Source organism: Hyperolius riggenbachi, chromosome 5, assembly GCF_040937935.1.
Source record: "Hyperolius riggenbachi isolate aHypRig1 chromosome 5, aHypRig1.pri, whole genome shotgun sequence".
Taxonomy (NCBI): Eukaryota; Metazoa; Chordata; class Amphibia; order Anura; family Hyperoliidae; genus Hyperolius; species Hyperolius riggenbachi.
Window position 1 is genome coordinate 30,049,089 of NC_090650.1, and position 65,014 is coordinate 30,114,102.

The following is a 65,014-nucleotide window of genomic DNA, read 5'->3' on the forward strand; positions in this document are numbered from 1 at the left end:
TGAAGTTGGACGTCAGATTGAGCTGCGTTATGCAGCTCTCAAAGCAGCCGCTCCAGGTTAGTGATAGGAAGTCCGGATCACCGAATCATTTTAGTAGGGAAGCAGACTGGGTGAAATGACTAGCAGTACAGGACTTTCCCTGCACTGTACATTCTGTATGTTCCTGTTTCTTCCAGACAGACATCCACTGTGAACCGAATCGTTCATTGTGATGATCCGGATTTTTTTTTGAGTCGAATCATCCGGATCAAATGAACGATTCGTTCATGATCCAAACACTACAGTCCTACCAGGAGTTTCTGCAGTGCAGTGAATATTAATTAGCCATGTGGCTGGCTGCGGAGGAGGAGGGGAACCTCCAACATTACTGAGCATGTGCAAGCAGTCTAACGCTGCTTAGCCCAGTATAACTTACAGCATGCAGCACCTTGTTTTTTTTTTAATGTAATTTTTATTTTTCAAAATTTTTTTAAAGGTAACAATGGAAACCGCAGAATATTAAGATGCAAAAGATCTAAGATATGCAAATGACAAGGATTTATCAAAGCTAATTACATCTCTTTCTTACATAGTGATCCATTGCTAGATGTCACTTTAATTTTAGATACTCTATATTTTAAGATTGTCACATTTATGAAAAATAATAATAGAAACAGTAACGTCGACATTGTTCCTTAACCACCTGAGCGGTCTGGACGAGCTGAGCTCGTCCAACACCGCCGGAGGTCGCCGCTCAGGCCCTGCTGGGCCGATTTTAATCAAATAAAAAGCAGCACACGCAGCCGGCACTTTGCCAGCCGCGTGTGCTGCCTGATCGCCGCCGCTCTGCGGCGATTCGCCGCGAGCAGCGGCGAAAGAGGGCCCCCCTAGCCGCCTGAGCCCTGCGCAGCCGGAACAAAAAGTTCCGGCCAGCGCTAAGGGCTGGATCGGAGGCGGCTGACGTCAGGACGTCGGCTGACGTCGATGACGTCACTCCGCTCGTCGCTATGGCGACGATATAAGCAAAACAAGGAAGGCCGCTCATTGCGGCCTTCCTTGTTTATTCTGGGCGCCGGAGGCGATCGGAAGATCGCCTCCGGAGCGCCCTCTAGTGGGCTTTCATGCAGCCAACTTTCAGTTGGCTGCATGAAATAGTTTTTTTTTTATTTGAAAAAAACCCTCCCGCAGCCACCCTGGCGATTTAATCAGAACGCCAGGGTGGTTAAATGGGTCGGATCTCCTCAGATAGTTACTAAAGATAGGCATATCTATGTTCTATTCAGGTATCTCCTTGTTAATAGCCCTGTAGCTGTATCATCTACTCTCTTTTATGGCTTCTTTGTATTGTTCCGAGTCCTGATATAATATCCAGGGTAACCAAATCGTCTTATATTTATTAAATTTGTCTCTTCCTGACATAATGGTTTCTTCTGCCTCCTGTAATCTGTTTACCCTTGTGAACCAGTTCTCAATCGTTGGTAGGGATGAAGTCTTCCATAAAGGAGGGATCAGGCCCTTCGCTGCATCTAGAAGGAAGGGGATCACCGTTTTTTTATATTGTTTAATAGTCAGTGGGCTTAGATGAAAGAAACCGTGCCAGGGGGTTGGTTCCAACTCCACTCCCATCACTTCCTTTACTATAGAAATTACTTTTATCCAGAAGGGTTGAATATTAGGGCATTCCCAAAACAGATGCAGCAGAGAGCCCTCTCCCCCGCATCCTCTCCAACACATAGGGTCTTGAGAATCATAGATTCGGGCTAGAAACTGGGGGACTCTATACCATCTCACTAATAGTTTATATGATCCTTCCTGGATATGAGAACTTATGGAGGTCGTATGCGCCAAGATGAGAACTCTTTGTGTTTCTATTTCAGTAAGTACACAACCTGTATCTCTTTCCCATTCTCTCAAACATACCGGTTTACCATTACACATTTCTCCTCTAATAAGCTTATAGACAAGGGAGATCAGATTGGGGGGGGGGGTTTGTTCTCCTGGGTAAAAAGCTTTTCCCAGCTAGTCATGTCTGTTATTTGTCTTAGGGTTCCCAATGATGATGCCTAGTGTTTTATTTGATTGTATCTCCAGCTATCCATAGGGAATGTCCCATGTTCCTGTCTCAGAGTAGTAAGGCTCTTGAGTATATTACCCTCTAGAAAATGTCCTAACATTATAGTCCTCGTCTTCCTCCATTCCCAGAAAAAAACCCTTTCTAAACCTGGTGGGAAATGTGGGAATCCCTCTAGAGGGGGGGGGGGGGGGGGGAAGGGGCTGGAGCCCACTGATATTTTGCGTTTAATAGGTCCCACTGGCGTAGGGTATTTTTGATCCAGGGCGGGGTTCCTAATGATAGTCCCCTTTCCCTAGCTTTCAGCCAGGTAGCCCCTGCCAGATTCCTTCCTGCTAGTATTTTTTCTGTTTTTACCCAGCCCTTTTGTTCTTCATTAAAATGCCAGTCTATTTAGTGCTATTGCTTTGTAATAAGTTTTTACATCTGGAACCCCTAAGCCTCCTTTGTCTTTTGACCTAATCATCAAGTTGTATGGGATCCGTGGTTTCCCATTTTTCCATATGAACTTTATCATTAGAGAGCGTATTCTGGTAATGAAGTGTTTGGGGAGGACTATGGGTAGCATCATCATTGGGAACAGGAGTCTCGGCATTATGTTCATTTTCAATATATTTACTCTGCCCAGCCAGGTATGGCTAGTGTTTGACCATTTGTCCAAAGCTTTCTCGATTATATTTAGAATAGAGAGGAAGTTTTTGTTATAATTATCTTCTGGGTTAACCACCAATTGGATTCCCAGGTATTTTAGTGTGGATTCTCGTACTGTGAAGGGAAAAGCTCTTTGGAGTTGTTCCATCCCCATGGAGTTCATGCCTATTCCCAGATATTCCGATTTGCTGAGGTTAATTTTAAAATTTGAGCTTTTCCCATAGTTTTCAAACTCTTCTAGAAGATTTGGCAGAGATGTCTGTGGTTCTGTGAGGTAGAACAGGATGTCATCTGCAAATGCAGAGAGTTTGCACAGCTGGTTCCCTACTTTGACCCCTTTTATCCCCTGGTTTAATCTTATACCCCTTAAAAAAGGTTCTAGTGTAAGTACAAACAGGAGTGGGGAAAGGGGGCAGCCCTGTCTAGTGCCATTTGATAGTTTAAAGCTATTGGAGAGCACTCCGTTTGCTCTAATTCTTGCAGATGGGTTATGATATAGGCTACCGATCCATGATCTCATGACTGGGCCTAATCCAATATGTTCCAGTGTTATCTGCATTAGTCCCCAGTTCACCCTGTCAAAAGCCTTTTCTGCGTCCGTTGATAGGACAATAAGCGGTTTGGAGTGAGTACGCGCCCAGTGCATTACACTTAGGTAGAGAGGCAAGAGATAACTCATATAAGGCCCTAAAATAAAGCCAGCTTGATCAGGGTGAACTAGGGACGGAAGGCCTGTTTTAATCCTGTTAGCCAAGATTTTTGCAAATAATTTCGCATCTATATTTATTAAAGAGATGGGTCTGTAGCTCTGGCATATAGAAGGGTCCTTGCCTTCCTTAGGTATAAGAACTATATGTGCTTCCATACTTTGCAGGGGGAAATGGCCTCTTTTAAACTATTTAGTGCAGCACAGAGCGGGGGTAGGAGATGGCGCGCATACTGTGTGTAGTATTTTTTAGTTAGCCCATCAAGGCCTGGTGATTTCCCTGACTGGGTAGATTTGAGAGCTTCCTTAAGTTCTCCCACTGTAATATCCTCTAAGGCTGTACACCACTGCAGCACCTTGTTTAAACGTGCTGAGTTACTATGTAACGCAATGTGAGCACTGAACAGCACAATTGATTTTAAAGTGCTGCGAGTTAGGCTGCTGTAACGTGGGACTTTAATGTCCCACTGTGAAACCAGCCTTAAGACACCAAAAATGTATTCTACAACTCAGTTAAAAATGACACCATATATGCCTCATTTAGTAACAACATGTTGGTGCAGTCTTCACAACTACACTGGATAAATATTTGTCTAGTTAGGCTTAAGTGGTTAAAACACATTCATGCTACTCTATTACAACTTCTATGCCCTGCACTGACAGCATTTCATTTTTACACTTTCGATGAACAAGTTACACAAGCATTCAGGGGTTATGGATTTTATTTTCCTGTAGGAGATAGAAAAATGGGAGGTGATACAGTTGACATTTCTCTACAGGACATCACAAAACAAGTCACATGACTGGTTACAGCATGATACATTCAAAGTTCTGCATTTGCACACATCTGGATTTTTGTTGCAGTGAAAACTGTGTTCCGAACACATACAATCCAAGAACATGTCACTTGAACACAGGAAGAAAGAAAGATGGAAGCCTAAATATCAGAGTGGCTTAACCCCAAGTACATTCAAACCTTTGTGTTTAGATTGATAGAAGCAATCGCTATCTTGTTGGGTGGCTGAAATCTAATTGAAATTACTGCCCAAACAAGGTGACCTGATGCTTCCATTGGAGGCTTCACAGGCACTGAGCTTAAATGTTAAGCTGTGCCTTTCACTTTGCCAATGCCATGGCATCGTGGGGCAAGGGTGGAGAATTCCTACTACCCCACAGTTTGACCCTTTGACTGCTGCAGTAGAGTTTGGCCCTTTTCCACTAGCCTGTGTTTAGTGATCGGATTCCAATCGGTAACTGATCACAAAACACAGGGTACGATAAGACTAATGGAAGCAGCTATTTCCATTAGTGCAAGCAGATTGTGTTGCAATTGTCCTGAGCATAATAGTCGTCCTGACATGTTTTGAATGAGATTGGAGCTCCTATACTGAGTATAGTGGCTCAGTCAAAATCACTAGTGCAAATGGATTTGAAACGAACACTTTGCAGCACCATTGTGATCGCAATAGAGTTTCATAGTGGAAAAGAGGTCTTCCAATGACCAGATCAAATGCAGAGCAGTTGCAGAGCTGACAAAATTTAGCTGTGTTAAAGAGTCTGAAGCGAGAATAAATCTCACTTCAGACCTTAGATAGCAGGGGCATGTGTGCCCCTGCTAAAACACAGCTATCCTGCGGCTTAACGGGGGTCCCTGATCCCCAAATCCCCTCGGTGCAGTGGGGGAGTGCTTCATGGTTGGGGCAGGGATAACCGCCACAGCCCTGCCCCACGCGCATCTGTCAGCACGTATCTCCGCCTCTCCCCCGCCCCTCAGTCTTCCTTCACTGAGAGGGGCGGGGGAGAGGCGGTGATGCGCGTCTGATAGACGGCGCTGAGAGGCAGGGCTGCAGCCGTTAGCCCTGCCTCCAGGAAGATAATTTTATGACGAAATTTGCGACCAACTTTTGCGGGGTGGGTTTGGGGGTGAAGGGACCCCCGTTAAGCCGCGGGATAGCGGCGTTTTAGCAGGGGCACACATGCCCCTGCTAACTAGGAGCTCTGAAGCGAGATTTATTCTCGCTTCAGAGAATCTTTAAGTACATCTAGTTGCTCTGGACGGCTGTCCCAGCTTTAGTTGAACTTGCCATGAGTCAATAGTGAAACCATTTGTTCCAGTACTAAATGACACGGCAGATCTACAGAACTTCCTCCCACTAGTGAATCCTATAACCTGACTCCAAAACATACACCCCCCCCCCATCTGTAATGCTGGGCATACACGGCTCGACTCAGGCTTACCAATTGAGCCGCTGATGGCTCGATTCATAATATCCGACGTGTCTGATCACTGCGGGGATCGATTCCGCACTCTATACAATGGCGGTGAATCGAGCGGAAGATAAGCGCCGGCAGGGACGAGCTGGAATCGACCCGTGTATGCCCAGCATAAGGCTCTGAACACAGAACACATTCCACCTCCTGCACAGTAGTAATGGTCATGTCTAGGAGAACTCATGGAGGGGAACATGATCAGTTGTCAGGTGACAGATCTGCAAGTCTCTGATTTGCTAGTGATAGATTTGCTGTGATCTCAACCTGCTTTAGGACCTGTTTATTGGCTCAAACAAAATCACATGCATGTCCATGAGTTCTCCTAGACATGGCAATCACTGCTGCAGAGATCTCCAAGAAAGCCAATCAATGTAAATTCCCTTCAGCATGATCCATAAAAGTGCTTTAAAACTGAGCAGAACTGTCTTCCATGTTCAAGGTTGGCAAGTGCTCTGCAGCAGGCTTTTAATCTGTGGAGAAGAGTTCAAATCTGCAGAGTGATCCGGAATAACCCTGCAGAAATAGAGGCCAATCTGAAGAGCAATTTACACCCATTTTAAGTCCAGAGAAATTAGTTTTACGGTTTAGTAGGGACAAAGCCAATGACTAGTTACAGCATGGAAACCCAAGTGACATGATGACTACGTGCCCATCATGTGACAATCTAGAGGTTCTGGTGCAAATCGGCTGTATCATTGTTTTAGGAATTGTTGCCGGCAAAGCAGGAGTCCTGAGCCTTAAATGTAATAGCCACCACATCTGCTGCATTGGCTACAGGCACAATCCTCCAATGAGGATAGGTTTCTTGTGAGAAACCATTGAGCGTTCAAGACTGAAGACTCCTTAAAGAGACTAATTTATGAAAATTTAAGAATCAAACTGTCAGCAGCAGTTCAATCATGTGGAAGACCAAGCCCAAGCTAGCTGCTGTAGCCAACAGGTCCAAGACTCACTCACCACTCCGGTTCTACAGGACTTTGAAAGATTTCTACTGCATCTGTGCCATGCAGTTCTGAACTCCAACGCATTCACGCTAACAGATTAAAACTGCAATATACAAAATGGTGTGGAACAGTTGTAACCAAACCTCAAACTAGCAACATCATATTAAAATAAACTTTGGAATAAAACTGCACAGTCTGGGTGAATCTTTGATTCAATAAAACCTCTCAAAATCTGAGAAAAGATTATAAAGTTAAACTCTGGTTCAAATACCTAGAGGCTGCAGCCTCACCCACCAGCGACGCTACAATGTACTCTACAGAGCTCTGCTGATAGATGTAGGTCGCATCTCGCAAAGCTCTGCAGACAGACTGAGCTGTGTACAGCAGAAGAGTCTACACATTAAATCGTCAATTCCGGAACAGTGATCAATTTCTGGTGCCCCAACATCCCGAGTGGTCTAACTGAGCAGGCTCAGGTGGTACCTCTGCGCCAGGCAGTTGTACCCACTCGCTATTCTGGACCAAAATGAAGAGAACGAAAAATGAAGACGTCCAGAATCTTGTTCAAACAATCTTAGCTGCCCTGGGAAGATCCACAGTAACGGGCACCATCCGCTCAGCGGAATCTGCGCCAGCTTCTGCCCGCTCACAGCTTCTTCAGACGACTGTAGTGCTCGCGTTTACTCCTCTCCCCAGCCCAGGTGCGGCTTTTAGTGCGAAATTTACGCAGATCCTCTTTAAAGTCTTCATGCAGCATCGGCCGATAGGTCTCTGGTTCACAGAATGACTGTTGGAGGAGAAGAGAGTCAGACATATCTTAATCAAGTTGCCAAGTACCTGTAATTGGGGATCATTGGGGTGGGGTTGGAACACATACATCCTTTATTGTAATGGCTCCACTTAAAATAAACTGATGTGTGACTAACTATGTTCTCCCGATAACCAGGGCTTTTTGACCATTTGAATGCTGGTTATAACCCTGTTCAACTCGTTTTGCATACAACTACAATACATGTTAATATAAAATGTTTGGTTTTATATAAAAAAAAAAAGATTCTGGTCTAAGACCATTTCAATGGAGACCTCTGCGATATTACAAATAAACATTGTTGGTATGAGTGTCTAAGAGCCCACCTGAGCCCAACCCTATGAGAACTGATTCAGAGTTTAGCATTCTCCAGTTTGTTCACCTATTTAAATAGGAAACTGGCAAAAGTTTATAGTAGTCACAGAATAAGGACTTCAGAAATACCCATTTGTGGCGGCTTTAAATGGGCCTTCAGCTAGCTTTGTACTGCCATGCATCTCTAAACGCTAGTGTCCACAGGATGGCGAGGACTGATCTACACAGGATTAGTGGCTTCAAGCTACTAAAACGTGGCACAAACCTCAAAATGGACTTAGAAATAAACTGTACTGTAGACCCAACTCTGGAGATGAAATATATGGTTACACAAAAACTAGTCTGCTAGAGAAAAAAAAATTAACAAACCATGTACAGAAGCAAGGTGCTATATGGCGTATCAGCCCACATGTATTTGGAACTACAGAGCAGCGCTTCCTTCTACATTCAGCCGCTAGGCATGTCAGATGTGACCATTTGACAAACTGTACAATTTACAGGATGCGCTGGAGCCTTAAGGCTTAAAGAGACACTGAAGCGAAAAAAAAAATATGATATAATGAATTGGTTGTGTACTATGAATAATTACTAGAAGATTAGCAGCAAAGAAAATATTCTCACACTTTTATTTTCAGGTATATAGTGTTTTTTCTAACATTGCATCATTCTATAATATGTGCAGATTACACAACACTCAGCATTCAAAATGAGTCTTTCAGAGCAGTCTGTGAAGTAATGACCTCTCCTCTAGCAGAGGAAAAGTAAATAGTCCAGGAACAGTTGAGATAATAAAAGTCAGATAACTGCCCTCTCCACGACTAACTTAGTCGGAGAGCTTAATGGCTTGTTTGCATAGAGATATCTGGAGTTTCTCAACTCTTCCTGTACTGGAAACAATTACACTGATGTATCTGATCTTAATGTTTTATTTCTTAGCTGTGCTACACATACAAATAATAATTTTTTTGCGCTTCAGTGTCTCTTTAAGAAAAAAAAAAAAGAAAAATTCAGTTGAAATTAGGGGCAGTTGTGGTCTATCTAGCCCAAGTAAGCAAACAAGACATTCATGCACTCATCCATGCCCTCTTAATTTCCCACCTTGACTACTGCAATCCCCTTCTGTCTGGTCTCCCTATGACCCGAACAGCCCCACTGCAGTCCATTATGAATGCAGCAGCCAGAATTATCCACTGTTACCATCTCTCCACCATGGCGGATCACCTCCTTGAATCTCTCCACTGGCTTCCTATCCAGTTCAGAATCAGATTCAAGATACTGTGTCTGACCTACAAATCTGTCCACAAAACGTGTCCAACCTACATTTCTGATCTTGCTCACTCAGAGGTACACACCTAGCCGCTCACTCTGCTCTTCCAAAGAACTTCGCCTAACCGCCGCCCGCATCACCCAGTCCCATGCACGCCTCCAGGACTTCTCAAGAGCCGCTCCAACACTATGGAACTCCCTACCTCCTCCCATTAGGGCAGCCCCCTCCAACATCTTCAAGAAAGCCCTCAAAACTCATTTTTACTCTGGCCTACTACCCCTCACAAGTGCTCTAAACCCACAGCTGAACTCTGGTCCCCTACCTTTCGTGTCCTTACCTCTCGCTCTAGAGTGTAAGCCTTTGGCCAGGGTCCTCCTTTTGTGTCCTACCTGATCATGCACCTCCATTACTGTGAACCCATGCTATGCATCTGAGTGAACCTGACTTGCCTAATCTCCATGCTCCCATCCAGTGACTGACTAAGCATTACCTTGTACTCACTGTGCTGCATGGTCTGGTCTCTCTTGTATTCAGGTATTGTCATTTTGCTGTATGTCACCCCTAAATATTGTCTGTAACCTAAACTAATGTCCAGCACTGTGTAATATGTTGGCGCTTTATAAAGACAATAATTTATTAAATGTTACATTTACAGCTATGTGCTGTCAGATTTTTTTCTGTGCTCTGAAACTGATACAAATAAAGTGCCCATTTGTTGTCAAGGCACTTTAACTATTCTCAGTTTTTGTGAATGCTCAATACAGGAGGGAAGGCTTCAGACCGACCTGAGTGTGAGCACTGGGGACCCCGCCTGTACTGCTCACTACTGTTTGGAACCTTAGAGCATCCCACAAGTCATGTAGCGCCCAAGCCATAGCAGCCATTTGTGCTTCATACTCATTTTCAGACTGCAGCACACCTACCTTATGCGTTGGGAAAAAGTCCTTGTAGCCTCCAGCCAGGATGTAGAGCTCTGGGTAATACAAGCTGGGGTATTCATTCAAGTCCCGGTCCTTCTCTCGCAAGAACTTGCACCTGTATAGGAGGGAGAACATATAGATGAGCAGGGGGAGTGGGAGATATGAGGGAGCAAGCGAGATGGAACATCCTACCACCACAAGACATTAATATAGACTAAAGGCAAGCTAAAAAGGTTTTTATGTCAGATCAATTCCATTTTTTATTAGGAGCTTTAATGTTTGTTAAACACACCAGGAGGAGGGGGGGGGGGGTGGACAACACTTGCAAAACTGGAGACCTGAACAAAAAGTAAAAGATGCAGGGGGTCAAATTGACTGTAGCTTCTAACAAAAAAAACCCTCTAAACTACTCAAATAGAAATGAGATTGTGTTATCTGGTAAAAAAAAAAAAAAGTTCCGATTTGGGGTGAGATCTGCAGTTCAGAATGAAACAGGCTTTACTCTTGGCCACAGCAGAGGAAGTCAATTCAACCTCGTCACTGCCTCAAGCCGCTGCGCTCCACGTCTCATTCCACATAACCGATACTTCCTCCTTCCAGGGTTGTAGTGTTGGAGTAATGGAATGCAGTGTGGAGCACAGTGGCCTGAGGCACCGACAAGGTTAAGTTAACCCCATCTGTTGCAGCCGGCAAGTGTAAAGCCTCTGTATACTCCAGAATTCAGATTCCAGTTTGCGGAGGTCATCCTTGGTCCTGCTAAGTGAAGGGAGCACTGGAGACTAGAGGGTGCACAATAGAGACTAAAAAAAGGTTTAGCTGGTCACATTTGTTAGCTAATCTTTTTAACTTTATTGTTAAGCACTATAGCTAGTGCTAACCCACCGCATTCCTGCAGCAAAACGAGGGGTTTATACCCCAAATCCCCTGTGCAAAATCCATGACTTTCTTGGTCCTGGATTTTGCTGCCCATGGAGGCAGAGCTATAGTGCTTAACATTAATAAATGTTAAAACGTGAATTTAGACTCGCTTCAGAGTCTCTTCAAGTTAAAAGTAGAGCTGGTCAATTGTGATGCTGCCAATTCTGTCTTGTAGATACATTGCAGATTGTCTACAGCTTGCAACTATGCCAACGAAAAATATCAGGGTGTGTGTGTGTGTGTGTGTGTGTGTGTGTGTGTGTGTGTGTGTGTGTGTGTGTGTGTGTGTGTGTGTGTGTGTGTGTGTGTGTGTGTGTGTGTGTGTGTGTGTGTGTGTGTGTGTGTGTGTGTGTGGTTTCCCTTAGAGACCAGGAAAAGTGATCGACTCGTGTATAAGCCCCCTCCCCGGTAGCCATGTGCCCCAAGGATGATACAGCTGTGTGTCTTAACACGCCACTAGATGGCCTCAGATATGAGACAGTTTGCCACAGGAAGAATCCCCGATCATTGCAAAACTGAGACATTGCTTGCACGCTCCACTCCACAAGTCAGGGGACACAGGTAGTCTTGAGTAGTGCACTCTGCACTCCATGTTGCAGGGGATGGGAACTGTCAAAGCAGGGAGCCAGCTTGCAAGAGACCACTACTGTGAGATCCTTACGCTCCTCTGCCAGTAAAAAACAAAAAAAACCCTGCTCCACCATCTGTTCTGCTCCATTGACTCACATAAGCTAAGGGGGTAACTTCAGTAGTTTGTGCTGAAAAATTAGGCTTATATGCAAGTACATAAGGTATGTGGCTGCACTCTATGAAGTAGGAGTGTGGGGTGTATAGTGTGGCTGCATTTTGTGTGGGAAGGAGGGCAGTGTGTAGACATGCCAGCACTGTGGGAGTATTATAGCGCCGACATTACGCAGCGCTGATAGAGATATAGATAGATCGATATAGAGATAGAGATATATAGTCTTGTCACTAACTGTCCCTCAAAGGAGCTCACAATCTAATCCCTACCATTGCCATTTGTCTATATTATGTAGTGTAAGTACTGTAGTCTAGGGCCAATTTTTAGGGGGAGCCAATTAACTTATCTGTATGTTTTTGGAATGTGAGAAGAAACCTTAGTGCCCGGAGGAAACCCACGCAGACACAGAACATACAAACTCTTTGCAGATAGTGCCCTGGCTGGGATTTGAACCAGGGACCCAGCGCTACAAGGCGAGAGAGCTAACCACTACACCACCGTGCTGCCCAGTAAAAAGGGTGTGATGCGTACAATGTGACTTCATAGGGCTTGTGGGAAGTAGGAAGGCTATGGTGTGCATGTAGTGGCTGCAACAAATGCTAAAACACATTATGCAGGAGAGAACACTGCATGGCAGACAAGGTGGCCAAGATGGCTATGGACTACTACTTCACAAGCATTATGGGAATTTTTCCACTTGTTGAGCTTAGACATCTCAGATCTATGGATGTGCAGCATCACTGAAGACTGGAAACTGAATTAGCTCAGAGAACAGCAGTTTTATTACATAGACATTCTCTCCCCCCCCCCCCCCCCCCCCCTACACAGGAAGCAGTGTCCTTCCCCAAGCTCTTTAACCTCCCTGGCGTTCCCCAGGATTTCTGTACAAAAAGCGATCCAATTCATTTTCATAACTTTCTCCTGCAACTTGCCAAAATGTGTCAAGCAAGGGTCTAGTATACAGTGCAGGAGTGTATTAACGTGTATGCACCTCAATACTGTTCACAGCATGTTTTGTATGGACGTGTAGAACCGTCAATACTGCTAGGGAGGTTAAGCCAGGTGCTCCACCTGGTTAATTTTGGGGAGCACCCAGCTGCCATCAGCTCATCACCTATGCTGTAGACAGTTGCCCTGCAAGTGGCCACTTTTTAACAAGCTGGAAATAAAACTGGCAAGAACACTAAGGAATTCTGAGCAAGTACCTATGGGAGGAGGAGCACAGGTGGCTACTTACATACGTGGTCCACGTTCGGAGGAGAACTCGCAGTGGAAGATTATTATAACTCGTTTAGAGCTGGTAGAGCAGATCGGGTTCTTCAGCAGATAGTCTTCTACCTCCTGTTCCATGAAGAGATTGATGGCGCCCTGTAAGCAAACAGCCAATGTCTGTTATAGGTGTGTGCTGTGTGATCCTTACAGGGAGGAATGAGAAGGATGCATCCTATATAGCTTAGTGAATGAGACTCAGGACAGTTTGTTCAAGACCCCAGAACATGAGTTTGCTTCAATGAGTACATCTCTCAACCAGGAGGCGGCAATTTTACAAATTCCAAATTAACTGATTATACAAGTCTTAAATCACCTGTGAGAGCTTCTGCTTTACAGATTAGATACACAATTTGCACAATTTTAAATTACTAGCATCTCAGCCATTGCTACCTCTGAGGGACTTGGCTGAATTGCTGGGAACTCTTGAGGCTGGAGACACAGTAGAAGCCAAACAAAATACCTCTGCTTACCTTTATGTGACCACCTTCATATTCATACGGGTATCGGCAGTCAATGATCACGCATCGCTCAATGAAAGGATCGTAGTGTCCGCTTAACACCCTGACCATCTGCAGAGGATGATGAAGACTGATCAGTGATAAAGTCTGGGGCGCAACCAAGTTATTTACTTAACAAGATGGAATGGAATCCTCACCCCTCAGGGAAAAATAAAAATAAAAAATTCACATCTCCATGATCCAGCATGGCCACAGACACTGGCGACAATAAGACAAGACAGGGAATACTCCAAGCCCGAGCACTAATCACAGCGCAGATTTCGGCGCTGTCAGATGTTGGAGCAGAAGTTACATTTTAAAATAGCTGGAGGGCGAATAATTATCTCATGCCCACTATCCACGTGGACCTAGAGGGCAAACCGTAATTAATGTTGCCGGGAACTTGTGCAGCAGGACAAGCCATTCCGGCTGTATCCTGCACCACAGTCTCTCTGCGGCAATTATATAGGTACGCCTCTAAGCCTGCCAGAGAGGATGGAACGCTGCTGTGGTTACAATAAGCATGGGGTGGGAGAGGGGGAAAACCTAGCATGGGTGTCACAGCTCTTTACTGCCCCCGCTAATAAGGTTACCCAGGCCACTAGAAAGAGCACTTTAGCTTAGGATGAGGTGACACCCCTGTACCATTAAGAGAATATTTTTATTTCCTCATCTTAGTCTTCAACCTAGGCAAGTCTAACATTTGCAAAAAAAAAAAAAAAAAGATAGATATCATATTTTCCACTGGTCATTAAAGTGTACCCAAATTAAAAATACAAGATTTCAGAAATAAAGTCTATTTTCTATATTATAATAAATAGCAGCCTTTTTTCAGCTGCATGATGACAAATATAAATTTTACATTTATTGGAGGAACCCCTCCCTTCCTTTCACATTGCCGGGATTTTTCCGGCAAACTGGTGGAGTAGATGGTGTCTGGCAATGGAGGAATTGCTAATGGCTGCCCCCAGTATAACCCTAGCTATGAAAAAAGGGTGAAAAGCATGCACTGAAATGGTCATAGGTTTGAAGGAGATTTTATTTATCTTTGTGTCAGAGTGGTGCAACTAAATATTTTTAATTAAAAAAAAAAATGTTTGGTTTGGGTCCGCTTTAAAGTAGTTGACCGTAAATCTGCACCTATTCAGTAAAGAGTTCTTCGGCAAGACTGCCGCCAGGACAAAAATAACTTTACAAATATAGGAGCTGCCGCCACCTTGATGGGCTGGAATTGGGCCTATCAGCAGAAAATGCTTTTCATTGGCCCAATGCCCAAGTACATAAAACTTGCATGCAAGTCTGAGTTTGCATCTGACCATCTCCCGTCATTACATAGCATATTAAACAAGCCATGCCTCTGTGGGGTTCATACCAATAGCAGCGTTTGAGGCATGTTTGGTGGATCTCCAATCAACCCATTAGGGGTGGGGAGATCTGTAGTAGAGACTGCTGGTCACAGCACATTATACAGCACAAAATGCTCACCAACTCTGGAGTGATGTACCGAAGCTCCTGGTGCCTCCCGCTGACGGTTGGAAAAAGGAAGGCCTGGAAGGAGAAATTCAGCACTTTAAAGGGTACCTGAACAGATAAACATATGTACAGTGCAAAGTATGCACAAGACTAGGCAGTGTTCCCTTTGCTCACTGTAAGGATTAAGTAGAATATCTGAAAGTTCAAAATACTGTGTTCGGCTTTCCAAAAAAGTGATAGTCTTTCCAAAGTACTGTGTTTGCCCAGTGTCCTGCTGGCCCAGAAAGTGAAAACGTGGCAGAATTCCTGCTTTGCCAGTCTGTGCCGATAGGTCAAACTGATCGCACACCTGCATTCAGCGGGGCACCATTAATCTGCAGCTATGAGTGCTATTAGACAAGTATTACTTCGAACCTGTATTACTCCAGGTTCGGAAGTCCAGTTTGGAAACCTCTCAGAACGGGCGCTAGGCTGGAGCCCAGCAACTCCTGCAGAGGTGCAACCTTTGCAGCTTTCCAAACATTAAGAAAATATGGAGATTACTTTCAGAGCTAAAAAGGGAGGATCAGCTGCAGCTGAGGGTGTACAAATTAGATAAGAGTATTTTGAAGCCAGGAGACCTGCTAGGCGTGAAAACCCTTTTGAACTACAAGACTACCACAAAGAGTAAAAAGGGAAACCTATGAGGTTTGGTCATCTAGGTTGAAGATTAATGACCAACATGGCAGGGTGTAGTGATTGATATGATTGACAACCGAACTCATAGCGGAAGACGTTGGCGGATAGAGAAAAGTTTGTCAGTTCTAATGCTTGTGACTGATATACCTCGATGAAATATGGTGACTGCGCCACAATCCAGCAGCAAATACATCTTCTGTTTACCTTTGTAAAGTCTCCGATAAGGTCTCTTTGGTCGTTGTCAAATATAGTTTCTATGATTTCCTTGGAGAAGGATTTGGAGCGCATCAGATTTGTGTCCTGAACAGATGAAGAGTGGGTCAGCGTTTCAGGTAGGAGAAGAATTGGTCTCCTTGTAACTATTGTATTTATAAAGCGCCAACATATTACAATAGCAAAGATACTCACCCTATCAGTGCCACAGTTATCAGTCATCTCCACCATACTGCGCCGCCTCTTGATTTTCTCTGGCTGGTCTTCAAGGTCATGATCGGTCCTCTTCACTGCGAGCCGGACAGCAGTGAACCGCTTAGTGGGAGAAGTGGCTTCACAAAACTGAAAGAGCAACAAGGTGTCAGTACATCACCTCCATCCAAAATCTGCAAAGAAAAAAAAAAAAAAAAAAAAAAAAAAAAAAGAATTTGGGGCAAGGTACTCACCAAAGCAGTCCTGGTTACCAGTGGAGCAGTCAAGAGACTGGCAACACCAAGTGACATTTCAGGCTCGTCCTAGGGAGCATAGAACACAGTTACCTTCTACAACAGCACAGGAGGTACAAAATGTGGGCACTATCTGCCTAGAGTTTGCATGTTCTCCCTGTATCTATGTGGGTTTCCTCCCACATCCCAAAACATAAGTCAACTCACTTACCCTAAATTAACCATAGAATATGACAGGACTGACAGGGATTAGACCAGGCCTGGGCAGCATTCCTTATATCCCAACCCACCTCCCGTAGAGATGCGAGCAGACACCGGGTGTTTGAAACTCACCTTTCACACCGATGTCCCACGTGATGTTAGGACGCGCCAGCGTATTACAATTATCATCCGGATAGATCTATGTATTTTTTTTTTAGAGAATTCCAAGACACTGTTCTTTAATTCAATGTATTGGCAGGACAGTTGTGGAAAACCACCAAATACTAGGCCTTTATTTCTAAACCCCCTCCCCCCCCCCCCCCCCCAAAAAAAAAAAAAAACCCAGGTCACTTTTTAGGGCTCATTCTCACTAGAAATTGCTAAAAGCAGTCGATTTTCTGGAGTTTTCCACTTTACAGAAAGTGTTTTCTTTAGCAATTAGTGATTTCTAGTTCACTAAGCTGTGTCTTCCCTAAACAGGAAAAAGACAAAAACAAAAGCTGGAAACTTGATTGTGAACAGGCCAGCACTTCCAGAGCGATTTACCAGCGCTCCTATACTTAACATTGAAACACTAATCGCTCAGAAAACTCTGTAGGCAACGCGTTTGAGCAAATCGTTAGCTTAAAACACTTCCATATACTTTTCATGGTACAAGGGTTTTTCAACACACTAGTGATTTTCAGCGATGCTGAAATTACTTGTAAAGCGCACAAGTGTGAATGGGCCCATGAGGGAAAGGCACAAATAAGACAGTGACAAAAGCTTCAGACATACCTCCAGATCATCTCCATCCAGCATATCCAGGAAGCCATCATCACTGCTCTCTGTTGTGGAAGAATTGCTGGAAGACCTCCTTACTAGTGGCAAGTCACATGACCTGATGTCTGCATGCTTCACAGGAGACGAGAACTGGTGCAGAAGGACAGATGCCACAGAGTGAGGGACAAAGCTTTCTGGGAAGCTGCAGACATGTTATGGGGAGTAAGTTACTGTGGCTTACCATACAGGCCGGAGCAGATGTCTGCCTCTGTACAGCTTCACTACAATCAGGCTGGCTTCGGAGGCGCCCAGAGCTCCTGAAGTTGGGCCTTGCTGGCATCTTGAACTGGAAGGGCTCCTGAAAACATACAATGCAGTCATGTACAGTACATTCCAATAAAAAAAAAAAAAAAAAAAAGTCTAAAGACCTAAAAACCCAGGTGCCCAAGCCCAAAGAAGCAAAATAGTTTGCTCCAATGAGCAGTCATACTAAGGAGGTATGAAAAGAACAGTAACAGGCTGCATATAATCATATAGACAAGCCAAATAACTAAGTGCTTGCCCTTAGACATGCCAGCACATCTACATAGAAGATTCCTTAAAGAGCACCCAAGATGGGCTCATAAAAGTTAAATATGCTACCTGATCCAAGAGGCTGAGCAGATCAGGTAGCCACCATCCCCACTGCTCCATTGGCCTACTAGGGCCCACATTCACAACCTCTGGGTCACAGAGACAGAGAGAGAGAGGCACACTGCCAGGATTTTTTTTTTTTGGGGGGGGGGGAATCCTTTCCTCTATACTTACCCTCTAGAATAGCAACAACCATTGTTGCCAATATTGGAGGGGGGCTATAGTGCAGCAGTGGGAGCATAGAGCAGCGGTGTGGGGACACAGGCATGTCATGAGCAGTAAACAGAGTGCGACTCGTGGTAGCCACCGGGAGCTCTATGCAGAGTGCAGCCGGCATTTTAACTCCCCTCCCCATGATCCAGACGTCAGCAGCCACTCTGCATGTCCTCCAAGGCTCTGCATCCCCCTGGCGAGATTGCCATCGATCTCACGAGACAGCTCCACCCTTAGGGAGAGCTGCAGCGCTGGATCTCAGGAAGGTAAGTAAGTGCTGGGCTGCCGCAGATCTCTGCGGTGTGATTTCTTGATTTTACCATCTAAAAGCATGGGAGGGGAAAAAAAAAACAAAAAAAAAAAATGCATGCACTTGTTTTTAGCCCCTAAAATCTGGAAATAAACCATCAGGGATGTTAAGAGGATCAGTATCTAGAACTGACCAGGAAGAAGCATCTTTAGTAATATACTTGTCTGATAATAGACTAGGGTGATCACCCCAACAATCTATACAACAGGCAAAGCAAGACTGATAAGTAAATCACTATATAGACCAATAAAATTGTACGTACATTTTCCTTGTTCTCAGAATCTGACAGTGGAAACACACCACAGTCAAGGGAATCCGACAGATTTCTCCTGAAAGCTGGACTCTGACCCAGAAACTTTTGCTAAAAGGGGAGAAAAAAAATACAAACAACTTATTCACCAAGTTATAAGTTCTTTAACTACCTGCGGACTGCCGCAGTATAAATCTACGGTGGGCAGGGGCACTGCGGTTCTGACCTGACGTAAACTACGTTCCATTCACCGCACACCCCCACCGCAATGTGCTGCCCTGCTGCCTCTATGACGGCAGAGCACTGTGAGCCGGGCAGAAGCAGTTTTCATTGGCTCCTGGCCCTGTCATTCATGTAAGCCGTTCCCATTGGCTTACATGGAATGACGGACAGGAGCCAATGAAAGCAGCTCCTGACCGGCGCACAGCGCTCTGCCGTCATAACGACGGCAGAGAGAGCAGCCTGCGGCAGGGACAGAGTGACGTGACCGGTGGATTTTAGAGGAGATTCGTCGGGAAGCGGCGGTTTACTGTACCAGCACCCTCTGGTCCTTAAGGGGGCAGAGGGTGCTGGTCCTGAAGTGGTTAAGAGGTTGCAGGTAATGGTAGTTATGGAAACAAGCACTGTTCTGTCAATGAAAACAAAAGCAGGTCAAGTACAGTCTTCAATATCTTTCATCAATGCAGTAGAGTCAGCTGTTTAAGAACACAGGGTCTCAGTGAATGACACTGTCGATAGAGGTCCAAGGAAGGATGACAGGGGAGAGCATGACAATGGCTTCTGGGTAAGTAACAGCAGAATATGCTCACTTGTCCCTTGTTTAGGGATCTGGATGGTGAAGGCAACTTCATCCAAAAGTGATCTAGTGTGTCCACGGCTTCAAAGTCTAATTTCTAAAAGTTCTTAGTTTGTGTGTTGCCAAGTTAACCAATTGGCTTCAGTGCATGTGTTCAGCTACGCAGGTGCTCGTTTTGACAACTAGTACAGCAAAAAGCTAATGTCCAAACTGAGCATCAAAGTAGGAAGAGGGTTGGCATTAGTAATCAAATTCCCAGTTTCTAATTAGAAGAAAAAAAAAAAAAAACCCAAAAACAAACTTACTGGCAAAGAGAGTCTCCTTCCCAGCTTAGCACTGAAAAGAGGAAAGAAATGCATTACTTTTTAGAAAAAAAAAAAAAAAAAGTCACAATTAGAGAAGCCAAGTTATGCAGCCTCACTGGTTTAAAGAGACACTGAAGCGAAAAAAAAAATATGATAGTGAATTGGTTGTTTACTATGAATAATTACTAGATGATTAGCAGCAAAGAAAATATTCTCATACTTTTATTTTCAGGTATATAGTGTTTTTTTCTAACATTGCATCATTCTATATTATGTGCAGATTACACAACACTCAGCATTCAAAATGAGTCTTTCAGAGCAGTCTGTGAAGTAATGACCTCTCTAGCAGAGAAAAAGTAAACCGTTCACTTACAGTTGAGTTAAGAACAGTCAGATAACAGCCCTCTCCAGCCCGGCGGATCGCTCAGAAACAGCCGTATCAGTCTGACGACAGAGCGTACACACGCCGGACTGTCGCTGGCACGCCCACCCAGCGGGAGGCAACGACGGACCCGTCTTTGCCTAAAGTCCGGCGTGTGTACGGACCTTAAGACTTGGAGTTAATGGCTTGTTTGCCTAGAGATAACTGGAGTTTCTCAACTCTTCCTGTACTGGAAACAATTACACTGATGTATCTGATCTTAATGTTTTATTTCTTAGCTGTACTACACATACAAATCATAATATAATTTTTTCGCTTTAGTGTCTCTTTAAGTGGATAATATTACAGTAGAGCACACAAGGAAGCAGTATAAAGCAAGACCTTTAGCCATTTTGTTTTCTACCGAAGCTGGTTAGAGTTACAGCCAGTCGTTTTAAAGTGGACCCAAATTAAAAATACAAGATTTCAGAAATAAAACCCATTTACTAAATTATAATGATAAATAGCAGCCTTTTTTCAGCTGCATGATGCCAAATCTAAAATACGTTACATTTATTGGAGGAACCCCCTCCCTTCCTTTCATATTGCCGGGATTTTCCAGCAAACTGGTGGAGATAAACAAAAACAAAGCACAGGCTGCTACTGATGATGTCACAAGGGAGGTGGTCTCAGCTTGTGTGAGATTTCACATAGACACATCCCTGTGAGGGAGGGTAGCTGACGACAAACACCCATGATCTAAACCCTACTAAGCTCAGAAGTAATGGCTGCCACCTGTACAATCCTAGTTATGAAAAGAGAAGGGTGAAAAGCATGCAGTGAAATGCTCATAGGCTTGGAGTGTTTACCTTTGTATGTGTCAGTGGTGCAACTAAATATTTTGATTGCATTAAAGTGGACCCAAACAAAACTTTTTTTAAAGTTATCAGAATGTAAGACCTATACTGCTTTTGTCAGAAATCTGTCCCATCAACTATAGCATCATGTGCATTTTAGTGTTTTGATATGCATGCCTTTATTTCTTCAACCTAGATGAAACAACCTTAAATGTAGGAGAGACACTTACTTTACACATCGACCAGAACCAAAGATGGACTTCTCAAATCTACACAAACAAGAACACAGTTTAAGACGAACTCCAGTGAAAATGTAATTAAAAAAAAAAAAAAAAAAAAAAAAAAAAAGTGTGCTTAATTGATGATTTAGTCAGTGTTTGCCTGTTGTAAAATCTTCATCTCCCTAATTTACATTTAGACATTTCTCACATGGTGATATTTTTACTGTTGGCAGGTGAGGTCAGTGGAAGGAGTTGCTGCTTGCTTTTTTGGCAGTTGGAAACAGCTGTAAATAGCTTTTTCCCACAATGCACTGAGGTTCATAGACCGCTCCTGAAGTTTCCCACAGCAGGTATTCAAACAGGGAAACCAGTGCAGCACTGAGGGCACCGGGAGAGAAGTCCCATTAAAGAGAACCCGAGGTGTGTTTAAAGACTGTTATCTGCATACAGAGGCTGGATCTGCCTATATAGCCCAGGCTCTGTCGCTATCCCAAACCCCCCTAAGGTCCCCCTGCACTCTGCAATCCCTCATAAATCACAGCCGTGCTGTGAGGCTGTGTTTACATCTCTAGTGTCAGTCTCAGCTGCTCCCCCGCCTCCTGCATAGCTCCAGTCCCTGCCCCCGTCCCTCCAATCAGCAGGGAGGGAAGGGATGCAGGCGGGGACTGGAGTTCTGCAGGAGGCGGGGCGAGCAGCAGACTGACACTATAGAGATAAATACAGCCAGCTCTGACAAGCTGTCAGCAGCGTGGCTGGTATTTATGAGGGATTGCAGAGTGCAGGGGGACCTTAGGGGGGGTTTGGGATAGCAACAGAGGCTGGGCTGTATAGGCAGATCCAGCCTCTGTATGCAGATAATATTCTTCAAACCCACCTCGGGTTCTCTTTAAGTGAACATCTGTGATTACCCACAATGCACCGCCACTGAATATGCAAATAATCCCTTTATGCCCCTGAAGCCAGGCTTGCATCCAGAACTGCTGGTAAGCTATAGGCTTTCTAGACAACAGACACCTATAGCTTTCCAGCAGTTCTAGATGCAAGCCTGGCTTCAGGGGCATAGATAATTTGCAAATTCAGTTGCAGTGCATTGTGGATAACCACAGATGTTCACTTAAAGCCGAATTATCACAAATTATTTTTTATTTAATTTATAAAGCGCCAACATATTACGCAGCGCTGGACAATAGGGAAATGCCTTATGTTTTAAGAATGCGAACCACACCAATTCTTACTGAGAGGGAAGCCTTAAGGCTCATACACACATCAGACCATAGTCTTTGGAAAATGAAAGATCAGACCAATTTTACCCCCTTCCATGTAGTATGAGAGCCATATCTACACAGTCTATTCTATGGAGCTGAACTCCCCAGACGACAGAAATCGTTGCAAGATGCTGCACACAAAGATGCTGTTGGTGATCTGCAGATCTCAGACTGAAGGCAATTTGCAGGAACGGATCTTTGGCAGGAACAGATCTTTTGCAGATACTGATCTTTTGTGTCTGTACAGCATCTGTGTGTGCAGCACCTTGCAAAGATTTTATTCTGATGGGGAGTTCAGCTCCATAGAAAAGACTGATACAGCTCATACTACATGGAAGGGGGTAAAATTGGTCTGTGATCTTTCATTTTCAGAAGACTATGGTCTGATGTGTGTATGTGGCCTTAGGTTCCTATTGAGGCTTCCCTCTATTCTAATGTCCCCCCCCCCTTCCCCAGATTAGAAACCATGCATTGTCGATAATCACATTGGGGCCGCACAGCTCTACCTCCATTATGGCCGTGCAATAGCTGACCCATCACACGCAGTAAGCTGGAGCTATGGACATGCTTTCATATCAACTTCATGGCCCCGATCTGGAGGGAAGCTGCACTTAGAGCCCAGTATAGTCTGTGCCTGCGCCGTACACTCCTGGTGACATCAGCAGGAGCAAGGACAACGCAATGCACCTAGTGGTTTTCCGACTTTAAAGTCTGAAATTCCAGAAGTGAACCGGAGCATCGACAAGTGGCTGCACGGGCACAGGATGTCTGCGGGGGACCATTAGAAGCCCCGGGTAAGCTAAACTCATTCTCCGACCCCTTACAGTATTCCTTTAAATGTGACGCAGCCATTGACTAACATGGGCTGTCACATCTGGTGTATGGATTCTGAATGCAGTAAAACCACATGCCAATTCCCCAAGTGTGACCCCTGCCTCAATAATCCCATAACATGTGATCTAGTGGAAGACAATTTTGTCCAATACTCACGTTTCTTCTAGGTCTGTCAGGCTCAGGATGGGGGAATCAAGACCCAGTCCTAGGGAAAGGGGGGGGGGGAAAGAAAATATATATGAAATGTCTAAACTTAACACTGCTGCCCAAGACAGCATGAGCAGAAAAAAAAGTCACTTACCGGCATCCATGGATTCAGTAGAATCTGTCCTCGGCATGGAGAGGCGGTCAGAGAGGCTTCGTTTTGGTGTTTCACAAAGACTACAGGAAGGAGAAAAGACAACTAGCTTAAAGCAAATTGGAGGTGAGATATATATATATATATATATATATATATATATATATATATATATATATATATATATATACACACACACACACACACACCTAGGGCTTCTACCAGCCCCCTGCAGCTGTCCAGTGCCCACGTAGACTCGCTCCTGGCCCCGCCGGCAGCCAAGTCCAGTTTTGGCAACAGGAGCCAAAAGGCCGGGAACGCGAGTGATTCTTCACGTTCCTGGTCGCAATAGCGCCCTCTATGCTGCTATAGCATTCTATAGCGGGGCCAGGAGCATTGGAGTCTACATGGGCACCGGACAGCTGCAGGGGGCTGGTAGAAGCCCCAGGTGGATCAAGTGACCCTTTAAAAAAATAAAAACTGAAGCCTCAGGATGGTCCAGAGACTTTACATGGACTCCTTGACCCACAATTGCTGGCTAAGACCCTCTTGGTTCATTGCTGTGCTCACCCTTTTGGCACAAGTGCAGCCATACTGCACCCTTGCAAGCAAAGCGTCTTACTGCGCAGGCACGGCTGTACTTTCTGGCGCAGTACAGTCATGTTCATACATGGTGGGGAGCACAGCAAGAGGAATATATTTGACAAGATGTATATGTGCAGAGGTTCCATGAGCAGCAATAGTATTGAGGAGGACAATTTAGAGGCTCCACGCTAAGCAACTATGTTTTTATAACAATGCATCTGCTCAGTAGAGCAGACCCAATCGGGCTTTGCCATTTCCAGATCCCAAGCAGGAATCCGCTAGTTCACCTGCACCCATCGCCAAAAGTAAATATTGTTAAATGTCGCTGTGGGTGAGCCAGCGTGGGAAAGAGCCGACTGGGGAAATCATTAAGATCCAGAGTATTCCCCCTCCAAAGGCAAGTACCCCCCTAGGGCACAGGTGTAAAAGGCCCATGGCCCAATTGCAGCCGTCCTTGCCTTTTTACATGGCCTTTCAAACGTGCATCATTGTAAGCAGTAGAAGGACAGACAATTCCATCCAGAAGAGCACACCAGTGTTTGTGGACAAAGTGAACCCAAGACTGGGGTGTTTTTTTTGGGTTTGTTTTTTTAAAGTAAACATCCCTGGGGCTTCCTCCAGCCTGATCGCTCCCTCGCTGTCATCCTCCACCTGATTCGCCTGCAACTTGTCCCCGGAAGTACTCTGGTATGGGAAATAGGCACATGCGTTGTAGTCGCTCCAGTCCGCGTGAACATTCCACACTTGTACAATACTACTGTGTAGGATGCTCCGGGCAACATGGGAGCAAAAAGTGCACACTGCGCCAACAGAAGGATTTTTGGGGACAAATTGCACACGATCCAGGCAGCAGGGGAGATTTTGCCTCCTTACGAGACACCCCTGCCCTACAGGCAATCGTGCAATTGTCACCTCAGATTCTAATTTGAACAAATGATCGATATTTAGATCTGATATTCAGATATATACACAAGTATGCAATTTAAACTCATTTTTCTGATTAGATATCAAAAATGAAAAAGGACAGCGATGTTTTCCAGCATATCCAATGTGCTCCCAATCAAGAAAGCTATAGTTTGTGCTTCAAATCGGTTGTAGCAATGGATAGGCTGTATATTTTTGCCCAAGCCATTTGGTTTCCCCATTCAGAGATGGGCTGGGAAGTGAAAATTGCATGGTGTGTACTAGGCCTTATGCTGGGGATACACGGTACGTTTCTATACCATGTATCGAGCAGCTGATAATATTCAGCAGGTCCGATGATGCTGCTGAATATCCCCGCCGGCGGACAATGGCAGGGAATCGAGCGGCCGATAAGGAAGCGCCGGCAAGGACGGGGATCGTTCCACGCGGACGAGCGGCGGTAGTCGATACGTGTATGCCCAGTTCACATGGGCCTATACAAAACAAACCTCAGACAGCTTAGTGGAACCTGATGCAAGTAAATGATTCAAAACACATGATATAGCTGCAAATGAATATTACATACTAACCTCACCATTTTCTTCTTACAGTGATCCCTTCCAGTTCTAACAATATTTTGTCAGAACTGAAATAGACCAGTTGCTGTCAGTTATATATCAGCAGCTGTCAGTTACAACTGAATGTGCAAGGTAATATCCAGGTTTCCCTATGGTGCAAGAGGGCGATATTACAGTTTAACCACTTCACGCCCACAGTGCTAACCCCCCTAAAGACCAGGCCGATTTATGCAGTGCAGGCTTTTCAAACTCCTGCACAGCCCAGCTTAGGAGCCCAACGATCAGACTCACTTTTGTCCCTAAGGGGACATGCCGTCGAAGGGGTCCGATCGCTGCAGCAGTTTGTATTTTTTTCTCTTTAGCCTCTAGAGGCTCTCTCCCTCCCTCTTCCCTCCGGCATCTGATTTGGAACAGGACGGCGATCCGTTCTGTTCCGCCTCTCATAGGCATCAGCCTATGAGAGGACAGCACTCCCCGGCCAGAGATCACCGATCTGGTACAGCGCTGCTGGAGACTGCAGCGCTGTACGCTTGTGAAAAAAGAGGGATTTCTTTCCCCTTACATTTACAAGCACCTCATCGCAGCTAGCAGGATATTCACAGAACTCCTTTCCATGAAGCAGCAGGGAACGACCACACATGCACACGGCCATTCCCTGGGAAACTGCAGCCCCAGGACTTGACACCAATTGACATTAGGCGGTCCTGGGGCTGCCGCGGTCACGCCCATTGGCGTGAGGCAGTCTTTAAGTAGTTAACAGTGAGCTGCAAATGACTATTACATACTAACCTCACTTTCAGTTCCTCTCAGAAGCTCACCATTTTCTTCTTACAGCGATCCCTTCCAGTTGACAATATTTTGTCAAAACTGAAATAGACCAGTTGCTGACAGTTATATCAGCTGCTGTCAATTACAACAGAATGTGCAAGGTAATATCCATGTTTCCCTACGGCTCAAGTAGGCGATATTACAGTTTAACAGTGTGCTGACCAGGAAGCTGTTATGGGGTAATGGCCATTTTCAAAATGGAGGACAGAGAATGCCATTGATCAGTGGCCAAATGGACCACAGGAGAAGAGAAAGATGAGTAGACACAGGAGGCAAGTATGACCTGTATATGTTTATTTTTACTTAAATTTTCAGTTAAGGTTCTGTAAGTGAACAGATCCAATGTTCAACCGGTACTTATCCGTTAGCCGGGCGCATCCGGCAGGTGGCGCTAATTACTATTCCCCCTCCAGGCCGACATGGATAGTAGGGAAAGATGTAACTCTGGTGGAGTTTTGTCGCCACCTAGAGGATGCGCCCGGCTAACGGATAAGTACCGTTCAACCAATGGGTCCATTCCAAGCGGATACAGAGGCACTGCTGTAAGCAACCTATCAATGGGAAGATTAGGGACAAAAACACAGCATTTACACAAACGACAGTACAGTTGTACCAACCAACATTTCAGCATATCCATCAAAATAGCATACACATGCTACTGAGCATGTGCAAAGTCAATAGTGCCCAGCAGTAAACAAGGTGCAACCATCCATGTGAACCAGCCCTAAAGCCAAAGCTACATGATACAATTCAATTGATAGTCTATGTACGATCCGATTAAATCCAACATGGCCGATCAGGAGTCAATTCGATTTGCCATTGCAAAACAATGGCAAATCAGATTGAATCCCGATCAGACATGTCAGTTTTAATCATATCATAAATAGAATCGTAATCAAATCATACAAAGAATCGTGTCGTGTAGATGGGGCTTAAAGGATCCATTATCAACATCAGGCCTATGCTGTACACACACACACACACACTAGATGGACGACCATTCTCAGCCATCTTTTATCTAATGTGTGTACATATCTTCACAATCCTCCCCATACAGAGCAGAGCGTTACCAGCACCGCATACAGACACACAGCATGGTGGGATCCTCACCTGCCGAGGACGACCAGCTGGTCCATGTTGTGCGCCAGGCTGGTGACCGGGGACAAGGCCCCGCGGGAGAATAGCGCCTTGACGGCGGGTGGGCCCGGGTGGCGGCTGGTGGTCCGGGCTGGAGAGGGGGGCGAGCTAGGCATCACTGCACAGAAAGTCGAGTGGTCGGGAATCTCAGAGCTGAAACAAAGAATCACACGTTAGAGAGCAGCAGAGACAGGCGGGCGGGTGACCCCCCAGATCCAGCACAGCGGCAGTCTCCGCACACCCACCTGCTGCGCGCCCCCTCCGGACCCTGACGCAAGCTGCTAGCGTTCTCCAGCTCGCCTCCTGCACTCCCCTCTTAACCCGATCCAGCAGCCATGTCCGCCGCCCTGCCCGCCTCGTATTTGGCGCCACAATCCCGCAGCCAATCACAGCCCGCGCTGACAAACAGGCCGACCAATCACGAGCCTCAGTGGCTTGACTGGCTCGTCACTGCCCTAAGAACCGCGCCAACTCCACAGCGCGGTGATAGGCGTGATGAGCTGCGTGATAAGAATATCGGCCAATGGTCGCCGGCCAGATGGGCGGATCCCAGGGAGGGAAGCCGCGAGCTGATCTGAGGGAGAGCGAGGACAGCGGACTCAGCGGAGTGACAGGGAGGGAGCGGAGAGTAAATAACCCTTCTGCCGGTGTAATGACAGATAGTACAACCCGGAAACAGCCTTCCTCACTGAGTATCACGCATGCTCAGTGGGAACTTAAAGGAATACTATCGATACCCAAGTTTTCTAAAATGACAGTGTGCAAATAATGTCTAAGTAGCTGTGTAAACATTTTCCTACTTTTCATGTTAAATATCAGAGGCAAAAGCTGTAATTTATGGAGGGTAGGATTTAGCTATATTGGGACAAATTCATTTTGCAGAAGGGGCAGTGGCGGCGCTACACTGGGGCTTACCCTGCAAAAGCCCCCCCCCCCCCCTCCGCAGGGTTGCCAAGCAGCAGGAGGGGTGGAACCGGAGAGAAGAGGAAGCCGTGTGGACAACGGCGGAGAAGGGGGCCGTCTCCCCCCCCTTCCCTTACCTTGGGGCTCCCACTCTCCCCCCTCAGATATCAGTGGCTGGCGTCAGACTCACTCTCTTCCCAGCGCGGCTGATCTGTGCGCCGCTTTGGTCTAGTCTAGACCAGAGTAGCGGCGCACAGATCGATCTCTCCCGTGCTGGGAAGAGAGTGAGTCTGATGCCAGCCGCTTATATCTGAGGGGGAGCGAGGCAGAGAGTGGGAGCCCCAAGGTGAGGGAAGGGGAGAGACGGCCCCCTTCTCCGCCGCTGTCCACACGGCTTCCTCTTCTCTCCGCTTCCACCCCTCCTGGGGACACCTATACACCTGGTTATACATGGTAAGTCCTACCTACCTATACTGGGGACCCCTGCCTCCATATACTGGGACATATACCCCTGGGGACAACTATACACCTGGCTACATATACTGGGCACATATACCCCTGCCTACATATACTTGGACATATACCCCTGGCTACATATACTGGGCACATATACCCCTGACTACATATACTGGGCACATATACCCCTGGCTACGTATACTGGGACATATACCCCTGGCTACATATACTGGGCACACATACCCCTGGCTACATATACTGGGGACATCTATATCATTACATGCATTTACTGGTGAAAGGATGTCTGTCATTATGTGCATTAACTGGTGAAACACTGTCTCTCATTACATGCATTTTGTGGTGAAACGCTGTCTCTCATTACATGCATTTACTGGTGAAAGGCTGTCTCTTATGTGCATTTACTGGTGAAAGGCTGTCTCTTATGTGCATTTAGTGGTGAAAGGCTGTCTCTCATTATGTGCATTTACTGGTTAAAGGCTGTCTCTTATGTGCATTTAGTGGTGAAACGCTATCTCTCATTACATGCATTTACTGGTGAAAGGCTGTCTCTCATTACATGCTTTTACTGCGGAAACGCTGTCTGTCATTATGTGCATTAACTGGTGAAACACTGTCTCTCATTACGTGCATTTACTGGTGAAAGCCTGTCTCTTATGTGCATTTAGTGGTGAAAGACTGTCTCTCATTACGTGCATTTACTGGTTAAAGGCTGTCTCTTATGTGAATTTAGTGGTGAAACGCTGTCTCTCATTACGTGCATTTACTGGTGAAAAGCTGTCTCTTATGTGCATTTACTGGAGAAAGGCTGTCTCTCATTACATGCATTTACTGGTGAAAGGCTGTCTCTTATGTGCATTTAGTGGGGAAACGCTGTCTCTCATTACATGCATTTACTGGTGAAAGGCTGTCTCTCATTACATGCATTTACTGGTGAAAGGCTGTCTCTTATGTGCATTTAGTTGGGAAACGCTGTCTCTCATGATGTGCATTTACTGGTGAAAGGCTGTCTCTTATGTGCATTTAGTGGAGAAACGCTGTCTCTCATTATGTGCATTTACTGGTGAAACACTGTCTCTCATTACATGCATTTACTATTGAAAGGCTGTCTCTCATTACGTGCATTTATTATTGAAAGGCTGTCTGTCATTACGTGCATTTGCTTCATTTCTTTTTTATGTAACTACATTAGCTGGTACAACTACATTACAGTTAGCCCCGCCCACATGATTTCATGACCACGCCCACTCCTGTCGCCGACGCCCCTTTTGAGCCCCCCAAAAAATTCTGAAGCTGGAGCCGCCGCTGAGAAGGGGTGTCTGCTTCAATACACAGCCAGAGTTGCATATCAGACTACAGAAAGCAAATATCAAAAATATCAAACTCTAAAAGCAAAAACAGTATTAAAAGCTGTGACAATTAGTTACATTTCCTCCTCTCTTCAGACAGTCAGTCAGAAACACAGGACACAGGATCTGCAGCTGTTGGGAGCTCTCTCTCTCTTTCACACACAGAGCTACACATAGAGTTAACTGATCAAGTGTGAGGGGAATTTCCCCTCTCCTCATGGCTCAGTCAGCCATCAGTTTTGGAGTCAGTAAAGTATTTTGCTAACAGTAAACAATGAAGTTGCTACTAAAATGTATACACCAGTACTTAGCAGCACTTCCCAAATAATTCCTGTGTCAATTGAAAAAAATGTGAATCGATAGTATTCCTTTAAATGTTATTTTCCCCAAATATCTCCTCTTCCGCACCACTTACACTACCGAAATTGTCAGGGTAGGGAGGGGACCCCTCAATCTACCTCTGTGCCAACATACAGCCCCCGAGCCCCGCTGGTTCCAGAGATAGATTACAGTGACCTGTCTCGGGAACAAGCGTAGTTCGGGGGGCTGCAGTTTGGCACAGAGGGCATTCGGTGGGGACCCCTCCATAGTCCTTACCCTGAAAATTTCATGAGCGTACGTGGTGCAGAAGCGGCGATATTTGGTGTGTTTAGTGCGGCAGCACAATTAAACGGGAAACTGGCTCCTACTCCGCATGTGGGGTTGCACAACGTGCAGGGTTGCATTATCTGTCATTACATCGGGATAGGAGGATATGTCATGTCACATGTAATGTGGGGATTGGGGGGAACTATTCCTGTAACTAGAGTGTGTGTAGTTTAATACTGGCTATGTGTAAAATGGGGACCTTTATTGTACTCAGAAATTAAGGTGAACCCAAACTGAACTGGAAAAAAAGGGTACTTGCGTGTTATCCAGTCTGGAAAGTTTGGCAGCTCCCCCAGGATGATTTGACCATTTTTGGAAAGCTGAAAGTCCCGGCTTTCTGTTGCACCGGGTCCCGAGTCGGTATGATGCTCAGTTCCCAAGTTATAGGAGGGGTGTCCCCTGAATTTGGCTGCAGAAAGTGCAATTACAGAAGTACAGGATTAACCCAACATGATGATAAGCAGCACACCCGGTAGGTCGTTTTCTTCCTTCGCAGCATAAATCTGTGTCTCCAAAACTTATGTCAAGTGCCCTGGGCCTCTCATTACAGATGAAGGAGCAGCACAGCTATGCACCCTCGTCTCCTCTCTGTCTTACTGGCATGGGCAGGAGACTCAATTCCACTGTGCTCTCTGCAGGAAAGTGCAGGGTACACCCGTCCCCCTCACCACCCCCTAACTTGGGAATGGGGCATCGCATTGACTCGAAACCCAGTGCAAAGGAACGCCGAGACTTTCAGCTTTCCAAAAATGGTTAGATCTGGTTAGGGGATTAAACAGAACTTTAACAAAAAGCTGCCAAACTTTCCAGACGGGATAATACGTAAGTACCCCAAAAAGTTTTACTTACCTGGGTCTTCTGCCGTGCCCTGCAAACGTCCTGTGCCTGCACCGGTACTCTGTGATCTTCCGGTCTCTCAGTTTCATTTTTGGCAACTGAGCCTGTTGGTGGCCACTGCGCCAGTGTGTCACCGCGATTACGCTCTCGTCGCTGTCCTGCACAGTACAAGATGTTCTTGTACTGTGCATGTGCAGGATGCTACTGGCAGTGCACGTGGTCAGGGCTGCGCAGGCTCAGTTGCCTAAAACAAAACTGGGCCACGGTGGGAGGATCAATTTGTCCCGGCGCGGGCACAGAACATCTGCAGGGTGCAGTAGAAGCCCCCAAGTAAGTTAACCACTTGAGGACCGCAGTGTTAGACCTCCCTAAAGGGCCACTGCAGCTTTAAGGCCAAGCTGCAGGGCCGCACAGCACAGCACACAAGTGACCTCCCCCTTTTCTCCCCACCAACAGAGCTCTCAGTTGGTGGGGTCTGATCGGACCCCCCCTGTGTTTATTTTTGTTTATATAAATATTTTTATTTTGTTTTTTTAATAAAATTTTCTATTTATTTATTTATTTTTCCTCTGCTCCCTCCCTCCCCCCAGCCAGCCAATGACGCGATCGGCTGTCATAGGCTTCGCCGTCTTACAGTACCGCCGCTCGGAGACTGAAGGCGGGGCGGAAGCTCCGTCCCCAAGCAGGAGATGCGCGCGATCTCCTGCAGTAGCTGGCCCCAGGACCTGACACTAATTGGCGTTAGGCGGTCCTGGGGCTGCTGCCGCGTTCACACCCATCGGCGTGACGCGGTCGTTAGGCAGTTTTTGATCGTTTTTCTGGTCGCTTTCTCATAGAAGTGAATGGAAATCAATAAGAAAAGATAAGAAAATCGATCAAACAGAAAATTGTATGGTGTGTACCTAGTATTAGGTTCACTTTAAATAATATTGTGTGTAATATGGTAACGCTTGCTGTTGCTGTAATTAGTGGTGCTCAGTTCAGTTGATTCACTTTACTGAAAGGTTGTTCTCAGAAACCTGCTGGAGGGCTCCTAGATAAGAGATAACAGCCCATCCCTGGACATTCTCACTCCACTAAGCCAAACCCTCATCAAAAATGCATCTCCACTTGTTTTCATGTGTGGGTTTTTTTTCTCCAGACACCATGGCCCATATGCAATTCACTTGTTCTCCTCAGTTTTCTCCTAGGAGATAATTTTTCATTTCTATTTAGGCTAGTTACACACCAGGACGTTGCGTTTAGGGGATGTTATAGGGCACATAACGTGCCCCTAACGCAATGCCTGGTGCTCTCTGATGTGGACGTCAGAGTGAGCCACGTGGTGAAGCTCACTCTGGCGTCCGTGATTCGCACTCTTGGACGCATGCGGCATCACATGGTCCCGCCCGGCCAATCGCCGCACAGAGCGGCCGCTCCAGGATGTAAACACTGCACGTCACTGAGTGCAGTGAATATTAATAAGTCATGTGCCCGGCCGCTCTCCCCTCCTCCCTAACATGACTGAGCATGTGCAAACAGTCTAACGCGGCTTAGCCGCGCATAACGCACAGCATGCAGCACTTTGCTGCGATACAATGTAACACAACGTGGGCAGTGTGAACAGCCCACTTGTGTTACATTGCTGTGCGTTGGGGGAGCGTTACAGGCTGCACTAACGTGCACCTGTAACGTCCCTGTGTGCAAGAAGCCTTAAAGTGTACCTGAAATGGTCCAAATAAAGAATAAAAAAAATATTCATACCTGGGGCTTCCTCCAGCCCCTGTGATGTTTCTTGGTCCCTCGCCATCCTCCCCTGCCTCTTGGATCCTCTGTAAGTCAGTCCGGTAATCTTGTCAGTCAGTGCAGGCACAATCTGGCTGCGCACGCTCCCCCGGCTGGGAGTGTTATGCGCGCATGCGCAGTGCGTGCCAACTGATGGGATTACCAAACTGAATTGCGGAGGATCTAGGAAGTGAAGAAGGATGGCAAGCAGCTTGAAGGGGGCTGGAGGAAGCCCCAGGTATGTATAAAAGTTTTTTTTTTAAATTTGTCTCAGGTACACTTTAAAGTAACTTTTCAGCACTTTGCAATTGAGAAATTATAAAAAAAATATAGAAGGAAAAGTACTATCAATTTTAAAGCGGAACTGAAAGCTGTTAAAAAAATAAGAGTTTCACTTACCTGGGGCTTCTGCCAGCCCCCTGCAGCCGACCTGTGCCCTCGCAGCCACTCACCAATGCTCCGGTCCCCTGCCGAGGCTCACTTTCACTTTGCGCTTTTCGAGTGCCCTGCATGGCCCTGGCCCTGCGCATCCTCATTCACGCTCCCGTAGCTGGATGTGTACAGTAGAGATTTACTCGTACTGCGCCTGTGCAGGGCGCTCCTGGCTACAGGAATGCTTACTTGGATACGCGTGGCCAGGGCGCAGTGGAGGTCAATTTAGAGGTCAGCTTCCACTATGAGAAAAAAAGTGAGCCGAGGCGGGGGAACGGAGGATCGGTATGTGACGGTGCGGGCACAGGTCGCCTGCAGGGGGCTGGCAGAGGCCCCAGGTAAGTGAAACTCTTAATTTTTTTTAGCAGCTTTAATTTCAGCTTTTAGTATTTTTTTGCTTGCTGGTGGTTTAAAAGGCATTTTATTAACAATTTAGAAAATATCACCTAGGAGAAAACTCAGGAGAAAAACTCAATTGCACTGTTTGCAGGGCAGAGGCGAGAGAGTCTCCAGCCTCAGGGCGCAGTGTAGGAGGGGGTGCAGGGCAGAGGCGAGAGAGTCTCCAGCCTCAGGGCGCAGTGTAGGAGGGGGTGCAGGGCAGAGGCGAGAGAGTCTCCAGCCTCAGGGCGCAGTGTAGGAGGGGGTGCAGGGCAGAGGCGAGAGAGGCTCCAGCCTCAGGGCGCAGTGTAGGAGGGGGTGCACAACTCACTCAGCTATCATTCCCCTAATGGGCTCTATTCACAAAGCATTACCGCATTCTGTAATGCTCAAAACAGCTGATTTTACCGATCACCTTCCCAAATTACAATTCATTAAACCTATCACCCCACAGAAAATCAGAGTTCCCGATTAGTGTGGTAATTGGTAAATTACCAACTTGTGCGGTAATTACCTCAGGAAATGTCTATTCACAAAGATTTCCGCATTTAATTTACTGGGCAAAAGTGTTCGGTATTTTTCTCCAGCCCACAACAGTTGATAACTGGCTCTCCCATGCTGTCTCTGTGCTGTAGATTTGACAGGCAGCCAATAGGGAGAGCCACACAGTCTGCTTCTCACTGTGTTTCCATGCAAAGGGGTTTCGGGTGGGTCTTTGGCCTAGTGCACACCAGAGCGGTTCGGCTGCGGTTTGCGATCCGCTTGCGGGTGCGGATCCGCTAGGGTAATGTATTTCAATGGGCTGGTGCACACCAGAGCGCGAGGCGCTTTGCAGAAACGCATACTCCCGGGCTGCTGCAGATTTTGGATTGCGGAGGCGTTTCTGCCTCATTGTAAAGTATAGGAAAAACGCAAACCGCTCTGAAAAACGGCACTTCAGAGCGGTTTGCCAGGCGTTTTTTGTTACAGTAGCTGTTCAGTAACAGCTTTACTGTAACAATACATGAAATCTACTACACCAAAAACACTTCACAAAATCGCAAAACGCTAGCTGAAACGCTACAGAAAAATAAGAAAAAGCGTTTCAAAATCTGCTAGCATTTTGCGGATCTGCCAGCGGTTTTTGGTGTGCACCAGGCCTTTTAGTGTATCAAAGCAGAGGAAGCTGATAATTCTGAGGGCTTTCCTGCATCCCTTTAGATGTGTAAATCTGTATTCCAGCATACAGAAGAGCTCCCCCTGGTGGCTGTAGCACATCTAAAGGGAGGACAGTATGCATTGGACAGAAAACCTCCAACTCACACACACAGCTCCCTGCCTGCCCGCTGACCTGCTCCACGCTGGTAAGTGACACTTACTGAGCAGGGCTTGGTGAATTGAGGCATGTTTGTTTGGTAAATTACCAAACTTCTGCCTCATGCGGGAAAACTTTAGTGATTTTGGAAAAAAAAGTGTACAATACCGAATTAGGTGTTTTACCGACCAAAATGATTTTACTGAACTGCCCATTGTGAATAGAGCCCATTGTGTTTGGAGCAGAGAGAAATTAGGAAAGGAGATACATGGCAGTGACTGCAAGACAGATGACTAGAGATGAAGGTGTTGGGGTGGTTGGAGGCCCTGTGGCGCCTGTTAGGCCACATACACACATCAGACTATAGTCTTTTGAAAATGAAAGATCACAGACCAATCTTACCCCCTTCCATGTAGTATGAGAGCCATACCTACACAGTCTTTTCTATGGAGCTGAACTCCCCATCAGAAAAAAATCTTTGCAAGATGCTGCACACACAGATGCTGTACAGACACAAAAGATCAGTATCTGCAAAAGATCGGTTCCTGCCAAAGATCCGTTCCTGCAAATTGCATTCATAGTCTATGAGATCTGCAGATCATCATACACACCTTGTTTAACTGACATTCATCTGCAGATCAGACAATCATCTGCAGATCTGAAAATCCATCCTGGTGGATCTGATCTGCAGATGAATGTCTGTTAAACAAGGTGTGTATGAGGATCTGCAGATATCATAGACTATGAATGCATTTCGCAGGAACAGATCTTTTGCAGACACTGATCTTTTGAATGTCTACAGCATCTTTGTGTGCAGCATCTTGCAAAGATTACTGTCTGATGGGGAGTTCAGCTCCATAGAATAGATTGTGTAGGTATGGCTCTCATACTACATGGAAGGGGGTAAAATTGGTCTGTGATCTTTCATTTTCCAAAGACTATGGTCTGATGTGTGTATGAGCCTTTAGTCTAATAGCAATCAGTGTGACTGCTGGGGTGGGAGGGATGGAGGGGCGCATTTTGGCGTCTTAGCCTTGGGTGCTGGAGGACCTTGTCCCGGCTCTGCATGTTTGCATGCTGAAACCACACGTGGGCTTGATTCACTAAGACAAATAGCACGCCTTATAAGAGTTAGCATGCCTTATCAGAGTTAGTGTGCCTTATCAGAGTAGCATAGCGAGCGCCACAAACTTATGCCTGCTAATTGGCAATGACAAGAGCTCCCCTCGTCCTGCCCTGAGCCCCTGCGGGTCCAATCACTTTAAAGGACATTATCCCCGCACTTTGATTGGCCCAATAGGCTGCCTGTCACTTCACAGAAAACTTGATATGCAGCCTATTGGGCCAATCAAAGTGCGGGGGATAATGTTCTTTGAAGTGATTGGACCCGCCGGGGCTCAGGGCAGGATGAGTGGAGTTCTCGTTATTGCCAATTAGCAGGCATAAGTTTGTAGCGCTCGCTATGCTACTCTGATAAGTCATGTTAACTCTGATAAGGCATGCTATTTGTCTTAGTGAATCAACCCCATGGTGCGATGTGCTGCAATAGGCTCTTCTGTGGCTCACAAATCGCATTGCATGATGTGTGCAACCAGCCTGAAACAATGCCAGTTGCCTGGCTGTCCTGCTGATCTCTTTGGCGTCAGTGTCTGACACACACACACCTGAAACAAGCATGCGGCTAAAATAGTATAAGGCTGAGTTTACATTTATGCAATTTATTTATTTATTTTTTCGGAGTCCTCCATTACCGGGGTTTTGCTCCAAACGACCAGCGGAGCTCCTGCATCGGTGCTGCTGTCCCCCAACTGCCACTCCTCCTCTGGCTCCACACGGACCCTGTTCTCCTGGCTCCACCAGACCTCATATAGCTGCCACACCACGTCATCAGCTCGCCGGTCTGACTCACATTCGGACCATAAGACGCAGTGACTTTCTGCCCCCACTATTGGGGACAAAGTGCGTCTAATGGTCCCAAAAATATGGTACATCTTAGGTTTTCTCTAGGTCGCATTTACAGTGGAACGTTATGGTCACACGTTATGAAGTCTTATAACATAGTTTACCGCACTGCAATGCTAATCCTATGGGCTGTTCACAGTGCAACGTTAAAGTCGCATTAAAAAAAATGTTGCGTTATGGTAACTCACTGCTTACAGTGGGTTACCTCTTAACGCAGGCACATTGCGACTTTAACGTCACATTAAACCCCAACGTCACACTGTGAATTCAGTGGATCCGAGGTGAACTTTTACTCATTGCATAATTGTGTTCCTTTGCTATTGTTTATAGGGCATTCCTCAAGTCAAATACTTTTTTGTTTTTGTTTTAATACTCTAATTCCCTATAAACTAAATAAGCCACGCCCACAGGTTTTCAGAGAGCCTTGGCAGTAGCGAAAGCTCATGGGAGCTCAGTCTGGGCAGGAGGAGGAGGAGGTGTTACTAGCCATTGATTTCAGAGGCAGAGGGGAGGAGGAGGGGGGAATTAGGTTTTTTTCACAGGCTGAGTGCTCAAGATACAGATAATCCTGCCTCTGTGTAATGTTTACAAACAACATGGCTGCTGTCATTGTATCACAGGAAGACATAATCATATTCTGTTGAAGCTGTCTGCAGCTAGATTTGCTGTGTAAACGATCTAAACTTTAGATAAGATATATAGACAAGTTACTTGTTATAGTTAGTTTTTCATCTCGGATCCACTTTAAAGTAAACCTGAGACCTAGAAAAATAAAAACAAAATTATACAGTACATACCTGGGGCTTCCTCCCAGGGCTGTGGAGTCGGAGCTATTTTGGGTACCTGGAGTCAGAGTTGGAGGCTTCATAAACTGAGGGGTCGGAGTTGGAGTCAGTTGATTTTTGTACTGACTCCACAGCCCTGCTTCCTCCAGCCCCCTTCAGGCTATTCGGTCCTCCCGGGCCACCTGGATCCTCCGTTAACTCCGCAAATCGGGGCATACTGCACATGCCCGGTCCGTGCGCCCCGTCGCCGGGAGTGTTCTGTGCCTACTAGGGATGATTAATGAGATGCCAATTGTTCTGAAATTATGTAAATGTATCCAGTTTGAAAATGGACCAATCAGTTTAAACCCAGGTTTAAATTGATTGGTCCATTTTCAGGCTGCATACATTTGCATAAAAATTTGCATACATTTGCATCAACTCAGAACAATTTGCATATCTGTGATCATCCCTAGTGCCTACGCAGTGCTACTGCGCAGAATGCTCCCGGCCTTGGGAGCACGCATGGCCAGACTATGCCTGAGTCGCCTGGGGGAATTACCAGGCTGCTTAGAGGAGGATACAGACGGCCTGGGAAGACGGCGAGCAGCCTGAAGGGGGCTGGAGGAAGCTCCAGGTATGTATACATTTTTTATTTTTCCACCTCTTGCGTACACTTTAAGGCTACTTTCTTACTATGCTCGGCTGTGCTTTATTGTGAGGGAACTCACCGTCACCGCTGATACGTTATTGTGAACGCATAGAAATATAGTTGCACCACATTGCGATGTAATTATATTGTCCATTGCAATGGATCGCATGTGGAAAGAGCCAAATATGTCGTCCTCCACATCTGGTATAAAGAGGTTCAAGGATGGATGCTTGGTGCTGCTCTGTAGTGGCCTCTCACTGAGGTTATATGAATAAATGAATGGTCTCCATATCCATCTCACTTCAGATTTCCTTTAAAGAGGAGCTGTCAGCCATACTATGCCAGAATCAAAAAATGACATATATAAGTAAATAAATACTAGTTCTACTTATATGACAGATGTATTGCACTGTCCACGATTTGATTTCAGTGATTTTTATAAAATAAAAAAAAAGAAATGCAGAGAATCCTGTTCCCTAGCAGGTACCATCTTTAGTCCCTCCAGCGAAGCCATTGCTTGCATCATTTCCTCCCTTACCCCCTCCTCCTCCTCCCAGCAATAGCCAGCGCTACATTACTGGCACCCCCACCTCCATGAGAACCCCCCAGGCCAGCCCTGCTACCATATCAATAGGGATTCCCCCTGTATTTACCCTCAACCCTGCAGCATCCATCTCGTCTCGCAGCATAACAGCACTTTGCAGGGAAGAATAAATGCAGCTTCATTGCCTGGAACCATATTGAGGCGAATCTGTGGGCGCTGGATATATTCCTCCCCGCTAAGCTCTATAAGGCTGCAGGACGAGCGCCAAGCGGGGATGCTACAGGGTTGAGGGTAAATGCAGGGGGAATCCCTATGCAAATAGTAGCAGGGCGGGGGGTCCCCATGGATGCGGAGGTGCCCACTGCCCCCCCCCCCCCCCCCCGAATGAAGCGGCGGAGATGCCTGTCAGGCTGGAGTGCGAAGGGGAGGCGGACAGTGGCAGACGTGAGGCGGCCAATGAGAGACGGATAGGCGTGAGTGACACAGGCTGTAGCCAATCAGGCTGAACTAGCTGTGTCTGTGGAGAAAAGTAAAGGAGAACTCCCTCCGCCCCAGCCTGCACTGCAACTTCTCTTTTGCGGCTAATTGCTGCGTACCTTAGAGCTGGGGACATGAGGATTCATCTGTCATAGAAAAAAAAAAGGAAGATTGGTTTTGAAGATAGGCATTGCCTTTTTAGCATCATTTTTATCTGTATTGCAGACAGAAACAGAATTGATTTTGGTTTTTATGCCTAAGGCCACATACACACATCAGACCATAGTCTTTTGAAAATGAAAGATCACAGACCAATTTTACCCCCTTCCATGTAGTATGAGAGCCATACCTTCACAGGCCTCTATTCATAAAAAACTTTTTCCGACAGTTTTCCGCTCAAAACAGCTGATTTCCCGTCCATTTAGCAAAGTGGGCATTCATAAAAGCTGTTTCCGCATGAAAATCTACAATCCCCCAGCAGAGCGAGAAATTTCCGCCTTGTGCGATGTTTTTCTACATTTATCTAGAAAAAGTTACAAAATGTCAGTTCATAAATATTAGAGGAAGCGGTATGTGGATGGGAAATACCGCTTCCTCTGATGTAGCGATAAGTGTTCGGATTAAATGAAAGTGAATGGGACAGACCTCCCAGAGAGAGCAGTGCACGGAGGGAGTCTGCCTGCTTCAGTGTTTCCGCATGCCTTCCGACAGCTTACCGCCAGCCTTCAGCGGGAGATCTCCGCATTTGTATGGCAGCTGGCAAGATTTTTATGAATGACCACCCAGAAGTCTAAAATACCGCTGCGGTATTTTCCCTCCAGGAGTTTTTTCACCACAATTTTTTTATGAATAGAGCCCACAGTCTTTTCTATGGAGCTGAACTCCACATCAGAAAAAAATCTTTGCAAGATGCTGAACACACAGATGCTGTACAGACACAAAAGATCAGTATCTGCAAAAGATCTGTTCCTGCCAAAGATCCGTTCCTGCAAAATGCATTCATAGTCTATGAGATCTGCAGATCTCATACACACCTTGTTTAACTGACATTCATCTGCAGATCAGACAATCATCTACAGGTCTGAAGAACCATCCTGGTGGGAGTACATTTGAAATCGGCGCCTGTAGACTTGGACGCAGGATACAGCAGTATACGTCTGATCCTGCTTCTGCACAAGTCCGGGCCGTTTTAATTACAATTCCCCCTCCAGGCCTCCATGGATAGTGGGGGAATGAAATAATTCGGCTTCCAGCGATTGCTGGAGGCCGAATTATTGTGTTTTTTTAAGCAACCTCGGCTCAGTCCTCTGACGGAGCCGACGTTACTCACTGAGCGCTGCATTAGGAATGATTCCTATTGTAGTCTATGGAGGCGCCGGCTGTGCCCAAATCTAGCAGCGCTGAAAAGCACTGCCCCGCCTAGTGGATCTGATCTGCAGATGAATGTCTGTTAAACAAGGTGTGTATGATGATCTGCAGATATCATAGACTATGAATGCCTTTTGCAGGGACGGATATTTTGCAGGAACAGATCTTTTGCAGGAACGGATCTGTTGCATGTGTGCAGCATCTTGCAAAGATTTCTGTCTGATGGGGAGTTCAGCTCCATAGAATAGACTGTGTAGGTATGGCTCTCATACTACATGGAAGGGGGTAAGATTGGTCTGTGATCTTTCATTTTCAAAAGACTTTTATCTGATGTGTGTATGAGCCTTAACAGTTACTCTTTTAAAGCAGTTTTTTCAGACAAGCATACAATCCAACCTACCACATTCCACTTTCAGCCTCTGGCCAAGCTGTGCTCCTGAATATAATCTAATAAAACACCACCCCTGATTGAAAACCTTACGAATTGCTCCAACTTTTGTTTCATCACTGAACTTATGAATTGTACGCTTGCGAGGGCAGAGAGTTCTCTATATCAATAATTTCTTGATCTCGCTTCTATTTTTTAACTTCTCACTTTGCAATATATTGATTTATTTTTTCCCCTTTTTGCTAAAGTGTACCTGAGACGAAAAGTGTCTCAGTTACCATACCTACCTGGGGCTTCCTTAAACCCCTTTGAGGCTCCTTGTCCCTCGCCATCTTCCCGGGTGGCTCCTGTCCCCTGCAATTCGGTCCGAAAGCTTGGCAGAGTCAACCATGCGTGGATTGGCCAGTAACGCGCCCCTACTGCGGAGAACACTCCCAGCCGCAGGCGCACTCGCGCAAGCAGTCTCAAGGGGGCTTCTCATCTCAGGTTCCCTTTAAGTAAAGTTGTAGATTAGTACTTTGATACAGGACAGTAGCTTGCTATCAATGCTTTACATGCCTCCTTAAATGGTACCTGAGGCGAATCTTGGGTTCAAAACCCCATACTTAAAAAGAGGAAAGCCTTTGGATCCTATAGAGGCTTTCCACACTGTTCCCTCGTTCCCCATTGCCAAGCGCAGACTCCACGAAGAATTCCAATAAGGGCTATTAAAAGGGGACCAGAGCTCAGCTGCAGGTTTAGGGGGGGGTAGGCCAACATAAAAAGGTGCATTTTGAGGGCCTTCTTGAAGATGTTAAAGGAGGGGGCAACCCCAGTGGGGGAAGGTAGGGAGTTCCATAGTGTTGGAGCAGCTCTTGAGAAGTCCTGGAGGCGTGTATGCGACTGGGTGATGCAGGGGCGGTGAGGCGAAGTTCATTGGAGGAGCGGAGTGAGCGACTAGGTGTATACCTCTGAGTAAGATCAGAACTGTAGGTTGGGTAGGTTTTGTGGACAGATTTGTAGGTCAGACACAGGACCTTGAATCTGATTCTGGATTGGTTAGGAAACCAGTGAAGGGATTCACAGAGGGGAGCCACCGTGGTGGAGCGATGAGAGGAGTGGATAAATCTGGCTGCCGCATTCATGACAGACTGCAGCGGGGCAATTCAGGTCATAGGAAGGGTATTGCAGTAGTCAAGTTGGGAAATTATGAGGGCATGGATGAGATGGCCGGGGTGGGAAGATCATAAATTCTGTTTTGTCCAGGTTTAGTTTCGGGAACCTAGAAGACAATCAGGAGGAGATTTTGTCCATGGTAGTGGTGGATAGGTCAGGGGTGTGGAGGTAGATCTGGGTGTCATCTGCATACAGATGATAGTTGAAACCCATGGCAGAGATAACCTTACCAATGGAGGATGTGTATAGGGAGAACAGTAGGGGGCCAAGGACCGAGCCTTGGGGGACTCCCACTGAGAGGTAGTTGGGGGTGGATGAGGACTCATTGAAGGAGGCGTGAAGAAGCTGTTGGAGAGGTAGGATGAGAGCCAGGCCAGGGCGAGGTCATGAATGTCCATGGACTGGAGGAGTAAGGGATGGTCCACTGTTTCAAAAGCTGCTGAAAGGTCGAGGTGAAGAATGGAGTATTTGCCTTCAGCTTTAACTAATGCAAGGTTATTGACCACTTTGGTGAGAGCTGTTTCGGTTGAGTGGGCAGGCCGAAATCTGTTATTGCATTTTTTACTAATCCCAGACCCTCAGCTCTGGGTTAAATTTGGTATAGTAAGGCTGCAGCTTATTGTTCTGGATACTGCCCGCGGACAGTTTTTTATTTCCCCCCTCCTTTACTAGGGATCGTGGACTAATTTTCTGACATACAGTATGCTTGGGTCACTACTAGGCTTTGTTCACAATGGCATTAAAGATGAAGCACCCTCATGTATTTTACCATATACTGTATATCAGTGTGAACATTAGAGAAAACACCTACCCTGCTCTCTGTTTCCTTCTTTATATCTCAGCCTACTTGTTATCAGCCCTGATAAAATCCCCGACTGAGCATTCAGTCTGGCTTTGCTCAGGAATCATTATAGCTGAGTCATTATAGCAAAGCCAGAAGGGGGCAGGCTTGGGCTTGAAAAGACATCAGAGAAGACAGACTCCGCTATAATGATTCCTGAGCAAAGCCAGACTGAATGCTCAGTCTGGGATTTTATCAAGCAGAGTGAGCAGTGATGGATGAAACAGAGAGCAGGGTAGGTGTGTTCTCTAATGTTCCCACTGATATATATGGTAAAATACATGAGGGTGCTTCATCTCTGGTTCACTTTAACAAACGGTCCGTTAGTGGATCGGAATGGATCCTAACAAATGCGAATGGATCCAATGAGCCCAGCGGAACAGAAATGAATCCTAAAGCCCTGCATTGGGAGCAATGATGAAATGGAATGTTTCTTCACTAGAGTGACCATTCTAGATAGAAAAATCCACTTTGGGGGTCGGGGGAGCAACGGAAGCAGTGAAACGGAGTGACAACAGAGTGAAAACTAATCCGATTGACTGGTGATCAGATCAGTTTTCACAAATCCGTTCACCACTTAATTAAAAGTGTGAACCGGGCCTTAATCTGAATTGATACTGTTAATATACAGTGTTTATTCCACATCAGATGTAATTTTGTTCTTAACCACTAGATGTCACTAGAACTCTATTTTTGGCTGCTCTGTTTTCTTTTTCTTGTTTTGCAGTAGATTATTCTATGTAAATATTATACATTGATATTTATATACCGTACATCTTCCTGGATGTTACATATAGTGGGACTTTTTGTACTACTGTAGTACAATTGTAGGTACTGTTAGATTTTCCATTGTATATTTCTGACATTTTCCAATGATTAAAGCAAACCTGAATTTATGAGATGATTAACTGTATGTGCTTTACTAATGATAAATAGAACATTAGTATCATAGAAATGACTCTGCTATTTTTATTTGCAGGTTAAGGAGTTCATTTGTAAGACTGAATTCTAAACTGCAGACATGACAGCCTGGAGTAAAATCAGCTTTGTTGAGCTGCAAAACAAACAAAACTTTACAGTTGTAAGAATCTATACGCCGGTTGCTATTGGCAACAACACTACACCTTCGTTCGGCGCCATATCACAGGAAGTGTGATAACTTGACTCTCAGCACAGCAACAGCATGGGAGATAGAACTTCTTAGGCGTCATCACAGTTTCAAGGAGTTTATTCAGTAAACAGATATACAGATGCTCATCCCTACACAGCAAAGCAATTGTTCTGTAGCAAGTCCAGGTTTTCTCTTATGTTCCATCTATACTACGTAGCCTGTAGGCCTATATACAGCATACAGTTAGATAATACGACAATACATTATAAATAAAAGTAAAGGGTGGGAGTCATCAGCCAGACTCAGAAGAAGCAGCAGTTTTTAGAAGAACATCTCTGGAGCCTGTCACCTGCTTTAATACCAACCACCAAAGAGTTAAATGTGACATCTGAGCAGGAACTCATCGCCTGCTATTGGCTGATAACACCTCGTGATATAATGACAGGCACGGTCTTTACTGCGCATGCACCTAAGGACCAGAGACCGCTGGTCCAATCCCGACGCATTCCTGACGAATCGCCGCACCTTACCACTGTCATCGCCGCTCGCCGGGACCCCCAGGATACAGACTCTTCCGTCTCTATGAAGGAAGAGTCATGTGAGCGGGTCAGGAGCCGCTCTCATTGGCTCCTGACCCTGTTTTCCCATGTAAGCCAATGGGAGCTGCTTACATGAAAGACAGGGCCAGGAGCCAATGAAAACGGCTCCTGCCCGGCTCACAGTGCTCTGCCGTCATAGAGGCGGCAGAGCATGTGAATTTTGGCGGGTTGAACGCGACGGGAATGGCGGGGGCGTGCGGTCAATGGGACGTAGAAGATACGTCCGGTCAGGACCGCAGCGGCCCCTGCCAGCCGTACATTTGTACTGCGTCGGTCCGGAATAAAATTCTTATGAAAATGTTCATAACAATGGCTCATATTTATGTTGTTCGTCGCCAGCTAGTCTGGCCTCAACACTGGATAAACTCTTTAACCTTGGCTGACACAAAAACCATGTTCCAGTGTTTCTAAAAATGCTGCTTAAAGGGAGACTCTGCAAATCAAGTATTTTATCTAAACTCAGTTAAAGTAACTGAGGCCTACGAATTCAATCATATAATAAGTTCTTACAACAGTGCCATGAAATATGTTGGCGCTTTATAAATCCATAATTATAATAATAATAACTTTCCAGCACCAAAAGCTTATCAGTAGTGTTTTCTCACCATTGGGCCTCTTTGCCACAGGCAGGTGAAGGTGATAAATTTACAGCCTGCCAGCTGCTCCCGTCCACTGGTTTGGGGCTAAATAGTTCTCGGTATAGGGGGGTGGAAAGGTGCCCCCCCCCCCCCCCCCCGCATTTAGTTGCATCCAAGCAGGTGGGTACAGTCCACAGAGGTGAGAAGAGACTGTTTATTACCGCCAGGTAACGTCACCACGTGTCAAACGTGATACGCATGGCGTTACTAGCAAATGCTGCCATTCGGTTGCATGTAATTCGAGCGGACTGGCGCTCGTGGTCGGCAGCCGGATGGCCGAACGGCCTGACAAATGCGCAGTTCAGCCACCTGTTAAAATCAGGCCTCACACGAAGAGATATTTGCTTTTGTGCACAATTAATATTGTCTGTTTACAGATTCCCAAAGCACAGTGTATCTGCTCTGAAAGCTGCCATTGAATTTTATTGCATAGCTGCTGTATTTATATATTAAAATATATCTAGTGATCTTGTCTCAGCTCTTCCTGCTTCTCAGCTCAGTTTCCATGTTTACTATAAATATATCTGACAAAGGAATGTAAACAGAAGATCATGTTATCACCTCTTTGGATGTGGCCAGCTTTCCACTGAAGCAAGCAGCTTTCCACTGAAGAACGAAGTGCTGTGTTTAACTGTTTGGATGCTGCTCTGTCTGCTACTTTTTTTTTTTGTAATAATAGATTTTTGCTGTAAATAATCTTGGAGAACAAAGAGGAAATGCTGTGTGTCATACCACTTTAATATGATGGAACCAAATGGACTGCAAATATAATTAGACCTTTATTGTTTTATTATAGATGACTGAAGAGTTTTTATAGCCTTTGCATTTGAATGGGAAAAAGAAAAAAGTTTTTACTTATTATTATTTTTAAAAATAAGAAGTACAACTGTAGATATTAAAATCCTAATAAGTTTGGCTGTTTACCCCATTTATTATAAAACTGAAATGTTGTTGCTGCTACAATGTATGGTGGCGATATTCAATTTTGTGATAAAGGTGAATTTTTCTGCATTTTGTAGTTTGTTTGTTTTTCTTCTAGTACTACAAGGATAATAAAAATAAAATCTAATAAATAATGTAATGTAAATTAATCTAAAGATTAACAGGGGAATAAAACAGTTATAGGAAGCGTAATTAGTTGCTTTATATACAGGGGTGTGGTTTCAAAATGAGTGGGGCAAAATTATTTTTCTAAAGGATACCAGATGTGAAATTAGTAACAGAAGTGGGGGGAACAGGCATATACTCTTACCTATCCTGATGCCTGTTGCTCCACCCGTTCTCCTCTCTGCCCCCGCATTATGCCTAAAAGCCCCCCGGGACCCTCTTCCGGGTCACCGGATTCGGGCTTTAATGCACTCACCGGGCCGCGCGCATCGGTGCCTAGGAGCGCTCTACGTATGACGTCACTACGTCATGTGTATGATGTCACACACATGCAGAGTGCTCCTGGAACGGATGCGCGCTGTAGGACACGCAGCCCAGCCAGCGCCTGCGCAGTAAAGCCCAACTCCGGCGGCCCGGAAGAGGGTCCCGGGGGTCTTTTAGGCATAATGGAGAGGGGCAGAGGAGAACGGGAGAGCGACAGGCATCAAGAAGCGGAAGTTCACCTACCCCGGGGGCGACTGCAGCGGTCATCTCCTTCTCTCAAGGCTCCCACTAGTACTGGTCATGTGTAATGAGGTGGTCAGGAGAAGCCAGCACTGCAGGAAGCTATGAGTGAGAGGAGATGTTGCTAAAGGCGGGTCCCTGGAGAGTTGAAAAATTATTTCCTAGAAGAAAACTCAAGAGAAAAAGTTAATTGCATGTGGGCCAAAATGTCTACTGATTTTCTAATCAACAGGCCAAGAGAACATGTTTACAGGTCAATTCACAGACAATATTTCTACCGACGTTAATTCCCACTGATAATGTAAATGTCAACAATTGGAGAATTTGTAAATAAGATAAATGGAGAGGTGCGTAAAAGAAATTCCATGAAATCATATCAAGATATTAAAATACGTCATTGGAAAATTACAGACAGGCAGCAATCTTGGGAAATTTTAGCATAAATATAGAGAGCTAGGTCTATACAGTATAGAAGACACACGAGCCTGAAGCTCTTCTGAGAGACACCTCCCACATGTGGTTCTACTGAGAGACGCGATAGGTAATATGCATTCATTATTCTGGTGAAAAGGCCACAAATGTCACCATTACGGAAGCCTAACAACTAGGGCGAATCAGTAGTGGGTGCTTTGCAAGCTACAGACTCGTGTAGTTTTGCTAAAACGTTCCCAAGTTTGATCATAATTTTGATGGTTTTACCTAATTTTTATTTGACATGGGTCCAAGCGAAGACACATCAACGTTCATTCTACAATTCATTATGATTAAAATGAGGTCACATATAGGTCATTTGATAATATCTATGCACAGTAGTTCCTTATTCTCAAGGCGCACCTATGGCTCTTTTGCAGGCTATTAGGGCCCGTTTCCACTAGAGCGAATCTGCATGCGTTTCCTGCATGCAGATTCGCATAGACAACAAAAGTGGATGGGACCGTTTCCACTTGTGCGGGATTCTGTGTGATGTGTCGTGCAGAAAAAAATCTGCACGACAGACACATCAGAATTCGCACGCCGCACACCCACACGCGATTTGTCGGTAATGTAACTAAATAGGAAAAACGCAAGCATTTTAGTCTTGCGGTTTTCCGTGCGTTTCCGCTTAAAAACCCATGTCAATGCTTGCCTTCATTGACATGGTTAAAATCGCGTTGTACAAACCGCGAGCGATTCTGTGTAAAAATCCTCATAGAAACGGCAACGAAACTGCAACCGCATGCGGATTTGTTGCCACGAGTTTCCCGTTGAAATCGCGCTGCAGTAGTGGAAACGGGCCCTTAGTTTCCCTTCACTCATTGTTATAGCACCAATCTTTGTTTGCATAGTCCCAGAAAAGTCAGGACATCAGAAAAAGTGGTTCAGTGTCCCTTTTTTCCTGGCTCCAAAAGTTGGGAGATACAGTTGAGACCACAATTATTAAGCCCCCTCCCCTACCCTAATTCATTTAGATAACACTCTTGATTTCTCAATGAAAATGACCATTAACAAGTGTTTGTTATTTTGGAAACAAATGCACTATAAAAAACAATGTCCTTTAAGTTGAAGTTGAAACAAGACAGGGCAAAAATGAAACATCCACCCCCTGGCCATTAATAGTCAATAGTGTACTTGTTCTGAGCCACAACTGACAACAATTTCTTAGAGTAGTACTTTACTAGGTTGGCATGAGTCTGAGGAACGTTGGTCCATTCTTCTTTTACAAACTGTTCTAGCTGGTCCAAATTGCATGGTTTCTGAGTATGGACATTCACTTTGAGCACCCACCACAGATTCTCAATGTGCAGATTGGTTTTAGTATCCTTGAGGAACTTTTGGACTAATTTCAATGTATGCTTTGGGTCATTGTCTTGTTGGAAGACCTACCAATAACCTAACTCTAGACTACAAGCAGATTTTTGCACAGTCTACCTTTTCTTTTTCCATGATGCCATGCACCTGAATAAGGCTCCTTGTGCCTGCGGCTGCAAAACAGCCCCACAGCATGATGCTCCCACCACCATGTTTAACTGTGGGAACTGTGTTCCTAATGCTGAAGGGCTTTCCCTTTCTTCCCCAAACATAATCAACCTCCATGTGCCCAAACAGTTCCAGTTTAGTCTCATCAGACCAAAAGCACAGACTTCCAAAACTCATCTTTATTTAATTTACCTTTCAAATGTTCATGATCGAACCTCAGTCCAGCTGTGATAAGCTGCTCTTCGAGTAAAGGGGTTCTTTTTGGACGATGGCCCTGAAGCCCACCACGAATAAGAGCCCTCACAACTGTGTACCTTGAAAGATCAACTCCAGAAGAGGCCAGGGCAGCAACAATCATCCTGGCAGATGTCTGGGGCTCCTTGCTAACATCTGTGACTATTTTCCTCTCCAGATTTCTAGAAATCTTGTGCTTACAGCCACAGCCAGGGTTGTTTCTTACAGAATTGGTCTCCTTTGTACTGTATAGGATTGTTTATGGTTCTACCAGCTGAATCAAGGACATACTGTATGATAATATCCTTGCTAGTATGTGTCTCAAACTTTCTGACTGAATACAGTCATGAATGAATGTATAAATTCTGTCATGTTTTGACGTTCTCTGTCTGGGAAGTTTTATCTGCTCTTGCTAGCTGCAAGACCTTGTAACTACAGTACATGTAAACAATCTTGTGAATGTTCTTCAGCCTCAAATGAACATTTTTTTTAGTTAAAAAGCCACAGAGTAATATTTAACCACTTCCCAACCACAGGGTTTTTTCCCCTTAAAAACCAGAGTGGTCTGTAACTGGTTAAAGGAGTATCCTAACTTCACATTTTACACTGAAATTTTGCTTCGCACATTCAAGCTTAAAACACACATATATGATATGACAGCTTTTCCTGCATAAATCGCAATAAATTATCACACCGCTGCACAGGCGTAGACTCATGCCTGTGCGGTAGAGCGGACCTGATTGGGCTCCGCTGTTTCTGCCAGAGCTCGAGTGGTAATCTGCTAGTGCGCCTGTGCAAGCTGCACCACTAGATTATTATTGTTCTGAAGCTCGAGTGGAAATATGACTACTGTGCCTGTGCAAGACTTTCAGGGGGTTCCACAGCTGGAACAGCACTGCAGAGGATGAGGGAAGCCTCTTCAGAATCCTCCCAAGCAGTGGCGGTGCCAGGGGGGGTGCACCCCCTAAAATTCTCCAAACACCCTATTAGCACCCCCCAGTGTGAACTGACTTTTGGCGTCTAATAGACGCTGCGTCAGTTCACCAGCAGCAGCCTGCAGCTCAGGCAGGGCAGGGCTACGGTAAAATGGCGTCCGAAGCCCTGCTCTGGAGACTTTGAGTCTGCAGTGCAGGGCTTCGGGTGCCATTTTCCCATAACCCTGCTCTCAGCGCTGGAGTTTCAGTTGCTGGCTGGCAGAGGATCGTGGGAGCTGTGCGCCGGACGGAGGCCGGGACAGGAGGTCTGCTGCAGCCAGGTGAGTAAATGTTTTTTTTTATTATTTAGTAGCAGGTGTATTTGCTGGGCAAGTCTGCCACATGATTGAAGTGTTTTCTGGTCAAGTCTGCCACGTGATTAAACTATTTTCTGGTCAAGTCTGCCACATGATTGAACTATTTTCTGGGCAAATCTGCCACATGATTGAACCATTTTCTGGGCAAATCTGCCACATGATTAAAGTGTTTTCTGGTCAAGTCTGCCACATGACTGAACTATTTTCTGGGCAAATCTGCCACATGATTGAAGTGTTTTCTGGGCAAATCTGCCACATGGTTGAATGTATTTTCTGGGCAAATCTGCACACATTACGTGTATTTTCTTGAGAAAACCTGCACAATTATGTGAATTTTCTGGGGAAAGGGTCACCAAAACTTGGGCCCACTGTCTTTGCGTTGCACTTTTAAAGGGAACCCGAGGTGAGAATAATTTTGAGGCTGCCATATTTATCTCCTTTTAAGCAATACCAGTTGCCTTGCTGCTGTGCTGGTCCTCTGCCTCTTATTCTTTCAACCATAGACCCTGAACAAGCATGCAGCAGGTCAGGGGTTTCTGACAATATTGTCAGAACTGAGAAGATTAGCTGCATGTTTGTTTCTGGTGTAATTCAGTTCACTACTGCAGCCAAATAGATCAGCGGGGCTGGCAGGCAACGAGTATTGTTTAAAAGGAAATAAATATGGAAGCCTCCATATCACTCTCACCTCAGGTTCACTTTAAATTACAGTTAGCTCTGCCCTCATCCGGTCATGACCACGCCTATTTTTTGCCGTGGCACGGTGTCATAGACCGCATGGGCCGGACCTTGATCAGGTCAATCGCTCAGAGTCAGAAACTCGGTCTCGCTGTCGCTTTGCGCATAGATGCCCATATGTGGATTTGCTGACTAGCCAAGAGGAGCATCCTGACTCCAAAGGATTCACCACACATATACAATTCAAATACTTGCCACCACATGTGAGTCAGCACATGACTGTAAATATATTAGCACACTGTGAACACTGTAAGTTAACCCTTAGCTGTATGCAGGGATCGGCACCAGATCTGTTTATCTGTGCCCCATTCAAGCATACGGGTTATAAATACAAGATACTCTGGAACACAAGGTAACGGTTTTGGAGGAGTAAGTACAATTGTGTATGTCCAGGAACAGGTCATAACCGTAAAACGATTTTTAAACGTTTTAATACAAAAATGCATTACACACATTTACATGCACTAATTAACATATACACACAAAGCTTAAAATAAAAGAATATTTGTGAAAGGTTTACTTAGCCGAAATGCAGTCTGTGTGGGAATATTTCCTTCTGGGAAAAGAAATGCAAAGTCCTTGGTCTCAGAATCATAGGCCTTTAGGTATATTTTGTAATCCAAGCAGATGTTACAGTTCCAAGATGGCTGCTAACCACATGGTCCTCTGGTTAGCAGCAGCAGGCTCTTGTGGAGATGGGATTTGTAGGACTAAAGTCCCCCTGCTGGCAATGTGCTTTTGATGAAGCTGGTTTGGGGGTGTGGCAATGCCGGCCCCCTCTGAATTACCCACAATGACAGTCCACCTCCTCCTAGTAGGATTTTGAGCTTAAATTGTAAAACACTGTAACTCATAAACTATACATGTCATATGTAGGTGGATAGCAGATTCATACTTGTCAGAAAATACCGATTAATATGACATCTTGCATGAGTGCGTTAGGCTGTCCTGTCCCCGAGAAGGGTCGTACACCAATAACCGGACGGGTTATGGTTATGAATTTTATATCGGCACATTGGGCAGATTTTAACGAATACGATTTTATTAATTTCATAGCTGTTCTATAAACAGTTTTCATTTACCAGACTGAAATCATAAACCACATGCATTTAAATCTGTTCCCCAGCGGTGCCTCTGTCTGAGCTCTTCAGTGGACCCACCCCTGTGGAGCTAGCTTCCTTTGGCTTCCCCTGGATGAAAGCAACCTTTTGGGGGTGTTAATTATCATCTAAGCGTGACCAGCTAGAACAACCTTTGATGTATTACCCCAAGATTCTGGCTAGGGTTTCACACCTCTGGCTAATTAACAAGTCACTGGCCAGCAAGGAATTCTTTTTGAACAAGTTAATTAAATACACATGCCTTCACTGGTCAACAAACATACTTCATGAAAAGAAAAAATGTCATCCTGCGCTGCTTTGCGGAACGATACAGAATCGCTAATCGTCCAGACTTCCGTATCATTCATGGCACACAGGTCATCAGCTACCCCAGAAATTGGTCCAGCACCTGCATAGCACCCCCCAAAAAAACTTGTGGAGCCGCCAGTGCTCCCAAGGTAAGTACCCCCTAAGGGCACTTTGTTTCCCTTCAGGTTTACTTTAAAGAAGAGCTGTTAGCCATACAGAAAAAAAACACATATATAAGTAGATAAATACTTGCTCTACTTACATAACACGTATTGCACTGTCCACGTTTTGATTTTAGTGATTTTTCTATAGTAAAAAAAGAAAAAATCCTTCTTAGGATTCTCCATGTTAACTGTGTCTATCTTGAAGCCAATCCTGATGTCATTTCTTCCCTTACTCTCCTCTGCCTGATTGTGTATGCATTGCCCGCCCTCCTCTCAGTCTTCAAGCACTCCCACCCAGCTCTGCAATAGAAAGTGCATTGTCTCAGCATGAGAGATATTGGCCAGTCAGAGAGGAACAGAGGTGTGGGAGGGGAAAACAGGAGGCAAAGAGGCTTCAGCTAATCAGGCTGCATTAGTTAAGTCTGAGGGGAAATAAAGAAGCAAAAAAAGACCATCCAGCATCCCTTGCAACTTCCTTTGTGCGGCAATGTACCAAATAAGAGTCAGGTAAACTGGGGGATGATCATTTACCAACAAGAAAAGTAATAGTGATTTTAACTTTTGGATTGCCTGGTAGCATCCTTATTACTTGTTTACCAGATAAAAATAAAGAATTGATTTTGATTTTATACCCGGTAGTTACACTTTAAGTAAAAAAAAAAATACTGGTTTCAAACCTGCAATGGTGCGATAGGGCAAACAGGAAACACTGATAAGGATAGAGCCGTGTAAAGGGGCCCATACACCTAACGATTTTCCTGCCGATATACGGCCGATTCGATCACAGTGATTGAATCGGCTGTGAAATCGCTGCGCACACCGCTGACAGAACGATCGTTTTCCGTCCGAAATCAATCGTTCCCGTTGATCCGTCCGTGCGGAAGATTTTTCTCTATCGCCGTCGGGTCGGGAGTGCGTCGATAGCGGTGCTTTGAATGACCGTCGCAATACAGTGGGTATACATTACCTGTTCCGGCCGGCGCGAGTCCCCTGGTCCCCGCTGTCTTCACTCCGCGCTGGGTTCCGGACCGGCTGCAGCTACACAGAACTTCCTGTCCCGGCAGGACGTTTAAACAGTAGAGCGCCCTCTACTGTTTAAACTTCCCCTGGACAGGAAGTTCAGTAGCTGCAGGAAAGGTCTGGAGCCCGGAGCGAAGAAGAAGACAGCGGGGACCAGGGGACTCGCGCTGGCCGGAACAGGTCATGTATGAGGGGGGAGGGGGAATGTAGGGGGTGTGTGCAGCGGCAGCTCCACAGATTGTGATCGGTTTCAGGCTGAAATCGATTCACAATCTGTTTGCAGTAAAGGTGGCCATGCGATCCCTCTCTGATCAGATTCGATCAGAGAGGGATTTATGTGTTGGTCGAATTTGATGGCAAATCGACCAGTGTATGGCCACCTTAAAACATGCAAAGGATTAGCAGTAAGCTGCTCTTGTACTATCACTGCTGCTTTCAAGAAAAGAGATAAACTGCTTCATAGACAGGTCGGTGTACCCATTTCCTCCAGACATTGCAACATTCTTGTTTGCATTGTGGAACACGTCCTAACTTAACCTACTTGTTTCTGCGTACAGCGACCTGCGGCGGATCTCCCTTGAGAGTTGGCACCTCTCCATGAGATATCATCTACAAACGCCAAGTAGGGAAAAGTTGCTGCCAGGAGCTTTAGGCAGGGAACACACTTGACTGTTTTCGTGCACATTTTCTGCACAGAAAAACTGAGAACTCATGTTAATCAATGTGCTAGTGCACACTTACTGTGTTGTTCGCACGCAGAAAAAAAACTGACATTCTGCATGATGACTCTGCAGATTTTGGCAGTTTCCTCCATCATTTACATCAGCTGCAGTGAAAAACGCGCGTGTTTTCCTGCATGGAAACACACTTGGTGTGCAGAAAAAGTATGCAGAACAACGCACGCGGAAAACTGAAAGTCAAGTGTGAGGTTATTGATCATGACCTCAATTTATTATTTTAAGAACAGTAAGGGTGCATGCACAGAATTACTGTCACCTGCAGGAATTGGGTCTCAATCGCAGGCAATGGGTTGGGGTTGAATGCTGTACTGACATGTTCTTTTGCTATGAAATGGGGAGGAGGGATGATGGAGCAGCTTCTGGTGGGCGGGGCAAGCAAGGGGAACAATGCGCTCTGCCAAGATGATTCGGCTGTCTGTAGGCTATGCAAATGCTAGATTTTTGTTAGAGGCATTCATTCAGGGTTGTCTTTGCTGAGATTAGACTTGCATATACACGCACTTTAACTATTACAGTCGCATGGTCGTTAGTCTAACGTCCGTGGAAGGAGCTGCTACAGCCGCAGGAATGCAAGACTCACATCCTTGGAGTTTGTGGGGCTGCGCACGCGATTGTGTGGGCAGAATCCCATGTTCGCGATGGTCGTGGAGATGGGGGATTGGTGGCAGGGGACAGAAGTCCCCTGAGCCAATCAGTGCTTGTACAGTGAAAATGATGACTGTTTTTGTTCAAAAAATGATCATTATCAGGTGTAGGTGCGATCGTGCTGCCGCACTCCCCCTCTTGCTCGTTTCTGCCGCTCCTACCGCTTATCGTTAGATTAATGAATGGGAACTTAATTCCCATTTATTTATCTCCCCTCAGGTCCCCATGATCGCCGACATCAATGAGATGCCAGGGTCACTTCCATAGTAACGTGTTACTTCCTATTTGCGTACTTATAGTACGCTAATAGAAAATAATGTGAAAGGACATCTTGTGGCCAAATAGTAAAATTACACCTACATACATTAGGAACTGAAATTTTTTTGATAGGTATGTCAAGAGGTTATATTACTGTAAAATTATGAGCTTGTAAATAGTGATGGATGTAAAACTGAGAAAAATGCACTTTTATTTCCACATAAAATAACCATACATTGTACTAGGGATATAATTCAAATGATGCAATAACTGGGACAAATGGGCAAATAAAATGTGTGGCTTTTATCCACAGCAGAACATTTCAAACATTTTAGAACTATAATGGCAGAAAACTGAGAAATAATGATTTTTTTTCAATTTTTTTCTTATTATTCCCATTGAAATGCATCTAGAATAAAATAATATTTAGCATAATGTACCACCCAAAGAAAGCCTAATTGGTGGTGAAAAAAACAAGGTATAGATCATTTTGTTGTGATAAGTACTGATAAAGTTATTAGGGAATGAATGGAAGAAGCGCTGAAATGTAAAAATTACTCTCATCCATAAGGAGAAAACAACCCACTGACTGAAGTGGTTAAACAAAATAAAAAATATGAAGGAATTCTTACGAAATAAAAAGTTCTTGGGGGTGCCAACTAGTATGCCTGTACCTGTGAAATCCACTTATTTCAAAATCTTTCCACATACCCCACTTATTTTCTGATATGACCCAGGGGAGGGTTCCTATCTTCTGCCTCATAATAGAAGACATATTGTCAGAATTGTTTGTTTTATGCAGGAAATTCTGCCATATGTATTTATTTTAGTTAGTTACAAGTTAAATGTGCTATGCAAAAAAAAAAAAAAAAAAAGGATTTTTAAATGTCAGTATAAAATTGTAAGGTTAGGGTACTTCTTTAACCCTCCTGGCGGTTTAGTAAAATCCGCCAGGGGGCAGCAAAGCCGTTTAAAAAAATTTTTTTTTCATGTAGCGAGACAAGGTCTCGCTACATGATAGCCGCTGCTCAGCGGCATCCCCCCAGCCCCTCCGATCTCCTGGAGGGCTTCCCCCGTCGCCATGGTGACGGGTGGGATGACGTCGCCGTCGTGACGTCAAAGGGGACTCCGATCCACCCCACAGCGCTGCCTGGCACTGATTGGCCAGGCAGCGCACGGGGTCTGGGGGGCGGGGCGGCTGCAGCGTGACGGATAGCGGCGGATCGGCGGGTAGCGGTGGCGATCGGATTGCACATGCAGCTAGCAAAGTGCTAGCTGCGTGTAGCAAAAAAAAATGATGCAAATCGGCCCAGCGGGGCCTGAGCGGTGCCTTCCGGCGGCATAGCCCGAGCTCAGCTCGGGCTTACCGCCAGGAAGGTTAAATATGACTCTGTGACTTTTTAACTAACGACAATGTTCAGCTGAAGAACATTCATGAGATTGTTTACATGTGCCTCAGTATCAAGATCTTGCAGTCACAGCAAGACAAGATAGAATTTCCCAGCCAGAGAAAGTCAAAACAATAAACATAGATACGCTGAAAATGTAATATTGTTGTATTCTGTGAAAGTACATGCAATACAAGGCCAAGCAGCATAGATTGGAATGTAAACAATCAGGGGTGTAGCAATAGCCATAGCAGCTGCTATGGGGCCTTGGAGCAGCGCAGGCCCAGGTGGTACTTAATGTATTCACCATTTACTTTCTTGTGTCTCTCCAGCCTCTGACTGTGTCTCTGTGCCCATGAACTACGTATGTGCAGTTTGATTGTATGAGAATGTGAATTGCCCAATTAACTCTTATCCATAGGGTAGGGGCAGTGCTAACATTGCACCCATGAAAGTTTTTCTATGGGGCCCTATAATCTCTAGCTACGCCACTGTAAACAATCATTCCAAGAGTTATGTCAGGCTTGCCTGGTCAATGACTATAGGTCAGGCTGTATTGCCCATATGACTGACCTATAGCCCAGCCCGTAACACCTGCACAAAACTCCTACCTAACACAGAACTATAATACCCTGCAGGCAGATGTAGCATACAGACTGACAGATAGTATTCACCAAACACAGCAGTATGAGTAATACTGTATACTGTAAGTACAGTGTACTCAGATACAGTATATAGTCACCTGAGGCCTGGGGGTGGAGGCAATCCAGATGATAGCCAGGTGGTGACAGGCAAGGAAGGATAGGTTGTAGGCAGTTCAAACACTTTGCAGATAACGTGGTCAATCCAATCTGAAGTCAGTCCACGCAGATAAAAACAAGGAACACCAAGAGCCCCAATAGTGTAATATGTACTGGTAAATTGTTACTAGATAGAGTAAATATTAATACTCACAAACCAGGGTTACCATTAGGCAACCACTGTAAAGGCAGGTGGGGAGATTTTCCTGACCTCACTCAGGAATAAGAAGTCGCTCTCTGTAGATGAGAAAAGTCAGTCCAGGCAGAGTTCATGGGAGAAACCTTTAAACAAGCAGGTATCGATCCAGGCAGCAATTAGGGATATCCAGGAACAAGCAGAGTCGGCAACGGGTAATCCAATCAGAGAGCGTGGTCAGGAACAGGCAGAAGTCGGCAACAGGAGATCAATCTGGAAATAAGCTTGGTCAAGACAGACAAAGTCGGCACAAGATCAGCAGCTGTGAGCGCAGTCTCAGCAACAAGCCCAGCAGAGGCTATCACAGACGATGACAGGGAGCACTCACCTTACTTTTATACAAGGACTAACCAATCAAACAAAAAGGAATCCAAAGTGCCCAATCACCTTGCGGCATGTCAGCAAGTTAGCTGACACGCTATGCACACATGCTGTCACTGTTTACAGCGGCAGAGTGCGTACTGAGGACGCGTCCGCCGCTTAGCCAATGGGAACTGAGCGCTGTGCGCTCCACGTCTCGGCGTTCCGTCGCCATGAGCGGCGAGAAGATCTTACAGGTTAATTTTATTTTTTTATACTTAGGAGCACTATATCACCTGGTGTTTATGCAGTTATTAAATTACTATTAATTATTTTATAAAGGACAACTACATACAATTATTTTATATTATTGAATTTATATGTACCTATTTTATTCAGTTAGGCCTTGTTCACATTGCGTTCGGATCGTGTTAGCCTTCGCGTTGGGCGTTTGACGTTTTTTTTTTTGCGAATCCCGTTGATTTCTGTGCTTTGGGTGTTTTTGGTAAGCATTTTTGAAAGCGCTTTTTTGGGCGTTTTGCGATTTCTAAGTGTCCAAGGCCTTATTTTTAAAGGGAAAAGGACCTAAAAATCCTGGAAACACTTCACATTTAAATTGATAGAGAAAAAAAAACACCCATGAAGCCACTGGCAAAAGCGCTTTTTCTAGCGCTTTGCGCTTTTCGTATACCTCCCATTATCGCAAAATCGCCTCAAAAATGGTCCATGCAGCGCTTTGCAGATCAGAAAGTGAACGGAACAGCCCAATCTGAACTAGCGCATAGGAAAGCACAGTGTAAGCGCTTTCAGGGCGATTTTGAAAAATCGCCAGCGCTTATAAAAATGAAAAAGCGACCCCAAGTGTGAGCGAGTCCTTATAGTTACTGTATTGTTTTGACTATAAGACTCACTTTTTCTCCCCCAAAAATGGGGGAAAAAGTCACTGCGTCTTATAGACCAAATGCAGGGAGCTCCTGACTTGTGAACGCCGGCAAATACCAACCTCCAACCCGCCGCAATGCCGGAGACTCCCTGTACTGTGCCCATGCAGAGGAGGACGCAAGGGGGCATAGAGGAGGACACAAAGGGGCATAGAGGAGGACACATGGGGGTTACAGGATGACACAAGAGGGACAGAGGAGGACACAGGGAGACACAAGAGGTACAAAGGGGGCATGAGGTACAAAGGGGGCATAATCCACAAGATTCCCCTTTCACCATGGATGCACCAGGTTTAGTATATATATTTTTCCCCTGGTTTTTGTCCTCTAAACCTGGGAGCGTCTTATGCTCAGGAGCGTCTTATAGTCTGAAAAATACGGTATAAATTGACCTCTGTATTAAATGCACTTTTGGATTTTGGATAGAAGAAAGTTTAATTAAGCGAAAATGGTATTTGGAAAAGGACAGAAACATTCCAGACTAATTAGTAGAGACATAATATCAGAAGTTTGCCATAAAAGATAGATAGAATGAAGATTGTTTAATATGCAAAATTCCTAATATCTGGGGCAATTAAATTGATCAGCAAGTCAGAGGAAAAAGGAATGCAGACAAGATGGCTGGTGACATCCATTTTTAATTAACCACTTAATGACAAGCTGACTTATAAAAACGTCCTGCTAGAGCCTCTTAATGGCTCAAGGACATTTTTCAGACAGTGCTGCCGCCGCTCTGCACGTGTACACGTGCATGTGTGCGTGCTCCCGCGCATGCACGTGCATTCCAGTTCACGTGAAATTAGTGAAAAAAAAAACATCAAAGATTATTTCCAAATACTATATTGTCACCATACTTTGTACTAAGGACATAATTAAAATCTTGTGATAACCAGGGCAAATAAAATGTGTGGGTTTTATGTACAGTAACAGTGTTTATATTAAAACTATAGGGCAGGGGTCCCCAACCTATTTTGGCCTGGGGACTGCTTTCCTGTCCAAACACTAGTCCGGGGATGGGGGTGGCAGGTCGAGGGGGGGGGGGGGGGGTGGTTGGCTTGTTGTCAGCAAATTGGATAGTTAAATTTAAGCTTAAGCATAGTTAAGTATTGATAGTTAAAGAGACTCTGTAACAATTTTTTCAGCCTTAGTTCTTCTATCCTATGAGTTCTTATGCCTGTTCTAATGTGCTGGGGCTTACTGCAGCTCTTCCTAATTACACTGTCTCTGTAATAAATCAATGTATCTTTCCTCTGTCCTGTTTGTCGGGCTAAGGCTTTGATTGTGTGGAATGTGCAGGGCTGCTTGTGATTGGTAGAAGCGATACACACCCTCTGCAGGCCCCCTGCATACTCACACACTATGCTTAGCTCAGCCTATTAGAAGCTGGTTAGTTTGTTTGTAAACACTGCCTAAAACTGTTAATTACAAGCCAGGATTGCAGCAGAGAGTGGCAGAAACAGCACAGAGGGGAACAGGAGAAAATAAGGAATAGAATGGTATGCTTTTTAGTGTAAGAATATTAGAGTACAGATTCTCTTTAAATTTACTCCCAGTGTTCTGTAGCCCCCTCTCCCCAGTTAGCTAGATGCATCCCCAGTGTTCTGTATCCTCCCTCCCAGGTTAGCTAGCTAGATGTGCCCCCAGTGAGCTGTAGCGCCCCCCCCCCCCCCCCCAGGTTAGGAAGCTAGATGTGGCCCCCCTCCCCCCCAGTCATCCTTACCACCGCTGGTCTGGCATCTTCTATTTCCTTTCAGTTGAGCAGCATGCAGCAGAGTATTTCAGTAAGGAGCTGTTCAGAGGAAGCACAACTGATGTTGTAATGAGAAAAGCGCCACCTACTGACACTCTGATGCATGCTGCTCTGCTGGAAGGGGGAAAGCAAAAAAAAAAAAGAGAGAGAAAAGGCTAGACCTGCGGCCCAGCACAAAACAGCCCACGGACCAGCTGTGGGCCGCAGACCAGGGGTTGGGGACCCCTGCAGGGGAGGAAATTGGAGAAATAGTGCATTTTTTCATTTTATCCTTGATTTTCCCTTTAAAATGCATAGAAAATAAATGTGTATACAGTGTAAATGTGTATAATGATGCCAAACCGTGTAAATTGCCACCAATAAGGCAAATAAGGAATTTGTAAATAATGTGAATTAAATGTCAGGAATTGAAAATAAGATAAATGATTGATACAAGGAAATTTCAGCCAATCAGGACCAGAGATTAAAGGGACTCCGAGCTCTGAATAAAAAGGAAATTGGTACTCACCTGGGCTTTCTGCAGCCCACCGTAGGTCGGGAGGTCCCACGGCGTCCATCCGGCTCTTCTCCCAGGGCCTGGCCAGAAATGGCTGCCCGGCGGCTCCCGGCAACACTTGGCCCGAGTGTTGGGCTCCTTCTTGCTCATACGTCACGTCTGATGTCACCACGCCGGCCGCCTCACGTCATCACGGTGGCCGGCGTGACAGTACTGCGCATGCGCGAATTAACCGCTCATGTGCAGGTTAGAGATAAAATGAAGGGGAAATAGAATGCCTATAAGGTCGTAAAACAGGAGGGGACCGAGGCTGCACTAAGCAATTATAAGGAGTGCAATAAAAGTTGTAAAAAAGAAATCATGCTGGCAAAGATTGAAGCTGAAAATCAAATCGCTAGGGATATCAAATCTAACCCAAAGAAGTTTTACAAGTACATCAATTCTAAAAAAAAGAAAGGTTGACTGTATAGGAATCCTAAAGGATGAGGATGGGAACTCAATGGTGGATGACCAAGGTAAGGCAGAGTTATTAAATGCTTTCTTTGCTTCTGTCTTCACAAAGGAAACAGCACTGTTGCAAATTACAGAGGCAGAAGAGTCTCAATCTTTCAACTGTAATATTAAATACTTAACGCAGGAAGGCGTGAAGGCAAGACTAAATAAATTAAAAATAGACAAGGCACCTGGCCCGGATGGCATGCATCATCGACCCCTAAGGGAATTAAGTTCAGTTATAGATAAACCCCTTTTTCTCAGCATCATCATGGGTTTACTAAAGACAGGTCCTGTTTGACTAACATGCTCAGCTTTTATGAGGTAGTGAACGCTAATGTGGATATTGGGAATGCTGTAGATGTGATATACTTGGACTTTGCAAAGGCCTTCGACACTGTTCCACACAAAAGTCTGGTGCAAAAGTTGAGGATGCAAGGACTGGGGAGGAGTCTGTGTGCATGGATAGGGAACTGGCTAATGGACAGAAAACAAAGAGTTGTGGTCAATGGATCATACTCAAAATGGGTGACTGTTAGCAGTGGGGTCCCACAGGGGTCTGTACTGGGTCCAGTGCTCTTCAATTTATTTATAAATGACCTAGTAGATGCAGTAGTAAGCAATGTTGCTATTTTTGCAGATGATACAAAATTGGAGTACTCATCGACAAGTTAATCATACTCAATGCCAAGCCGCTGCAGCTAAAGCTAACAAAATTTTGGGATGCATTAAAAGGGAAATAAAAACTCAAGATGCTAGCATAATATTGCCCCTGTTTAACTCTTTAGTAAGGCCACATCTGGAATATGGAATTCAGTTCTGGGCACCACATTATAGGAAAGATATTGCAGTTTTAGAGCAGGTGCAGAGACGAGCAACAAAATTGATACGTGGGATGGAAGGTCTCACTTACCAAGAAAGGTTAGATAAACTGGGTTTTTCCCTGGTGCTTCCATGGCAGCCTACTATGGGTTATGGTCCGCCCCCCTTTAACCCTATTGGAAATCGTATCTATAAATCTTTGCATACACTGCCGACCACCATTCTTTTTTTTTTATTTGTCCTCCCTCTCTATAGGACATCGACTTTTCTTTCTTCCTTATTTCTTAGGTTTCCTCCAGGGTTTACCCCTTTCCCTGGGGAGGACTCCAGTGTGTGCTAAATGCACTCCAGAGAGGGCTGGCGGAATTGCTGGGCGCCATATGTCTGTTAAATCACAGACAAGCGCGCGTGCTGCGGAGATAAACTACTTTTTTTTTTCCCCTCTCCCCTCTCTCTCTCTTCCCCTGTCTGTTGCCTTGCTATCCTTCCTACCTTGTGCCTGGAGTGCCTGGCTGCTGCGGATTCCGGACGCCGAAGCCGCATGGTAAGGGGTTGTGTAGTAGGGGAAGGAAGGTCCTTCCTCTGTGACATCCTCCGGCAGTCTGGCATCCTCTCGCGCGCGCGCGAGATCTGCCGTCAGTTGTACTGACGGCGAGAGTCCTGCCTTTCTGAAGCTCCTGTCGGGGATTGAAGGAAGCTACACTCAAAATCCTTGTTGGACGTTACATTCAGTGAGTGTGGGGCAGGATTACGTTTGCTAGCCATGCTATAGCTAGCTTATGTGTGGCATATATATATTTATATGGATATATATATTTTAGTCATTTCTATGATCATTTTCTTCTGCTATAATTTTTCTTTATGTTTATCCTGCAGCACCTTCTGAATACCTCATCATGGGTCGCTCAAAAGATAAGAGAAAGGATAAGAGGTATTCTATTTAAAAAAAAAAAAAAAAAAAAAAAAAAAAAAAGGAGGGTCAATGGCTTAGTGGATACTAATTAGTATTCCCTTCTTTCAACCCTTCTAGACCTAAAACGCCTGATGCACACCGTTCTCAAGACTCCTCAAAATACTATCAATCAACATCCAGAAGAAGTCGATCTAAATCACGTCGGGATACGGCACAGTATTATTACCGGTCAAGATCAAGATCTAGATCAAAAAGACGGTCTCCTACGCCACGACGTCACTATTCACCACCACCAAGACGTCAAACTACTGATTGCTGGATATGTGGGAAAAGAGCGGTTCCTGGAAAAATAGTCTGTGAGGATTGTCTAGAAGCAAACACAGCCACTACTTCGGAAGATTCTTCGAGAGTGTTGGATCTTATCAGACAGGTCGTCAGGGAAGAAATGGCGTCAAAACCGTCTACTAGCAGTGCGATTCCGGAAATCATAATAAATGAAGATTTTTCAGGATCTCAAGTAACAGAGCCACCACGTTTAGAGGTCACAGAGGATCATCATTCGGCGGAGGATTCTCACTCTGATATTGAAGAGTCTGTCGCCTTTCAGTTTTCGCTAATTGATCCACTAATCAAGGCCGTCAAGGAAGCAATTCAGTGGACTGATCCGGACGATACTGTAGAAGTAGGGAAGTACTATCCTCAATTAACCAAGACTGGTCCTAGCTTTCCCCTAATGAAAGAAATCAAGGGTATTATGGATGATG

General features: G+C 45.3%; 1 protein-coding gene across 2 annotated transcripts; it reads right to left on the reverse strand.

Annotated features, from left to right (window-relative positions):
* Positions 1-4,111: 4,111 nt before the first annotated feature.
* Positions 4,112-34,877, reverse strand: CDC25A (cell division cycle 25A). Of its 2 annotated transcripts, none has more exons than XM_068235312.1 (17): positions 34,808-34,877; positions 27,482-27,661; positions 23,481-23,560; positions 23,336-23,384; positions 21,090-21,128; positions 19,642-19,672; positions 18,553-18,651; positions 17,376-17,492; positions 17,150-17,284; positions 16,172-16,240; positions 15,921-16,067; positions 15,717-15,812; positions 14,847-14,909; positions 13,335-13,433; positions 12,830-12,960; positions 9,936-10,047; positions 4,112-7,409 (listed from the first exon to the last, which is right to left on the reverse strand). In XM_068235312.1, exons 2-17 carry the CDS (start codon positions 27,622-27,624, stop codon positions 7,269-7,271), a joined length of 1,551 nt encoding a protein of 516 aa, XP_068091413.1. In that variant the 5' UTR covers positions 27,625-27,661; positions 34,808-34,877; the 3' UTR covers positions 4,112-7,268. The 2 variants fall into 2 exon arrangements, with proteins under 2 accessions (XP_068091413.1, XP_068091412.1); XM_068235311.1 differs by lacking the exon at positions 34,808-34,877 and adding an exon at positions 27,754-27,955.
* Between the last annotated feature and the right edge of the window lie 30,137 nt (positions 34,878-65,014).

Bases quoted from the DNA above. Each gene is read 5' to 3' on its own strand.
- CDC25A (XM_068235312.1), bottom strand. From the start codon at position 27,624: ATGCCTAGCTCGCCCCCCTCTCCAGCCCGGACCACCAGCCGCCACCCG. The intron at 19,673-21,089 runs GTAAGTGTCTCT...TCCTCTTTTCAG, and splicing joins GGTTCTGGTCGATGTGTAAA to TGCTAAGCTGGGAAGGAGAC. The intron at 16,068-16,171 runs GTGAGTACCTTG...TTGCTCTTTCAG, and splicing joins TGGTAACCAGGACTGCTTTG to TTTTGTGAAGCCACTTCTCC.